Source organism: Ranitomeya imitator, chromosome 2, assembly GCF_032444005.1.
Source record: "Ranitomeya imitator isolate aRanImi1 chromosome 2, aRanImi1.pri, whole genome shotgun sequence".
Classification (NCBI taxonomy): Eukaryota; Metazoa; Chordata; class Amphibia; order Anura; family Dendrobatidae; genus Ranitomeya; species Ranitomeya imitator.
The window spans coordinates 356,552,808-356,624,896 of NC_091283.1; the positions used below are offsets into that span (position 1 = coordinate 356,552,808).

At 45.1% G+C, this 72,089-nt stretch overlaps 1 protein-coding gene across 3 annotated transcripts; it reads right to left on the reverse strand.

Annotated features, from left to right (window-relative positions):
* Positions 1-8,048: 8,048 nt before the first annotated feature.
* Positions 8,049-37,984, reverse strand: LOC138663783 (zinc finger protein 605-like). 3 transcript variants are annotated; one of them, XM_069750119.1, is made up of 7 exons: positions 37,927-37,984; positions 23,281-23,404; positions 22,972-23,151; positions 22,774-22,897; positions 22,596-22,693; positions 16,371-16,461; positions 8,049-11,371 (listed from the first exon to the last, which is right to left on the reverse strand). In XM_069750119.1, the coding sequence occupies exons 2-7, from the start codon at positions 23,380-23,382 to the stop codon at positions 9,894-9,896; spliced, it is 2,073 nt and encodes a 690-aa protein (XP_069606220.1). In that variant the 5' UTR covers positions 23,383-23,404; positions 37,927-37,984; the 3' UTR covers positions 8,049-9,893. The 3 variants fall into 3 exon arrangements, with proteins under 3 accessions (XP_069606220.1, XP_069606218.1, XP_069606219.1); XM_069750117.1 differs by lacking the exon at positions 37,927-37,984 and adding an exon at positions 27,571-27,617 and having other exon boundaries at positions 8,055-11,371; XM_069750118.1 differs by lacking the exon at positions 37,927-37,984 and adding an exon at positions 26,864-27,091 and having other exon boundaries at positions 8,055-11,371.
* Positions 37,985-72,089: the final 34,105 nt, after the last annotated feature.

A 72,089-nucleotide genomic window follows, 5' to 3' on the forward strand; every position in this document is an offset into this window, starting at 1 on the left:
AAATTTTTATTTTTCCAAAGGTAACAAGAGAAAAAGGACCCAAAAAGTTGTTGTCCAATTTGTCCTGAGTACGCTGATACTGCATATGTTTGGGTAAACCCCTGTTTGGGCGCACAGGAGAGCATGGAAGGGAAGGAGCACTGTTTTACTTTTTAAATGCAGAATTGGCTGGAATTGAGATCGGACCCATGTCGTGTTTGGAGAGCCCTGATGTGCCTAAACAATGGAAACCCCCAATTGTAACTGAAATCCTAACCCAAACACACCCCTAATCCCAACCACATCCCTAACCCCAACCACACCCCTAACCCTAATCCCAACCCTAACCACACCCCTAACTCCAACACACCCCTAACCCTAATCCCAACCATAACCCTAACCACACCCCTAACCCTGATATAGCCCTAACCCTAATCCCATCCGTAAATGTAATCCAAACCCTAACCCCAACTTTAGCACCAACCCTATCTGAAGCCCTAGCCTAACTTTAGCCCCAACCCTAACCCTAACTTTAGCCCCAGCCCTAACCCTAACTTTAGCCCTAACCCTAAATGTAGCCCAAACCCTAGCCTCAACCCTAACCCCAACCCTAGCCCTAATGGGAAAATGGAAATAAATATTTTTTTAATTTTATTATTTTTCCTTAACTAAAGGGGTCATGAAAGGGGTTTTATTTACTTTTATAGCTGTTTTTTTGGCGGATTTTTATGATTGACAGCTGTCACACACTAAAAGACGCTTTTTATTGCAAAAAATAGTTTTTGCCTTTCCACATTTTGAGAGCTATAGTTTTTCCATATTTTGGTCCACAGAGTCATGTGAGGTCTTGTTTTTTGTGGGACGAGTTGACGTTTTTATTGGTAACATTTTTGAGCACGTGTCATTTTTTGATCGCTTTTTATTCAGATTTTTGTGAGGCAGAATGACTGAAAACCAGCTATTAATTTCTTTTTTTTGGGGGGGGGGGGGGGGAAGGGGGCGTTTATACCATTCCATGTTTGGTAAAATTGATAAAGCAGTTTTGTTCTTTGGTCAGTACAATTACAGCGATACCTCACTTATTTTTTGTATGTTTTGCCGCTTTTATACGATAAAAACTATTTTATAGAAAAAAGAATTATTTTTGCATCGCTTTATTCTGAGGCCTATAACTTTTTTATTTTTTCGCTGATGATGCTGTATGTTTTTGCGGGACAAGATGACGTTTTCATGGTTATTTATATCCGTCTTTTTGATCGCATGTTATTTCACTTTTTGTTCGGCGGTATAATAATAAAGCGTTGCTTTTTGCCTCTTTTTTTTTTACGGTGTTCACTGAAGGGATTAACTAGTGGGACAGTTTTATAGGTCGGGTCGTTACGGACGCGGCGATACTAAATATGTGTACTTTTATTTTTTTTTTATTTAGATAAAGAAATGTATTTATGGGAACAATATTTTTTTCCTTTATTTAGGAATTATTATTTTTTTTTTTTTACACATCTAAATATTTTTTTATTTTACATTATCACATTGTCCCAGGGGGGACATCACTATATAGTGACAGATCGCTGACCTGACACTTTGCAGAGCACTGTGTTAGATCAGCGATCTGATGTGCACTGCTCCAGGCTTACAGGCACCTGCTCTGAGCAGGCGCTTGTAAGCCACCTCCCTGCAGGACCTGGAAGTAGCCCCGCTGCCATTTTAGATCCGGGGCCTGCAGGGAGGAGATGCTCGGTACAAGGTGAGCACATCGCCTTGTACCGAAGGTCTCAGGGAAGCCCACAGGGAGCACCCTGCCTGCGCGATGCTTCCCTATGCCCCCGGAATGCTGCGATCATGTTTGATCGCAGTGTTCCAGGGGTTAATGTGCCAGGAGCGGTCCATGAACGCTCCTGGCACATACTGCCGGATGTCAGCTGCGATAGTCAGCTGACACTCGGCTGCGCTCCCCTGGCCGATTGCATATGACATACTATCCCGTCACTGGGAATTAAGTCCCAGGTCACCTCGACGGGATAGTACGTCATATGGGATTAAGGGGTTAAATGTGAAATATGAAAAATATGCTTTTTATACAACATAATGAATAATAACAAATTCTGAGACACTTAGAACTCCTAGAGTGAACCCGCAGATCCACGGCAACGAACCTCCCCCGGGTGAGCTAGCCAAATAGAACACCCCCTATACAGGGAGCGTTAGGGGCAGGCCCGAGGGAGACTATCGCCACGGAAAGCTGGCACCAGGGGACAAGCGGTAGGAGATGCAGAGGAAGGAGAGAAGAATAGACAAGACTGGGAAGAACAGGACACAGGGCGGATAGGTAGGCAGGAGAAACAAGAAGGAGCAGGTACGGCGAGACAAAGAAGGCTAGGAATGGTGGGAGGCTAGACTGGCTGGGCAGAGAGACACAGGGCTGGACCGAGCAGAGGAAAAGGAGGACCTGGGTCAAATGAACACAAATGACAGACAGGCAAGGAGAAGAGGAAGGAGTCACCTTAAATAGACGGCGTGCAGGAGGACTTCCGGGTCAGGATCTTCCAGGAACGCCGAGTGGTTGTATAGAGCGCCTGAAGATCAGAGAGAAGAGGTGCGCGTGCGTAGAGAGAGCTAGAGTGAAGTGCGCACGCGCACCTGGCAAGAACCCGGAAGTAGGGGTGAACCTGCAGAAACAGCGTGCCAGAGCCGGTAAGTATGCCGGCGAGCGGGGAAGGAGGCGGCAGGCACGGCAGCAGGAACGGAGGCCGTGACAGTACCCCTTTTCTTACTCCCCTTTTTTCAAAGACCAGAAAGAAAGTTGGCTAAAATCTGAGGTGCCTGTATATTTTCACAGGGCTCCCAAGACCTCTCTTCAAGACCAAAACCCTTCCAGTCAACCAAAAAGAGGGTTTTACCTCTAGATTTCTTCATGGCAAGAATATCTTTAATCTCAAAGACACCCGAATCAGAAACAGGTAAAGGAGTTTGAGTAGGAGAAACATGGAACTGGTTAAAAACGACTGGTTTTAAAAGAGACGTGAAAGGAGTTGGGAATGCGAAGAGAGGTGGGCAATTTCAATTTGTAGGCAACATCATTGATGCGAGACAAAACCTCGAAGGGACCAACATAGCGTGGACCCAGTTTATACGATGGGATCTTAAGACGAATAAACTTGGAAGACAACCACACCTTATCACCTGGCTGAAATAACGGAGGATCCAGGCGTCTCTTATCGGCATATCTCTTAAGGTACCTTCACACTGAACGATATCGCTAGCGATCCGTGACGTTGCAGCGTCCTGGCTAGCGATATCGTTCAGTTTGACAGGCAGCAGCGATCAGGATCCTGCTGTGCCATCGTTGGTCGGCGCAGAAAGTCCAGAACTTTATTTCGTCGCTGGATCTCCTGCAGACATCGCTGAATCGGCGTGTGTGATGCCAATTCAGCGATGTCTTCACTGGTAACCATGGTAAACATCGGGTAACTAAGCGCAGGGCCGCGCTTAGTAACCCGATATTTACCCTAGTTACCAGTGTAAATGTAAAAAAACCCAAACACTACATACTTACATTCCGGTGTCTGTCCCCGTCGCTGTGCTTCTCTGCACTGTGTAAGCGCAGCGGCCGGAAAGCACAGCGGTGACGTCACCGCTGTGCTCTGCTTTCCGGCCGGCGCTTAGTGCAGAGAAGCACAGCGCCGGAGAGGACAGACGCCGGAATGTAAGTATGTAGTGTTTGTTTTTTTACGTTTACGCTGGTAACCAGGGTAAACATCGGGTTACTAAGCGCGGCCCTGCGCTTAGTAACCCAATGTTTACCTTGGTTACCAGGGGACTTCGGCATCGCTGGTCGCTGGAGAGCTGTCTGTGTGACAGCTCTCCAGCGACCACACAGCGACGCTGCAGCGATCGGGATCGTTGTCTAGATCGCTGCAGCGTCGCTTAATGTGACGGTACCTTTAGTCCTGACCTGTGCCTGTTCTAACGTGATTTTGGTCTCTCGCCAGACCCTGGAGAACTCCTCGGACAGAAGATCAGCTGCCGGCACACCCGAGACAGGAAGTACGGGCAGAGGAATACCAGGATGATGCCCGTAGATGATAAAGAAGGGAGACTTGGAAGAAGAATCGTTGAGATGGTTATTGTTAGCAAACTCGGCCCTTACTTCCGGCTTTATAGCGATCAGATTCATCAGATTCAGCTTTATAGCGATCAGATTCATCTGTTTAACCACCAGCCGCCTCTCACAGCTGAAACATGAACACAAATTAAGGTATCTATAAATAGACACAACCGGTAAATCTCAGACATTACCACCTTGAGAAAGACACAGGGTGTGTCGGAACGCGTGGGTCCAGTAACCTTGCCCGGACTGTAGTACTGCACCTAGGACTGTGAGGACGGTAGTGGACTTTGGGACGGTATAGGGTGAAGTATTACCAACTTATAAGTTAGACAGTGTACTATCAGTCTGTGACACACAGGACAGAGGGAAGCATCTGTGCACAAGTCTGTGCCCTATGACACTTTCTATATGAGAAATCATATTTATAACATCAGGGTGTAATATGTACACTAGGGCACCTGGCTTCAGCATCTTAACAGTCCAAGACTGAGTAGATTATTATCTGAGCTGCTGTCTCCTTGAAAAAGGGGGGTTTATTGTATACCCTATGAACCGCTCCAGTACACTATGATTGGTCTATATGTATAACTTGGTGCATCTGAACCAATAGGAAATATGATTGTCAGTTTCCCTGTATTTATAATATTATACAGCCGGGCAGTGTTGTTATCATTGATTTATACCATCATATATAGATCCAAATCAATTATATATGTATAATTGATTTGGATCTATTTTTTGTTCCATGTGGAACAAGTTTTAAATGTTTTTAATAGTGTGTATTGTCTGTTTTTTTTTTTTTTTTCTGTGGTGTGTTTAATTAAATTTATACTCTTTTTGAAAAGTATCTCTCTGTCTTGTGGTGATCCTACAATTATATGCATGTACCTGTCTCTCTAATGGTTTCTGTAGTAAATTTCTACATGCATGGTAGTGATCCCAGACAAGTACCTATAGACTATTGTGTGATGGTGCCCACTTAAATAGCTTTTTCAAACTCGGCCCATGGAAGCAAATCAGACCAGTCATTTTGATGATCGTTGGAAAAATGACGAAGATAAGTCATTAGAATTTGATTAGTGCGTTCTGCTTGTCCGTTGGTCTGTGGATGGTAAGCTGTAGAGAAATCTAGAGTAACATTCATTAGTTTGCAAAGAGCCCGCCAGAATCGAGAGGTTAACTGAACTCCTCTATCAGAGACAATGTGTAGCGGGAAACCATGAATCCGGAAGATATGAGTAATGAAGATTTTTGCCAGTTCTAGACAGTAACCTATCATTTCTACTTAGGTGGTCTTATGTAAGCCATGCCTTTTTTTCTTGCAGTGTGGAGTCTTTAGCTCCAGATGACAAATTCAAGTTCTTTTCTGTGTGATTTTATGCAAGTTAGAAATATCTTTAACAGGGCAGTTCAACTCATACCCTGCAGTCTTCCTCAGGATCCGTTGGAACCATTACAGTTTAAGGTAGACATCCCAGGGGCCTGCTGGATATTGCCAAAGAGACATGGGAACAGGAACCCACCACTCATAAAAGCTTTCTAGAGCATGTTGCGAGTATGCAGGACTGGATTATGTGTCTGTCGTAACGAAACATCTCCTGAATGCCCAGGCAGCTCAGAGCCGAGGCTACAATAGAAAGGCCACAATCAGGAGATAGAGCTTTCATTTGTTGCCCACTGCAGAATGTAAGTTCTTGGCCAGGTGTATAGGGCCATATGAAGTCTGGGAAAAAAAAAGGGAGGTGATCTACAGGGTGTGTCAACCCGGGAAGAGAAAACCTGAGCAAATTTACCATGTCAATCTATTAAAGGCATTGATGTACCATAACAAATTGTATTGTGGTACCGTGTTAGCCAGAAAAATCGATGTGAATTCTTTTCTGCCCAATGATGACAGAAGTATTCTAGGAGTGATACCTTTATTGGCTAACCAGAAAATAATAATGGCATTGAAAGACTGGTAATGTATGGTTACAGAAGCAACTCTGGTTGCATCTCCTATGGTCCCTTCGACGCCGGCTCGAGAAGAGTCTGTGAATGGGGTAAAGATTAGCAAAAGCAAAAGCAGTGGAAAGCTCAAAAATTAGCGAAGCAGAACCGCCTGGACATCTCTGATCTGGCATGACATTGTCACCGAGCCTCAGGTAAGGGTGCAAATGAAACCATACCGTGTGCCAAGTAGGAGTCACTGAGGAGTCCCGAAGAGAGTGGGACAGTCCCATTGTACCAATTCCAAAGCCGAACGGATCATTACGATTCTGTAATGATTTTCGAAAATTGAATGATGCGTCAAAATTTGACCTGTATCCAATGCCCATGGTGGATGACCTGATTGAGAGACTGGGACAGTCCCAGTACTTCACGACGCTCAATCTAACCAAGGGTTACTGACAGGTGCTTCTGACAGAGTTGGTCAAAGAAAAGACCGCCTTCGTTACCTCAGGGTCTCTATCACTATGTCATCTTGCCTTCTGGGTTACGTCGGGCCCTGGCCACATTTCAGAGGCTGATTGATGTACATAGTTTGAGCCCCATCAGAAGTATGTGTCTGCATACTTAGATCATATTATCATCTATTTTTTTTTATTCAAATAGGTTTTTAATAAGTATAATACCACAATCATTTTACAACAATACAGGCATTTTTTAATTTTCCCAGCAACAACCCCCAACATTACCAACCCCTCCACCCCCCCCCTCCTCCCCATTCAGACAGCTCACACTCTTCACTTAGCATATCCTATACCAGTATATACGTTTGTATGATATAGTTTTCCCCTGCTGTATCCGTGTATACAATCATCCCCACAGGAGAATACCCCCTAGACCGTTCTCCACTTGTCCATCTCCTAACCTAGTTCCAGCCAAGGTGTCCACAGTTTGTCATACATCTCCATTTTCCCTCTTTTCTTGTAAACTCCCTTTTCCAGGGTGACAACATGCTTCACATATTTAATGTATTCTCCTCTTGAAGGTGGATCCTCTTTTATCCAGTTCCTTGCTATGACCTTTCCGAGCCATATATAGTAATCTAGCAATTGCTATCTTCAAATTGTTATCCACTTTTTTCTCCTCTACATAACCCAGTAAGCAAACCACTGGTTCCCTTGGGACCACACATCTATAAGCCCCCTCCACTCGGCTGAATCACCAACCAGAAAGCAGTCAACCTCGGACACGTCCAGAGCACGTGAAGCAATCCAGCATTGTCATTCCTACATCTAGGGCATTCCGAATTAGACCGCAATCCGACCCTATACAAAACATCCGGAGACCTATATACTCTATGAAAGATATAGAGCTGAGACAGCCTATACTGTTCATTCAGTGACAGCTTTGGTATCCACTCCAGCACAGATTTCCACATTTCATCCTCTAAGTGTTTCTAAGTGGCCCAGCTCTCTTTCCCATTTAGCCCTCGCGTTATTCGGAAATCCCAGTAAATGAGTATGTAATAGGTCTCTGTATGAGGAGATGACCCCCCTCGTAGTCCCTTCTCCACAAACATACTCCAGCACTAAGTCGCCTTGAATTTTAAGGCAGTCCCCCCCTGTTCTGAGCTCCAAATGCATGCCTTACCTGTGCATATTGAGCATCTTATATATCCTGTGTATAAGTTATGATTGTCTCTGTACTTCGCACAAAGGTAATTTTGGTGCTAAACGGGTTATGTTATGCGGCTAGGTACTTACCAGCATGTATTTGCTAACTACCTGCCTGTTATGTTATGCCTTGCGACGACCTGTTCCAGCTCAGGCGGCGATTCTCCAGCTTCATTTGGCCTCAAGTCAACAGGGTAGCTCTTTCTCTTCCAGTCTGCTCTGTAGACAAAGTGTCGCTGTTGACGTCATGCTGACTGACAGCCGACTCCCTGCAATCAGGCAGTGAATCTCCGTAGACATAAAGAAATAGAAGCTACTCTGTTGGAAGTAATAGTCCTGGATAACCTGTTTTTTTTGTAAATCAGATAATTTTTATTGATTATTTGAATTTATATACAATTACATACATTATATATTATAGTACCAACACAATAAACTTAATAAACAAAACAAGTTTAACCCTTAAAGCTTATATAGTCCTATACCTGCCAAGGTAGTCTATGCCAAACAAAGTTGTCAATTTTGTCCAAATGAAGATATTCACAAAGATTGATGTCACATTATTAAATACAGGGATTATACTAAAACTAGTATTGGTTGTATGTTCACTAACAACATGCTTACAAACAGAAAATAATTGGTATCTATATGTCCTCAACATACAATATTCAAAAAGCCGAAATAGCCAACCAGTCTAGTAGTTATTCTGAGTAGGTTCACAAATGCCACCCCAGCGGTGACCAGCCACCGTTCCCATATATTTATGAACTTTTTTATTGAGTTCCTTTTAATGTAAGTATCTCTCTCCAGGCATATAATATTATTAATTTTAGCTTTCAAATCCTCCAATGTTGGAGGATTACGGTTTAACCAGTGCAATGTTAATTTCCTGGCCAGAAACAGTATTCTCAGAATGGCAGTAGTCACAAGGGGATCTTAAAACTACCCCACCCCCAGAAGACCCAGTATGCACACCCTAGGATCAAGTTGTATGCGTATGCCGAATACTTGTTTAATCAGAGAGGTCACTCCCACCCAGTAGTGGCCTAGATCAACACATTCCCATAGCATATGCATCAGACGGGTCCCATTTGTAACGCATCTCAGACATGAGTCTTCAGTCTGAGCAACAATTTAAATATATTAGGTGTCTAATATACCCTGTGAATAAGGAAAATTTGGGACATTCTTTGGGACTCAGATAAAGATAGTATAGGTGTTTCTAGTATTTCATTCGTTCTTTAGATATGGGGCCAACATCGGCTTCCCACTTTCATATGACCAACATGGGATGGTTATCTAAATATAAGGATAATAATATCTTGTAAGTGGAGAGGAAATAAGGCCCTTTGTATTAAAGTACCGTCACATTAAGCGACGCTGCAGCGATATAGACAACGATGCCGATCGCTGCAGCGTCGCTGTTTAGGTCGCTAGGAGACGTCAAACACTGTAACAGCTGAACGATGCAGGAGCGATCCAGTGACGTACTTATCGCTCTTGCTGGTTGTTCGTTCCATGGAAAAACATTGCAGGCATCGTTGCTTTTGCTGTCAAACAGGACGAATCACGCCAACCTGACGACCAAATAAAGTTCCGGACTTTCAGCGACGACCATCGATGTCACAGCAGGATCCTGATCGCTGCTGCGTGTCAAACACAACGAGATCGCTATCCAGGACGCTGCAACGTCACGGATCGTTGTCATTCTCGTTGGAAAGTTGTTCAGTGTGAAGGTACCTTTAGATGCTGTAGCGATTAAATCTAAGATGTAGTGATAAGTGATATCTACCTTAGTCGGGATAACCTCTTTAATTCTATGATCATGCTCTATTGATCTTCTGTACTAGGAGCTACATCACATCCTACTCCCATTTGTTTTTAGCTCATATTGTACATTTTATTAGATATGGGTGATCTAAGAAGTTTTATATAGACAATATTGAAACTCTAAATGCTTCTTTTGAGGTTTCAGAAGATGCGATTTGTGGGCAAAATAGATCAAACATTATGTACCTGAAAATGTTTTCACCACTTGTGAATTCTTTGATGTCTAAAAAGAATTGATATTTTGTAAAAACATTTCCCACATTCTTCACAAGACAACGGCTTATTCCTTTTAAGACTTTTCTTATGGTTAATAACATACACGTTACATATGCTTTCTGGTTAAAAGATTTTCCTCATTCTGAACATAAAAATTACTTTGCTCCTGTGTGAATTTTCTGATGTTTAACAAGACTTGATTTAGCATAATACTGTTTCCCACATTCTGAACATGAATATCGCTTTGCTCCTGTGTGAATTCTCTGATGTGTAACGAGGCCCCATTTCTGAATAAAACATTTCCCACATTCTGAACAAGAATATGGCTTCTCCCCTGTGTGAATTCTCTGATGTGTAATAAGATTCCATTTATTCTTAAAACATTTTCCACATTCTAAACATGAAAAGGGCTTTTCCCCTCTGTGGGTTGTCTGATGAGTAAGAAGACTTGCTTTCTGATTAAAAGATCTTCCACATTCTGAACACGAATATGGCTTCTCTCCTGTATGAACTCTCTGATGCGAAACAAGACACGATTTCTGATTAAAATTTTTCCCACATTCTGAACACGTAAACGGCTTTGCACCTGTGTGAGTTCTCTGGTGTATATAGAGATTTGATTTCTGTCTAAAATATTTCCCACATTCTGAGCATGAAAATGGTTTTAGCCCTTTATGACTTTTCTCGTGTTTATTAAGATTTTCTTTTCGGTTAAAACACTTTCCACATTCTGAACATGAAAATGGCTTAACTCCCGTGTGAATTATTTGATGTTTTACAAGAAATGATTTAGCAGTAAAACGTGTCCCACATTCTGAACAAGAAAACGGCTTTAGCCCTGTGTGAATCTGCTGATGTTTAACAAGATATGATTTGTCCCTAAAACATTTCCCACATTGTGAACATGAAAATGGTTTTTCACCTGAGTGGATTCTTTGATGTGAAAAAAGATTTGATTTCTCTCTAAAACATTTCCCACACTCTTTACATGAAAATGGCTTCTCCCCTGTATGAATTCTCTTATGTTTAATAAGTTTTGATTTCTGATTAAAACATTTTCCACATTCTAAACAGGAAAATGGCTTTACACCGGTGTGACTATTTTGATGTCTAACAAGGGATGATTTAGCAGTAAAATGTGCCCCACAATCTGAACATGAAAACGTCTTGTCCCCTGTGTGAATCCTTTGATGTCTAACAAGATCAGATTTCTCTCTAAAACATTTTCCACATTCTGAACATGAAAACGGCTTTGCTCCTGTATGAATTCGCTGATGTTTAACAAGATATGATTTCTCTCTAAAACATTTTTCACATTCTGAACATGAAAACGGCTTTGCTTCTGTGTGAGTGTGCTGATGTCTGACAAGAAATGACTTCTCTTTAAAACATTTTCCACATTCTGCACAAGAAAATGGCTTCTTCCTTGTGTGACCTTTTTGATTTAGGACATCTCTTCTGTGAGATTTATTTTTCTTAACATTCCGTGATGAATCAGAAGATAGATTTTTGCTGTGATGGCCTATATTTGGAATTATAGCATGTTCTTCACATGTATCTTCAGGGATACCACAATCATCTGCTTTACAATCTAAAGATATCCGTTGTCCCTCTGAGCTCCTGGGACAGTCGTCTGCCAAGAATAAAATAAATTTTTCATTATTTTTGAAATACTAAAATTTGTAATGACGCTGATCTCTCCTTCAAACCACATATCCAAGCCCTTTCCACTTCCTGCCGACTTCAACTCAAAGATATTTCACAAATCCGTTCATTCCTCAACCAAGAATCTGCAAAAACCCTAGTCCATGCCCTCATCATCTCTCGCCTTGACTACTGCAACCTCCTGCTCTGTGGCCTCCCCTCTAACACTCTCGCACCCCTCCAATCTATTCTAAACTCTGCTGCCCGACTAATCCACCTGTCCCCCTGCTATTCCCCAGCTTCTCCCCTCTGTCAATCCCTTCCCTGGCTCCCCATTGCCCAGAAACTCCAGTACAAAACCCTAACCATGACATACAAAGCCATCCACAACCTGTCTCCTCCATACATCTGTGACCTCGTCTCCCGGTACTTTCCTGCACGCAACCTCCAATCCTCACAAGATCGCCTTCTCTATTCCCCTCTTATCTCCTCTTCCCACAATCGCACACAAGATTTCTCTCGCGCATCACCCCTACTCTGGAACTCTCTACCACAACATATCAGACTCTCACCTACCATCAAAACCTTCAAAAAGAGCCTGAAGACCTACCTCTTCCGACAAGCCTATAACCTGCAGTAACCACCGATCGACCAAACCGCTGCATGACCAGCTCTACCCTCGCCTACTGTATTCTCACCCATCCCTTGTAGACTGTGAGCCTTTGCGGGCAGGGTCCTCTCTCCTCCTGTACCAGTTATGACTTGTATTGTTTAAGATTATTGTACTTGTTTTTTATTATGTATACCCCTCCTTACATGTAAAGTGCCATGGAATAAATGGCGCTATAACAATAAATAATAATAATAATAATAGTATTGATATACATTTTATAAAATATCTAAAAATGTCTATTCAAAATTCAAGGTGTGCAGCATTTTTTTTTTAACTAAGGCACTGATGTAAAACAGATCATAGTCTTACAGTAGACCTTAAAAGTAGCATGAAACAATAATGGTAGTGCTTCTGCTATTTTATTGCATGCAGTTTTTATTTTGTAAATGAAGCCATCTTCATAGGCTCATCTTTCCGTACTCAATCATAAAGAAAGTGTAAACAAATTTAGGATTGGATAAAAGAAAGTCTTTTATGAAATGTCCTTCCTTTATGATCTACTCATAAAAAGTTATTTACAACATTCTGTTAGAACTGTTGATTTTCTTTTCGAATGGAAATATTGAATAAACTGAAAAGGCAGCACTATGTATTGTACTGTGTAAAGGTAACGAGTGCAATGACTGGCACAATGGGGAGGCATCGGTGTAGCAGCTAGACAGAAATAGGATCCTGGCTGTGGCATTCAGTATGGACAAGAGAGGAGAAGATTTGATAAGAGGGAGGTCGATTAGTAGAGGGTTGCCCTATTCCAGACAAGAATGAATAAGTGATTGTGAACATTTTTCCAGTTTCAAAAAGGTAAAAAAGTCAAATTCTGGAGATCTTTTATAACATGCAGGTGTAACATGAGCAAGTGAGTGATTGGATACAGGGAATAAAACAAAGTTGCGCTGCTGTGAAGTTATGGTTGAACCACCAAATCCAATTACAATATCTGGTATTGGTAGGTTAGTACAGGAAGGAAATACTAGAAGTTCGGTTTTGAAGTCAGTTTTAGATAGAGGGAGGACATGATGTTAGAGACAGTGAACAATTTCCGGTATTTGGTATTAAGGTGGGGGTGATGACAAGAGAAGATATGTATAATTAGGTGTCATCAGAATATATATGTGCTGGTAGTTTATCCAATAAGGCTAATATTTTCAGAGAAGAGAAAGGGAAATAAGCCTTAACCCTGAGGAACCCCATCAGTAAGAGGAAGAGGAGATCAACAAGAGCTGACAAATTATATAGTGAAAAAGCGGTCAGAAAGGTAGGAGAACCAAGAGAATGCAGTTTGTTTGAGGCTGAGAGAGTAGAGCATAGTGAGGAGGAGCAGGTGATCAAAGGTGTCAAATGCTGCAGGGAGACCCAGAAGAATATACAGGAAGTAGTGACCATTTAGATTTAAATTACTGGCAAAATGAAAAGCATAAATTTATAATTTTATGACATACGGCCTTTTTGCATTTATCGATACACTCAGGTCCCTGCCTGCAGTACCAGCCATGCTCTTGTTAACACTGCCCGCAGCTGCTGCAGTAGTAGCAGATGCTGATGGCGCTGCCTCAAAATGAAGATAAAGCCGGATTGTTGTTTAAAAGGGACAAATATGACCTATTAATATGGGAATACAGGTAATAGAAATGTAACACTATTATTACCTGTATGCCTCATATTAATAGTCTTGTTGCTGAGAAATCTTATATTCTGTCTTTATGTTAATGATTTCTTCCAGGCTCTGGGGCATGCGGTGCCTGGAAGAAATCCCTTCCTCCTGTCCTCATTACAATACTAATCAGTTATGGCCCCGGAATCCTGCACCCTGCAATCCCTCAGAAATACATACCTCATCCTCCCTTCTATGGGAGCTACTCAGGGATCTTCTACGCAGGAGTCGGCGAGTCACTGTTACCTCCGGTGTGGGCACCGATAAGGTGCTCTCCTCACTTCTCCCTGCACAGTCATCGCTAGGAACTATGTGTACATAGAGATTACCGTATTTTTCGGACTACAAGACGCACTTTTTCCCCCCAAAAAAAGGGGGGAAAATGGGAGGTGCGTCTAATAGTCGCAATGCAGGCTTACCACGGCGGTAGAGGTCCGGTGGCAGAGGCGCAGCGGCAGAGGTGCGGCGGCAGAGGTGTGGGGGCAGAGGAGGCGCAGTAAGCGGGGTCCCTTTCTCCGGTGAGGTGATGCAGCAGCCCGGTATGCAGCAGAGCCGGGTGAATCCTGTTATTGGTGGTGGAGGCCATTTTCCTGAGGCCGCGCGTGCGCAGATGGAGCGCTCTGCTTCCCGGGGCTTCAGGAAAATGGCCGCCGCGATCTCCATCTGCGCACGCGCGGCCTCCCGCGGCCATTTTCCTGAAGCCCCGGGAAGCAGAGCGCTTCATCTGCACACGCGCGGCCTCAGGAAGATGGCCGCACCCACCAATAACAACAGGATTCACCCGGCTCTGCTGCATACCGGGCTGCTGCATCACCATATCGGGGAAAGGGACCCCGCTTACTGCGCCTCCTCTGCCACCGCACCTCTGCCGCCACGGTAAGCCTGCACTGCCTGCACGGTAAGCCTGGGACCCCTCTCACGCCATACCTCTCACTGCACCTCCTGATCCCAGCACCTCCTGATCCCAGCACCTTCTCATCCCAGCACCTTCTCATCCCAGCACCTCCTCATCCCAGCACCTTCTCATCCCAGCACCTCCTGATCCCAGCACCTTCTCACCCCAGCACCTCCTGATCCCAGCACCTCCTGATCCCAGCACCTTCTCATCCCAGCACCTCCTCATCCCAGCACCTCCTCATCCCAGCACCTCCTGATCCCAGCACCTCCTGATCCCAGCACCTCCTGATCCCAGCACCTTCTCATCCCAGCACCTCCTCATCCCAGCACCTCCTCATCCCAGCATCACCCCACCTCTGCCGACACCTTGCCTCCTGTGACCCTGCTCTGCCACCGCCAGCCCTCAGGTAAGATACTATAAATTCGGACAATAAGACGGACCCCCATCTTATAAAAAATCTTTTTTTCTGCAATTTTCACCCCAAATATCGGAGATCACTGGAGCAGAAATTGACGATGCCTGCGCAGAAGATCCGTGAGTGCAGCGCCCATAGAAGGGAGGATGAGATATGTATTTCTGAGGGAGTGTGGTCAAAGTCACAGGTTTCTGGAGCCATAACGGACGCTGATGGGAGGGGGTAGTATTGTAATGAGGAGAGGAGGTAGGGATTTCTTCCTGGCCCCGAAGCCTGGAAGAAATCATTAACATAAAGAAACAATATAAGATTTCTCAGCATCAAGACCATTAATATGAGGCATACAGGAAGGACTACTGTAACATTTCTGTTACTTATATGCCCATGTTAATAGGTCATATTCGTCCCAGGGGGTGACGGATTCCCTTTAAGGAAGGAGAAGCGGGAAACTTTGTCAGGCTGAGCAGAGTGTCATGCTACCGTGCTCAGATCCTCTAGCCCTCCATAGGCTGACTCGACGTATATTGGACTGTATGGGTGCAAGTGAGCCGAGTCTCGCTGCCAATCACAGCATGCTGCAATTGTTCTGTTATGCTGAATCAGCATGAGAAAATAATCGTAGATCTGTGCCGCCCCATAGAGTAACACTGGGCCGAGTGCTATGCGATATTTTATCACATAGCAATTGGCGGCGTTATACGCTAGTGGGACTCTGACCTTATACAAACTTCTGCAGTCTGGTGAGATTGTCCCCTTCAATATAAAGCTCTGAAGAGCCCCCATAGCCTCCTGCCCAATAAATTTTGTCTTATTTTGTTGCATTATTTTATTTTTTTGAGGAATCTGTCATTCAACTTCAGACATTGGATGGATATAAATATTATCAGATTTTAATTAATTATTGATTATCAGTTTGAGAAAATGGCTAAGCAGTTGGGTTATTTATTGCTGCTATTTATTATGACAACTAGAGGTAAGTGGATCTTTTGAAGTTTGAATTTAACAAATTTTCCCCCAAAATTTATCTGGAAATAAATTTGCTCGAATCTCAATTCCGGAAAGCTTGCAATTGCTTGGAAAATACACATGGGGAAAGAAGAGAGAGAGGACCCCACTGACCACAAGAGCATTTACTTTACAGGAGAGGAGGAGAGAGAGGGAGAGGGAAGACCAAGCTGACCATAATTTTTATTTTTTTTTTATTTTTATTTTTTTACACGCTACAGGAGTTTTTTATGATCTCCCCATGTTTGCGTGGGTTCTCGTCTAGGTATTCAAGTTTCCTCCCACACTTCAAAAATATCCGGATAAGAATCTGTGACTTTTCTATAATTTAGTGGTTACTACTCACCTGGGTAATCATATGTAGCAATCTCCTCTTTACACCACTCATCACCCCTCACACAAGTCTCTGTATTATTAATATGGGTCAGATCTTCACCCTGAAACAAATATTGTAAAAGTCACAGACACATGGAGAAGTCACATCTATGATCAGCTCTAATCCTGCCATCTCCACTATTCTCATTACACAAGTATAAAACATACAATACTAACCCCGCATAAAAATAGTTCCTCCTCAAAAGAGCCACAGACCTCACATATCTCCCCTAAAAAATCAACAGACAACAGTGGTGGAGATGGAGACTTGCCTGAGGACATGAATATAGCTGAACTGAGTAAATACATTAAAGCTCTTCCAACCAAAACGGACCTGGAAAGTTTTGCGTGCAGGCTTGAGAACTCGTACAAAAAGGAGATACATAATTTGCAGACAGAATTCACATCGCGTATAGAGGATGTGGAAAAGGCTCAGGAGGATACCTCACAGGAACTTCAGGCACACAGAGAAATCTTAATGGACCACACTATGAAACTGGAGGAAATGTCATCTGGTCTTGAAGACCTGGAAAATCGCAATAGGCGTAACAATATCCGTATACGAGGCCTACCAGAATCTGTCAGTCCTCAGGACCTAGATCGTACAGTTCAGAGAATATTTCTGGACATTCTCGGTGACCACGAGGACAACACCATCGAGTTCGACAGGATTCATAGATCCCTTGGTCCTAAACCCACGTCTGAGTCGCGCCCCAGAGACGTCATCTGCAGGGTGCATTACTTCAGAATTAAGGAGACCATCATGATGGCCTCTAGGAAAAAGGGACCCCTCCAGTTTGAAGGTCATCCAATCCTACTCCTGTCAGATCTATCCAGGCGCACTCTATTCTTGCGCAAAGCTCTGAAGCCCTTGCTGGAGGTTCTCAAGGAAAGAGATATCTCCTACAGGTGGGGGTTCCCATTTCAACTATCAGCATCCAAAGGTGGCAAAAGCGCATACTTCCGCCGGATTGGGGACCTGGCTAACTTCCTAGGCACGTTTGAACTTCCACTAATAAATCTTCCGGATTGGCCTCTGGCTCCGACACTTCCAGATGCTCCTCCAAGGTGGCTCAAGGTTCCCCGTTCCAAGAATCGTCATACCACCGAAGGCTCCTCAGATCCTCCATGAAGATTTTCTCTCTTCTCTTGTTCCATTTTCTTCTTAGTTTCAATTAGTTTCTATTCATTGCTGCAATATACTCAGATACTCTGCTGCAGTTGAGTGGTCTCATGAACACTTATTGTTAATCGGCTGAGTCTCCTGGCAGGGCGGTCTGTCTCACCATGGGCTCGCCTTGGAGGTTTGATCCTATTCTTTGAGCACCCGGGCGCGTGGTGTCCTGCCTGTCATCGGTGAATTTGTCCTTCTTCCCTCTCCCCTAAATTCCCCCCTTTTTTTTTTTTTTTTTTTTTCTTCTCTTTTTTTCTCCTGTGTTTTCTGATGGCATGCGGGACATCTCGCCGCTGCAGGGACTATTACTATGTTTAACCAGATGTTACATGTTTGCAAGTTCTCGTTTATGGGACCTACCAAGTTCGGGGGGACTGGGGGGGGTCAATGTTTCCATTGGCTTCCCTTATCCACCTAAGGTGCACGGGTGAAGGGAGGGGAGGAGACTTCTCCTTCTCCATTCTTTTGCCCTAACTACACAGATGTATAGTCTGACCTGGTGTGTCAATCCTAACGCACCTTCTTTAATGTTTTCCATGTTCTATTATATCTTCTCTACCCCGCCTTTTTCCCTTCCCTCCTACTGTCTCTTCCCTACTACCCCTGGCTGTCGCGTGGTCTGGCGGATGGGACGCATGGTATTGCGGAATGGCGCAAAGGTATTTGATAATGGATGAAATTAAATTTTGCTCCTTCAACGTTAAGGGGCTAAATATACCAGAAAATAGACGGCGGGTCCTATTTGATAGCCACAAACGGGGGGTCTCTGTGCTACTGCTCCAAGAGACACATTTCAAAACTGGTGTGGTGCCACACTGTATCACGAAAAATTATCCTAAATGGTATCACTGCCCAAATCCATTTTCAAAGTCAAAAGGTGTCTCAATAGCCTTCCACAAATCCTTTGTGCCTGAGATCTTAGACTCACAAATTGACAAAAACGGCAGATATATCTTCCTACTTATCACATGGGCAGCACATAAACTTGTAATTGCTAACGTTTATTTCCCAAACCAAGGGCAACAGAAGTTTGGAGCCGAATGCAAAAGACACCTCGAGGAGTTTGCTGGTTCCTCTCCTGTGATACTTGGGGGTGACTTTAATATTCCTATGAACCCTGCGGTGGATGTCTCTTCGGGTAAGTCTTCATATTCTGCATCTTCTATTAAAAAAATAAGATCCCAGATGCGCAGCATGAGACTGGTAGATGTCTGGAGGGTTCTTAACCCAACAACTAAGGACTATAGCTTCTTCTCAAAAATACATAACACTTACAGTAGAATAGACTATTTTTTCGTTTCACATAAGTTGCTTGACATGCAGGTAAAGGCGGACGTGGGGTCGATATTGTGGTCAGATCACGCTCCTATTTACCTAACAATTTCACTTCATTCTGCCTCGAGACCAGGTTTCTCTTGGCGCCTGAATGAAAACCTGCTACAGGATCCCATATGTAAATCCAAGATTGATCAAACAATCACAGATTTCCTGACTGACCACGAGGAAGACACCACGTCCCCCACTATAAAATGGGAAGCTTTGAAGAGTGTAATAAGAGGCGTCCTCATCTCTCATGGCGCTAGGTTAAAAAAAGAAAGAGCGGCGGAAATACTTAGCTTAACAGAACAAATCCACCAATTAGAAAACAAACATAAGCGAGACCTTGAGGCCAGCACATTTGCTAGACTCTCCTCGGCCAGACAAAAACTGCTATCTATAATAGACCAAAAATCCAAATGCCTCAGAGAAAGACTCAAGAGCCGCTTCTACCAGCTCGGTAATAAAAGTGGTAGACTCTTGGCCAGAGCCCTCAATCAACGTAATCCCAATACCTACATTCCTTTTATTAAAAACAAAGAGGGGAAGAAAGTGTTTAATACCAGAGATATTCTTTCCAATTTCAGCGAATACTACAAATCTCTATATAACATAGCAGGTCACTATAAAGAGGCTCCACTACATTCTCTCCGTAATAAAATCAAATCATATTTACAGGAACATAAACTACCCACTCTGCCTGAAGGTGATCTACTTGATCTTGAAAAGGAATTCTCAGTGGAGGAGGCTTCTGAAACCATCGGCGCCCTGAAACAGGGCAAGAGCCCGCGCCCTGATGGGTACTCAGCAGGCTTTTACAAGTCATTCAACACACTGCTAAGTCCAATACTTCTGAAGGCTTGTAATTTTGTCTCTCTTGGGGGCTCTTTCCCTACACAGGCACTCATCGCTCACATAACAGTTCTCCCTAAGCCGGGCAAGGATCCTTCTACGTGCGATAATTACCGCCCGATCTCCTTAATAAACCTAGATATTAAAATATATGCAAAAATGTTAGCCAATAGATTATGTCCCCTTTTACCAAAACTAATAAACCAGGACCAGGTGGGCTTCATTCCAGGGCGAGAGGCGAGAGACAACACAATCCGAACCATCTCTCTAATTGACAGAGCGGGCAGAGAGGGGGACCCCCTGTGTATCATGTCAATTGATGCTGAAAAGGCCTTTGACCGGGTCCATTGGGAATTTATTTCTCAGACCCTAGAGGAAATTGGCCTAAAAGAAAACATGCTGCGTAGGATCTCCACCCTGTATTCTTCTCCTAGTGCTCAGGTCAAGGTAAACGGTACACTATCGGATATGTTCCCAATCAGAAATGGTACAAGGCAGGGGTGCCCACTCTCTCCCCTCCTATATATCCTAACAATGGAGCATTTAGCTGTGGCTTTGAGAAACAACCCATCAATTAATGGTATAAAACTACGTTCTGAAGAACATAAGCTGGCACTTTTTGCAGATGACATCCTGCTATATATTACGTCCCCCTCTACGAGTCTACCAAACATCATTTCAGAGCTACATAAATTCGGTCACCTAAGTAACTTCAAAATGAATTCCCATAAATCCGAAATCCTAAACATTTCACTCCAACTCCCTCTGGTAGATCAATTAAGGAGGACCTTCCCATTTAAATGGTGCTTTGATTCCCTTACTTATTTAGGTATTAAAATTACAAGCAAAACGTCTAAACTGTTTGAAACCAACCTAGCACCAACCCTACAGAAAACAAACTCAGACTTGGAGAAGTGGCACAAGCTCCAACTGTCCTGGCTGGGTAGGATCAATGCAGTTAAGATGGACCTCCTGCCTCGCCTCTTATATTTTTTTCAAACAATCCCCCTATACCTACCGGCTTCCTTCTTTTCCCGCCTCAAACAAATAATTACTCGTTTTATTTGGTCTCATAATCGGGCACGTATTTCATATACAACATTAGGTAGATCTAAACTGATGGGTGGGTTGGGTCTCCCGGATCTCGCGATTTATAGTTATGCATCAATGGGAACTTGTATCCTAGACCTTTATCACAGTAAAAACAACAAAAAGTGGGTAAACCTAGAAAACGATCTTAATGGATGCGACTCCCAAGTTGTTCTTTGGACAGGAGGCAAGGGGCTAGGGCCAGGCACCTACATACCCTTCCTCACGCGAAACAAAGACCTTCAGATTACAACTCTCCCGGGCCCCTTAATTCCAATTTATGACAATCCTGCTTTTCCGGCGGGGCTGAATAGAGAGACATTTCTAAATAAGAGAAAAGATTCCAAACCCATCATCCATGACTACTTAAAAGAAGCTGGGATGAAGTCCCTTCGGGAATTATTCCCAGAGGAGGAAACACACTCTGTTGATTGGTTCTTCTATGAACAACTAAAAAGTTATATCCACTCAATCTCTAAACAAGCCAATATCAGCAGGCCGCTAACTCCCTTTGAGAAGCTTTGCATATCAGCAAATCCCCCAGATCATACTGTCTCGCTGCTGTATAAAATCTTCCAAGAGGGGAGGGCTCCGCTGCAGTGTTGGCCATTGTTTTTCTCGAAATGGGAGGGCGATCTGGGAAGGCCCTTGTCATCTGAAGACAGGGGAAAAATTCTTCTCTTCTCGTCTAGATCGTCATTATGCGCGGTATCACAGGAGAGGAGCTATAAGATTCTAGCAAGATGGTATAGATGCCCCTCCAGGGTGCATGCGGTGTTCCCCACGACCCCTGACACCTGCTGGAGATGTCTAAAGGAGATAGGCTCTTACATGCATATCTGGTGGGACTGCCCCCCATAAAGGATTTGTGGTTGGCTGTCTTTGAACTTCATAACAGGTTGTCTATCACACAGATCCAACCTTCACCAAGTCTAGCATTGTTGTCTCTATGCGAATTGTCAATATCTAGGTTCAAGAGGGGTATCCTCAGACACTTTCTTACCGCAGTCAGAAATCTAATCCCTCGGTTTTGGAAACAAGAAAAATTTCCTTCCCGTACAGAATTTGTGGCAGAACTTAATAACATCTATAGAATGGAGCAGTTGATAAACCAATCACCAGGTAACGCAGAAAAAACCTACAACGTATGGGCACCCTGGATCGCTTTTAGGGAAACTCCTGAACTAGATCTCTGGGTTTCCAGAACCCGACACACTGTATAGCCTATTTTCGTGTACTTCCGGGCCGTTTCTTGACGTGCGTTCTGTCCGCTGGGGTACGGAGGCAGCCACACTCCTTCCCTGAATTTCCCACACCCTCTTCCATCCCTCTCTTCTTCTTCCTGCCCTCCTTTCTTTCCCCTTTCTGACTTTCTATGTTTGTCCTCCCCATATCCAGTTTGATTATATATATAGTATTTTAAACCAACCAAAGGAACCAATCAATGGTTACCAACTATCCCGGCTGTTTTCTATTGTTATTATCTCAATCTCGGGACAGCCAATAGCATTATTAATCAGACAGTTAAATTATAAGACTTAAATGATGTAACAATGCTCCTCTTGTTCGACTTGTAATTACTGCCTACCATCGCACAGATTTACCAGTTTGTACTGTTTACCTTTATTTTTTATTGCTGTGTCCAATAAAAATGATTTATACAAAAACATACAATACTGGTGGATAAAACAAGACTGAGCACAAGACCTTCACAGCCGTCTACACATCATAGGGGAGATTTCATGACACCTTCTCTCCATCTACCTGATAATCCTGAGGAACATTGGGATTTTCTTGTTTACAGTCCTGTGGAAGAAGAGGACGGAGACATCTCTCTGGTGTTGTCCTCTCACTGGATAGAACTGGAGGAAACACATACAGGGACTGAGTTAATTCTTTACACACAGATAATTATAGGTGTGAGTATTTAGTCCTCTATTACCTGATGATGTGAGGGGCTGGGGAACCTCCATCATGACGTCCTTGTACAGATCTTTGTGTCCTTCTAAATACTCCCACTCCTCCATGGAAAAATAGACGGAGACATCCTGATACCTTATAGGAACCTGACACATACAATGATACCGTCATCCCCAAGATCCCTTCATAGCGTTACTGTATAATGTCCCAGCAGTGTCACCTCTCCAGTCAGCAGCTCAATCATCTTGTAGGTGAGTTCTAGGACCTTCTGGTCATTGATGTCTTCATGTTTCCGAGGGTGTGGTAGAGGCCCCTTGATTGGACTCAGGGTTCTTCCCCATCCCTCAGATACAGGGTCCTGACAGCGCTCACTAGAGGTCTTCTTCACCACTGTGTAATCCTGGTTATGGAGAGACACATTAATAAATCTCACTACAGACATTTCCACAGTCCTCACCTCTCCAGTTCTGTCCATCTGCTATTTCCATACATAAGAATGATGTAATGTGACGTCATCAGAATCTCTCACCTCTCCAGTAAGCTGGAAGACGATCTCTAGGGTGAGGTGTAATATCCTCTCCACCATATTGTCACTGTTCCTTTCCTTAATTGGCTGGTCAATCAGAAACATTTTCTTTGATAGGAAATTTCAACTGAGAGGAATGGGAAGAAAGAAGATGTAACATCATAAAGATCTCGTGTAATAATACAATTATTGGAGATATTGGGGTACATGTTTATGGCCTTATGCTTTTTAGCACAAATATAAAGTATATCGCATATAACATACTGTATCACGTTCATATAGAAATGTAATAAAAGATTATCCAGAACTCACATACTGATTAAGTAACTTTAGCATAGCTCCCAACCATCCCGGATACAATGGGACAGTCCCTATTGTGAGAAGTTTACAGCGCTGAGCCGTAAAAATAATAAAATCACATTTTCCCCTCACAAAAATGTTATTTTAGCTCCAAATTTTGCATTTTCATAAGGGTAACAAAAGAAATTGCTCCACACAATTTGTTTTTCAATTTCTCTTGAGTATGCCGATACCCCATGTGTAGGGAATACTACTTTTCAGGCATAGTGCAAAGCTCAGAAGGGAAGAGGCGCCATATTGGAGTTCAGATTTTGCTGGAATGGTTTGAGGGTGCTGCGTCACATTGGCAGAGCCCTTGAGGTGCCAAAACAACAGAAACCCCCATATGTGAGCTAATTTTACAAACTACACTCCTCAATGAATTCATCTAGGGGTGTAGTGATCATATTAGGCTAGGTTCACATTGCGTTCGCATGTGTTGAACGGGCTGCTGTTAACGCAAGTGCCGATAGGTCATCGCGCTAGCGCAGATAGAGCTAGCAGATGCTCTATCTGCGCTAGCGGTGACGGACCCGGAAACGCTGCAGCCCATGTCCCAGGGTCCGTCACTTAATGACGGCACATCGCTAGCGTTCGCATATTTGTCCAACATAGGACTTAATGGCGGTGTTAACGGACTACGTTACACCGCGTTATGCTGCAGTGTAACGTAGTCCGTCTAACGGACGCCTATAACGTAATGTGAACCCAGCCTTACTGCCACTGAGAGGTGAAGAAAGAATAAATTACATTTTTACCACTAAAATGTTGTTTTAGCCACAAGATTTTAATTTTTCTAAGGGCTAATAGGAAACAAACTGAGGTCCATTTTTTTCTGAGTGCACCTATACCCCTACATGTAAATCAGGAAATATTTTTCAGGCATAGTGCAAAGCTCAGAAGGCAAGGCACGCCAGATTTGACATTATGGTTTGCAGGTGTCATGACCAACTGGGAGAGCCCATGAGGTGCCAGAACCGCAGAACTCCACATAAGGGACCTCATTTTACAAACGACATCTCTCAATGAAATCATCTAGGGGTGCAGTGATCATATTGACATCATGGGTGAGTCACAGAATTTTATACCATTGGGCAGTGAAGACAAAATAACTACATTTTTACCACCAAAATTTTGTTTTAGCCAAAGATTTTACATTTTCACACAAGAAGTGGCTAAAGTTTGATCCAAAATTTGTCCCACAATTTCTACTGAACGTGGCAATACCCCACATGTGACTGTACAGTACTACTTAGCCATATGAAGAGACTCGAGAGGGAAGGAGCGCTATTTGCCTCCTGGAGCGCAGATTTTCCTAGAACAGTTTGCGGACTCCAAACTGTTTGCGGAATCCAAACAGTTTCGCCGGCCACTACAGCACATGGAACCTCTCCCTATCCCATGGGGAACAGGAAAGACACTGGCAAGTGGGAGGTCTTTTTAACCGCTCTGTGTTTCCTGCTCCCCATTATGGCAAAGAGACAAACTCCATATGCCGTCGTGGAAGGTGACTAGAGAAAAACGGGGTGGGATCCCCTGTATTTTCTTTAATCAGCCAGGCAAAACTCAAAGCTGGGGCTGGAGCTCTCAGCAAGGTTGGTTATCAAGAATAGAGGGGTCTCCACGCTGTTATTTAAAATTATTTAAATAAACGTGTGATCCAGTGACCTCAGTGAGATTCCCGCTAGCACCGTGAGTTAGCGGGGATCTCACCGAGGTCACCGTAGTTCAGCCTGGCTGGGAACGCAGCCTCAGTGACCGGAGGTAACCTCGATGACGTCACCGCCGGTCACTGACGCTGCGCTTGCAGCAGCTCATTCCCCAGTGGTTCTCAGCCCAGACAGTCGCATCTTGGCACCCTCCAGGTTGAAAACTATCGCCCAGACATGGATTACCCGACGGACAGGTGAGGGATATGATTGTTTTTTATTTTTGCTTTATTACAGGAGAACGAGGGCTTCAGTGGAATTAGGCGTTAGGGGAGTATAACTGTGTGTTATTTTTAAATAAAAATAGAAAACTGTTTTTGTTTTATTTCTAATAAAGGACTTTATTCTGACTGTTTATTTACCATGTAGTCGCCCATGTAAAAACAAAAATGCCCTGCATTCGCCTCTTACTGGCACAGTTCCAGTGATGTCGGCGCCGGGTCTCATAAGTGACGTTATGCCACGTGAGCCCTGCAATCAATCAGCGCCTGCTATTACGCTGCTGTACTTTCACTACTTTATTTGTCTAAGGTTCGAACTAAGGAAGTGAGAGTGCAGTGGTTTAATAGCTGTTCATGTGGCATAAAGTCACGTGTGACCTGGCGTCAACAATGCTGGAAGAATGACAGCACCGGAGGTGAAGATAGACTGTTATTATTTTACAAGGTGGAATATAGCAATTGAGGAGGGGTTGTCTGATCAGTGGACAACCCCTTTAACTCTACTGCCCAGGATTCAGTTTTGTCTCTCTATACCCAATATCATATCGGATTGTAGAGTGAACCTCAACATTAGAATAAAAAGGCTTGTGTGATTTTTGTTGGCGTAAGACTGTACTGTCTGGCCTCAGCTTCGGCAGTGTCCACCTTTGTGAAGTGGGCATAAAAGTGCAATCAACCAGGTTTTTGCGCTTGCCTCAGGTGCACACTGGTATGGGTGCAGACAGACGGACATACGTTTATCTCATGTGAGAACCGCACTGCAGAGCATGGACTGGCCCAACACCTCTCCTGACCTGAGCGTGACAGTGTGATGTATTTCTATACAGACGCCAGGTCATGAGAGCCGATGGTCAGTCAGAGGATCACAATAGGATTCTTGCAGGAGACGTAAGGCCGTCTGGCTGCCCCCTAAAAGTGAGGTGAGACAAAGCAATTCTATCTGACTCGTTAAAGTCAACAGCCTGTCATGAATTGTGCTATTAACCTTAGGTCCACTCTCTTTTAAGGCCAAAAAGCACACAAAAAATAATCATGTGCTATTGGTTAATTGGGGCAATTAAAGTGGTTATCCAGGACTTTTTTTTTTTAAAGGGGCTAAGAATTTACAGACGATTTGTTGATAACTATTAGGGGTGTGGCCCAAAAACAGCTTCAGCGCGCCACAAACTTGATCACCCTTTCCGTTCCTTAAGAGTTGGGAGGAATGCAGATGTGATATAGTGAAGCTACAGAAAGATGTGAAAGTTCTGGTGGCTCCGACTGTGAATGAACAAAGAATAAATCCACAGGTGTCAACTAGAGATGAGCAGGACTTACAGATGACATAGCACCAGCCCTGGGTGATCAAAAGGTGCGCCGGGGACGCCAGAAAGTTAGAGATATGTGGCCTCCCGTCACCGATCTAGACGCTGGACCGGAGTCCTGCGACTTTATTCGCTCATCTCTAGTCCTGGATAAAGAGGACAGTCACGGATATGGGTCTACCCCCTGCAGTCTCAGGCGTCTGCTGAATTTCCCTCACTGATAGCGCCACGCTGAAAACTCCTCCTGCTGGGGGAGAAAGAAATGGTACATGGGTATGGATTGGAGAAAGAAATGGTACATGGGTATGGATTGTGGGGCTAGGGGTGCACACACCGCATACTTTGCCCCTCTTTCTGTTCTTCAAAAATTGGAAGGTCTGCCTGTAGATCAGTCATCAATATTACCTCGGTTGGGGTCTGTCCGATCGGCTGATATCTGCCCCCGCAGTGGTCAGATGTAAGCAATATATGGAGAGGATTACAGGAGCGCCCTCTATTGCTTAGTGGCCACTGCCGAATACTGCAGGTTATTTCCCATTTGCTTGAAAAAACAGCAAACAATGCAAAAAAGGATACATGAAAGAGTCGTTATTGAAAACTACAACTTGTCCAGCAACAATCAAGCACCTCATACAATTACATCAGAGAAGGAAGAGACTGCTCGTTGCGGAAAAGGTTAACGTCCCCTGCGTCCAATAACAGGGACTCCCAAGCACCTACCTCCAGCTGCAGAGCCGCACACCACATATATGGCTGTTCTGTGCACAGGACCTGTGATGAGGTCACAGGAGGGGAGGAGTGTATATATATATATATATATATATATATATATATATATATATATATATATATATATATATATATATATATATATATATATATATATATAACAGCAGGAGCTTGTTACCCACAGAACTACATCTCCCATCATCCCCCGGGAGCGAGACTACAAACGATGGGAGGATTCGGAAAAGAGGAGGCAAAATGGTGTCAGTCCTGTCAGGAAAGATGAGAGACGCCATTATTGACTGACTGACTGAATATCCGACACTTACCTGACAGAAAAATCTCGAGAATATCCACTGTGTGAGGAAAGAGAACATCCTCCATTTGTCTGAGGCACATGGAGATGGGGAATTGTTCATCTTACCTCAGTCTGACAGAGAATCTTACATTTTCTCACGGGAAAACTTGAGAGAATTTTTCCATTTTTTTCTGAAGAAAAATCTCCCAATACAGAGTAACCAGCTCAAGACTGGGCCACTTTCTCCCATTGCTGACCAGGCACATTCTTTGGTTTTTTATTTGTTTAGATATTTACATTTTTTTTTTACTTTTTATTGCAATGCACGTGGTTTAAATTTTACGCCATTTTTATATTAATTTTTTTATTGGCTGCTATCTGGGGGAAAATGGAAACAAATATAGGAAACTAGATGGTGGCCCGATTCTAACACATCGGGTATTCTAGAATATGTATGACAGAACTTGTTCAGTAATAGCATATAGCACAGCCCATGTAGCATATAGCACAGCCACATAGCATATAGCACAGCCTTGTAGTATATAACACAGCCACATAGCATATAGCACAGCCACGTAGCATATAACAGCCCACGTAGTATATAGCACAGCCATGTATATAGCACAGCCACGTAGTATATAGCACAGCCACATAGCATATAACAGCCCCCATAGCGTATAGCACAGCCAGATAGTATATAACACAGCCACATAGTATATAGCACAACCATGTAGCATATAACAACCATATAGCACAGCCACACAGCATATAATAGCCACATAGTATATAGCACAGCCACGTAGCATATAGCACAGCCATGTAGCATATAGCACAGCCACGTAGTATATAACACACCCCACGTAGCATATAACAGCCCACATAGCATATAGCACAGCCACATAGCATATAGCACAGCCACGTAGCATATAACAGCCCACATAGTATATAGCACAGCCACGTCGCATATAACACAGCCCACGTAGCATAAAGCACAGCCATGTAGGATAGAACAGCCCACGTAGCATATAAACACAGCCCACGTAGTATATAGTACATTCCGTGTAGTATATAGCACAATCCACGTAGTATATAGTACAGTCGACTTAGTATATAGTACAGTCCATGTAGTACATAACACAGTCCACGTAGTATATAGCACAATCCACGTAGTATATAACAGCCCACATAGTATATAGTACAGTCCACGTAGTATATAACACAGCTCACATAGTATATAGCACAGTGCATGTAGTATATAGCACAGCCACGTAGTATATAGCACATGCACAGCCCACGTAATGTATAGCACAGCCATGTATTATATAGCAGCCACGTAGTATATAGCACAGCCCACGTAGTATATAGCACAGTCCACGTAGTATATAGCACAATCCACGTATATAGTAGTCCACGTAGTATATAACAGCCCACGTAGTATATAGCACAGTGCACGTAGTATATAGCACAGGCACAGCCCACGTAGTGTATAGCACAGCCACGTAGTATATAGCAGCAACATAGTATATAGCACAGCCATGCTGCATAGGCAGCATCAATGGTAAAGCCTGTCGCTGATTAGTCGCAGCCGGCCAGGCATGACCAATCAGCGACGCGGGATTTCAGTTACAAACAGACGGAAATGGACCTTAGACAATTATATATATAGATATGTGTCTATTTTTCATATTTTTGGTTAGTTTTTAAGGTTGAAGGTCCATTAAGTTCAACCCATAGCCCATATGTTGATCCAGAGGAAGGCAAAAACCCCATGGGGCAAACATTAAAGTGAACCTGTCACCACGTTTGGCCGATAAGAGATATGGCCATCACCTTTCAGGGCAGAATTCTATAATGCTGTATATCTGCCTCCAACCCGACCTGGAAGAGAGGAATTATTATACTCACCTGTGGGGCGGTCCAGTCCAAGGGGAGTCAATGTTCTTAATCCGGCGCCTCCAATCTTCTTATGATCGCCATCATCCTTCTTGCTTCATGTGGATGATGCGTCCCTTCGTCATCCACACAGTCTCCTCGGCACAACACTCCTGTGCAGGCGTATTTCTCTACCCCGTCGGGGGCAGAGCAAAGTACTGCAGTGCGCATGCTTAGGTGCTCTTTGATGTTTCCCGACACCTGCGCACTGCAGTACTTTACTCTGCTCTCAACAGGGCAGAGAAGTACGCCAGCGCCGGAGCGCGATGCTGAGGAGACGCATCATCCACACAAAGCAAGCAGCAGGGCGGCATCTCAAGAAGATGGGAGGCGCTAGACCAAGACCAGTGGCCCCCATCGGACCAGACCGCCCCACAGGTGAGTATAAGAAAAGTTATTTTTCTTCTCCTGCAGGTCAGGTTGGGGCCTATATACAGCATTATAGAATGCTGTATATCATCCCTGAAAGGTGGCCGTATCTCTTATCGGCCAAACCTGATGACAGGTTCCCTTTAATAGATCCATTTTAGGGGAAAAACTTCCCGACTCCGTATGGCAATCAGACTACAACTCTAGCAAAAATTAAGAGACCACTGCAAAATGTTCAGTTTGTGTTCATGTCTGATTTTTCTCTTAATAGTTATATTTTTGAGTAAAATGTAAATTGTTATTTTATTATATAAACTTCTGACAACATGTCTCCGAATTGCCAAGCAATAAATTTTGTATTCTTTTTCTGAAAAGGAGAAATGGTCCAAATAAAAAAAAAATCCAGTGCTTTCAGACCTCAAATAATGAAAAGAAAACAAGTTCATAATCATTTAGAAACAACAATACTAATGTTTTAACTCAGGAAGAGTTCAGAAATCAATATTTTGTGGAATAACCATGATATTTAATTACAGCCTTCATGCGTCTTGGCAAGTATTTCACCAGTCTTTCGCAATGCTCCTGTTGCAAAAATGTAAGCAGTTCTTTGTTTGATGGCTTGTGACTATCCATCATCCTCTTGATTACATTCCAGAGGTTTTCAATGGGGTTCAGGTCATATTTTAAAAAAGTGAATGTGGCCAAAACTCCGCGAGTTACGTCTGCAGAACGCCGGAATTTTATGCCCAGTGAGAGCCATTTAGAGAATTCAGTGGCTCTCACTAGTGTGCCGCCTTCCATCGTTCACAGCAGGGAGCCGGCTCTTTGTACCAGATCGTTCATGAATGACCCATCACTAGTTTAGGTCCTTCTTGTATTTCCACAGTCTAACTGGTCTTACAGTAAACAATCTGCATCTGTGATTATGATTAAACCTTCTTTCCTCTAGATGTAGAGGATGTCCCTTTGTGCCCTTTGCAAGATTAAGTGTAAAAACATCATATACAGATCTGTGAACTGTCCCTTAATTTACTTGTATATTGTAATAAGATCACACATAAAAGGTGCATACATGGGAGGTGAGTATAAGCTTTATTATTTTATGGGGGCCAAACATTTTGATCAACAAGGGGTTGTCATAGTAGTTGACAACCTTTTTAATCCCTTCAAACCCCAAGCATGTTTTCACCTTCATGACCAGGCCAAATTTTGCAATTTGTACAGGATGACTGTCACACCTGACACATCCGTGACACAGCCTGCCTGCTGAATGTAATTTTTTCCCCCAAAACATACAATATTCAGTATGTAAAATAGGGGGCAGGTCACTGAGGGATCAGTGACCTGTCATAAACCATCAGTGTGAATATCTGAACAGAGCACCACACAAAGCCCCCCCACAGGCCCGCCCCGAGGCACATTAAATGAAAACTACAAATAAAGATTTAACAACAACCACAAGACGGATTTCATCAACCAAGGTATCATTTTAATCAGTATAACAGTGCCAACCTGACACTGAACATAGTCCTGCTGACAGGTTCCCATTAAATGATTAATCATGTGCCTCTATCCATCCACTGACAGCCTACTACAAAGAAATGCAACAAAAGAAATAGCGCTGATACCCAAAAATGTATTAACACTTCAGTTAAGCTCTGTGTCCCATGGTTGCTGTACATACTTCCTGGCTGCATGCTTAGGAAGGCCACACCTGTGCTTCCTGATTCTTAAAGAACCAGTGTGTGCAACCAGTGTGTGCATGTTGCGCTCACGCCCAGACTGGGTGGCGTGAGCGAGGGGATTGTGGCCCCACTGTGCCACAAACCAGACTACCCTGGAAGGGGCGTGACTAAGCAGCTACTTTGGTGTTCACTGGAGCCCCTGTAGGTGAAGTCAGGCTTGTGCGGCAGGTAGCTGCCAGGTACCACTCCAGGGCGGTGTCTGGCTGTGGCAGCTGATCCCACTGAGGGACAAAACACAAGAGACAGGTGCGAGCAAGTACGGATAGGCACGACTGGTACTTTGGCGGGTACGTCTGGCACTCTGGAAGGCAGGGCTGGCACGGCTAGCACTCTGGCAGGCTGGCACTCATGGCAGACAGGCGGGCACGGCTAGCGGGACTGGAAATGGTTCGGGTAGGACAGGAATATAGGCAGGTACGAATAGAGAACAGATAGGAGCCAGTTCAGGCTGGAGGGACAGGAACTGTTAGGAACCAGTTCAGACTGAAGGGATAGGAACTGTTTCAGGAGACACAGGAACACAGGCTGGAATGAGGAGGATAAGGGAGCAGGTAGGAACCAGTTCAGACAAGGACACACAGGGCGCGGACTGTGAGCAGAGCAAAGCCGCACGATGTGGAGAGGAGGACAGAGCCGCAGGAGGCGACATGGGAGTAGAGCAGAACCGCAGGAGGCGGAGCAAAGAGCAGAACCGCAGGAGGCAGAGCAATCAGCAGAACCGCAGGAGGCGGGGCAAAGAGCAGAGCCGCAGGAGGCAGAGCAAAGAGCAGAACTGCAGGAAGTGGAGCAAAGGGCAGAACCACTGGAGGCGGAGCAAAGAGCAGAGCCGCAGGAGGCGGAGAAAAGAGCAGAAGGAGTAAACACAAGGAAACACACAGAGGAATAGGAAAGGCTACAGACAGGGATACAAATGGACACAGGTATAGGACTAAGTTCAGACAGTCTGGAACGGGACAAGGCACAGAAAACAAGGATTCAGACCAGGGTACAAAGCCCCACTGGTGGCTGAAACAAGAGACACAGGTACAGGCCAGGGTACGAAGCCCCGCTGGGTGGCTGAAACAAGAGACACAGGTACAGGCAAGGGTACGAAGCCCCCCTGGGTGGCTGACACGAGAGATAAAGCAAAACACTTACTGAGCAAATACGTTGCTCAGGCATCCCCCTAGGAGTGGGAATGCCTTAAGTACCAGATGCTTCTTGGCAATTGGCAGGGGACACCTTAGGAAGGTCACTATAAGAAACAGGAAGTGCCGGGGCCATCGCCCTAAGCATACAGCCAGGAGGTATGCAACAAGCAAGGACATGAGGCCCAGGGCATGGAGCTGGCAAAGGACAGAACTCACAGCATGGGCCGGAGTGGTAAGAGGGGAGATGGGAAGCCATGCAGTGATGCCGGCAGGGATGTTACAGTGCATTTCTAATGTTTCCCCAGCCTATTGCTGAGAGGCACTGGGTCCTTAAAGCACCTCCACCTGTTCGGAGGTGCCTGAGCAACATTCTCTTTCACTATGTTTTTGCAATTCCTGAGTTGCCAGGTCCTGTCCTTGTTTCTGCCACCCTGATGGCTGAGTACCCAGGCCTGAACCTATTTGTACCTGTATCTGGATCTTTCACTTTACCTCTTGTCAAAAAACTGCAGTGTTTGAACCTGTTCCTATCACTATCCTGCCGTTCCAATACTATAATAGTTAGGTCCATATATATTTGGACAGAGACAAAATTTTTCTAATTTTGGTTATAGACATTACCACAATGAATTTTAAACAAAACAATTCTGATGCAGTTGAAGTTCAGACTTTCAGCTTTCATTCGAGGGTATACACATTAAAATTGGATGAAGGGCTTAGGAGTTTCAGCTCCTTAACATGTGCCACCCTGTTTTTAAAGGGACCAAAATTAATTGGACAATTGAATCCAAAGCTATTTCATGGAAAGGTGTGGGCAATCCCTTCGTTATGTAATTCTCGATTAAACAGATAAAAGGCCTGGAGTTGATTTGAGGTGTGGTGCTTGCATTTGGAAGATTTTGCTGTGAAGTAAACATGCGGTCAAAAGAGCTCTCCATGCAGGTGAAACAAGCCATCCTTAAGCTGTGAAAACAAAAGAAAACCATCCCGAGAAATTGCTACAATATTAGGAGTGGCAAAATCTACAATTTGGTACATCCTGAGAAAGAAAGAAAGCACTGGTGAACTCATCAATGCAAAAAGTCCTGGGCGCCCACGGAAGACAACAGTGGTAGATGATCACATAATAATCTCCATGGTGAAGAGAAACCCCTTCACAACAGCCAACCAAGTGACCAACACTCTCCAGGAGGTCGGCGTATCAATATTCTAATCTACCATAAAGAGAAGACTGCATGAAAGTAAATACAGAGGGTTCACTGCACGGTGCAAGCAACTCACAAGATTCAAGAATAAAAAGGCTAGACTAGACTTTGCTAAAAAACATCTAAAAAAGCCAGCAAAGTTCCGGAAGAACTTTCTTTGGACAGATGAAACCAAGATCAACCTCTACCAGAATGATGGAAAGAGAAAAGTATGGCAAAGCGTGGTACAGCTCATGATCCAAAGCATACCACATCATCTGTAAAACACGGCGGAGGCAGTGTGATAGCTTGGGCATGCATGGCTGCCAGTGGCACTGGGTCACTGGTGTTTATTGATGATGTGACACAGGACAGAAGCAGCCGAATGAATTATGAGGTATTCAGAGACTTACTGTGTGCTCAGATTCAGCCAAATGCAGCCAAATGGATTGGTCGTCGTTTCATACTACAGATGGACAATGACCCAAAACATAAAGCCAAAGCAACCCAGGAGTTTATTAAAGCAAAGAAGTGGAATATTCTTGAATGGCCAAGTCAGTCACCTGATCTCAACCCAATTGAGCATGCATTTCACTTGTTAAAGACTACACTTCAGACAGAAAGGCCCACAAACAAACAGCAACTGAAAACCACCGCAGTGAAGGCCTGGCAGAGCATCAAAAAGGAGGAAACACAGTGTCTGGTGATGTCCATGAGTTCAAGACTTCAGGCAGTCATTGCCAACAAACGGTTTTCAACCAAGTACTAAAAATGAACATTTTATTTAAAATTATTGAATCTGTCCAATTACTTTTGGTCCCTTTAAAAACAGGGTGGCACATGTTAAGGAGCTGAAACTCCTAAACCCTTCATCCAATTTTAATGTGGATACCCTCAAATGAAAGCTGGAAGTCTGAACTTCAACTGCATCTGAATTGTTTTGTTTAAAATTCATTGTGGTAATGTCTATAACCAAAATTAGAAAAATGTTGTCTCTGTCCAAATATATATGGACCTAACTGTATGTGCTGTAACATGATTGCATCAGTAATATCCATGTAATTATTTTATTTGGTGCTATAAATGTATTCAGAAAAAAAAATTCTCACAAAATGGGGCCGGCCGCTCCTGTGAAGTACTATCTATCAGCTACTATAGAACACAGGAATCAATTTCAGAAGTCCAAAAAAACAATAGGTGCAGAGGCGTAGCTAGGGTTTCGGTTCAGGGGGGGCGAAACTTCTGAGTGGGCCCCTAACCAGGTAACCTTGATTACAACTGGGTGACGCACCCTAATGCCGGAGGAGAACCTCAGCAGATGACCGCGCTGTTACTGAAGATAATCACAGTGCAGAGAAGCACAGCGCCGGGGACAGACACCGGAATGTAAGTATGTAGTGTTTTTTTTTTTAACTTTTACGCTGGTAACCAGGGTAAACATCGGGTTACTAAGCGCGGCCCTGCGCTTAGTAACCCGATGTTTACCGTGGTTACCAGTGAAGACATAAAGTTCTGGACTTTCTGCTCTGACCAACGATGGCACAGCAGGATCCTGATCGCTGCTGCCTGTCAAACTCAATGATGTCGCTATCCAGGACGCTGCAACGTCACGGATCGCTAGCGATATCGTTCAGTGTGAAGGTACCTTTACAGCTAAATCTAATGGTCACTACTCCCTTCTGGTTCTCCTGGATCTCTCTGAGGCATTTGACACTGGGGACCACCAGTTCCTCCTCACTATGCTCAGCTCCATCGCCCTGAAGGACACCATAATCTCCTGGTTCTCCTCCTACATATTTGACAGCTTATTCACTGTATCTTTTCCCAACTCTTATTCCTCTAACCTTCCCTTTACTATTGGGGGTTCCTCGGGGCTCAGTCCTAGGCCCCCTCCTCTTTTCTCTATACGCTGCCTCTATTGGACAAACCATTAGCAGATTTGGATTCCAGTATCATCTCTATTATGATGACACCCAATAATACACCTCTTCTCCTTACATCGTCCTCACATTAATGCAAAATACCAGTGCTTCTCTGCCTGCTGTCTCTAACACCATTACCGAGACTAAATCTCTCCAAAACAGAACTTCCCATATTCCCTCCCTCTACTACCCTACCTATAACCAATATTGTAATGCCTTGGGTGGTTTACTTGTAACTCCCATGCAGCACGCTCAGTGTCTTTGGGTCATATTATATTTCCTATATTCAATCACTCACTTAGGCTAGGGTCACATTGCGTTAGGGCAATCCGTTAAGCGCATAGCGCTAGCGGATTGCGCTAACGCAATGTTTCTCCAGGGTCCGCGTTCGCCGTCCCCGCTAGCGCAGATTCCCGATCTGCGCTAGCGAGGGATGGACCTTGGATGCTCCTCGGACGCTGCCAGCAGCGTCCGAGGTCCGTCACAAAAGAACGGCACATCGCTAGCGCGTGCCGAAAATGGCATACGCTAGCGATGCGCTATAGGCACAAATCACATTGCTGTCAATGGGTGCGCTAACGGACCCGTTGCACGGCGTTAATTGCAACATTTTCGCCGTGCAACGCAGTCCGTTAGCGTTAACCCATTAACGCAATGTGAACCTAGCCTTACTAATGTTACCTGCATCTAAAAAGAATTTCCAGAATCTGACCTTTTCTCGCCTTTGAAACTAAAAAATAAAAGTCGTTCTTATTCACTCTTGACTGGACTACTGCAACGCTCTACAGATCTCCCTCCAACCAAACATTCTCCTCTTCAATCCATCCTGAATGCAGCAGCGAGGATTGGATTTCTATTCAGTCTCTTCACCAATGCCCCTACCCTGTGCCAGTCATTACACTGGTTGCCCATCCGCTGGAAATTACAATACAAGCTTATCTCTCTCTCCACAATTCTGCAGCACCCTACATCTCCTCCCTCATCCCCATCTATCACCCTACCTGCTCCTTCTATTCTGGAACTGATCCAAGAAAGAGGCTGGTTTCACATTTGCGGATGGAGGTGCTGCGGAGGGCTGCGTACGTCCTCCGTGAAGCTCCGCTCACCGCCGCAACTCCTCAGGTCAGTTGCGCCTACGTCGGCATGCGTACCCTATCTTTACCATTAGGTACGCAGGCCATGCCGATGTATGCGGATGCCATACACTAGTGTGACGCCGGCCTAAGGGTATGTGCACACTTTGCTGATTTTGCTGCGGATCAGCAGCACTTTTCCATGCGGTGTACAGTACCATGTAAACTTATGGAAAACCAAATCCGCTATGCACATGCTGTGGAAAATACCGTGTGGAAATGCTGCGGTTTATTTTCCGCAGCATGTCAATTCTTTGTGCGGATTCCGCAGCCCTTACACCTGTTTCATAATAAGAAACCACAAGTGTAAAACCGCAGGCGAAATCCGCACAAAATCCGCAGTAAATCTGCAGTTAATACGCAGGGCATTTTACCTGCAGATTTTTCAGGATCCACGAGGAAAAATCCGCAAACGAATCCGCAACGTGTACACATACCCTCATAGTGATGGCCGGAGTGGACATGATGGCGCGTTCTACCTATTGTGCCCCCTATTCCTTATAGATTGTAGTGTTGAGCAGGAACCGCGCTGCTCCTGTAACCAGTGAGCTACAAGTTACTATGTAGTGTACAAGGCCCCGATTATTGTACAGTGCTGAGGTATATGCTGGCGCCATAGAAATACAGTCATTATTACCTCCACCTGCAGAGCCCCACACCACATATATGGCTGTTCTGTGCACACAGGACCTGTGATGAGGTCACAGGAGGGGAGGAGTCAGGGGTCACATGATCTGGGGCCTCAGCGTATGCAGGACTGTGCTGTGCTGGTTGTCTTGGTGCTGGATGAGGGGAAGTTTATGTGTGGGGTCAGGAGGAGTTTACAGTGTGGATGTAGCAGAGCAGAGTGTGTATGAGGTGTACGGAGCAGAGCCGTGTGTACGAGGTGTACGGAGCGGAGCCATGTGTGTACGAGGTGCACGGAGCGGAGCCGTGTGTGTACGAGGTGTACGGAGCGGAGCCGCGTGTACGAGGTGTATGGAGCAGGGCCGCATGTGTACGAGGTGTACGGAGCGGAGCCATAGATGTAGGGAGCGGAGCCGTGTGTGTACGAGGTGTACGGAGCGGAGCCGTGTGTGTACGAGGTGTACGGAGCGGAGCCGCGTGTACGAGGTGTATGGAGCAGGGCCGCATGTGTACGAGGTGTACGGAGCGGAGCCATAGATGTAGGGAGCGGAGCCGTGTGTGTACGAGGTGTACGGAGCGGAGCCGCGTGTGTATGGAGAAGAGCCATGTGTACGAGGTGTATGGAGCAGGGCCGCGTGTGTGCGAGGTGTACGGAGCGGAGCCGCGTGTGTACGAGGTGTACGGAGCCGTGCGTGGCTAAGGAGGTGGCGGGGACCCTTGGTTTCTCCCTCTCCATCTCCTGATGTGGTCCCCCATGCGGTGCTCTAACAGTGGGTTATGCCTTATTAACCCCTTCATGACCCAGCCTATTTTGACCTTAAAGACCTTGCCGTTTTTTGCAATTCTGACCAGTGTCCCTTCATGAGGTAATAACTCAGGAACGCTTCAATGGATCCTAGCGGTTCTGAGATTGTTTTTTCGTGACATATTGGGCTTCATGTTAGTGGTAAATTTAGGTCAATAAATTCTGTGTTTATTTGTGATAAAAACGGAAATTTGGCGAAAATTTTGAAAATTTCGCAATTTTCACATTTTGAATTTTTATTCTGTTAAACCAGAGAGTTATGTGACACAAAATAGTTAATAAATAACATTTCCCACACGTCTACTTTACATCAGCACAATTTTGGAAACAAAATTTTTTTTTGCTAGGAAGTTATAAGGGTTAAAATTTGACCAGCGATTTCTCATTTTTACAACGAAATTTACAAAACCATTTTTTTTAGGGACCACCTCACATTTGAAGTCAGTTTGAGGGGTCTATATGGCTGAAAATACCCAAAAGTGACACCATTCTAAAAACTGCACCCCTCAAGGTGCACAAAACCACATTCAAGAAGTTTATTAACCCTTCAGGTGCTTCACAGCAGCAGAAGCAACATGGAAGGAAAAAATGAACATTTAACTTTTTAGTCACAAAAATGATTTTTCAGCAACAATTTTTTTATTTTCCCAATGGTAAAAGGAGAAACTGAACCACGTACGTTGTTGTCCAATTTGTCCTGAGTACGCTGATACCTCATATGTGGGGGTAAACCACTGTTTGGGCGCACGGCAGGGCTTGGAAGGGAAGGAGCGCCATTTGACTTTTTGAATGAAAAATTGGCTGCACTCTTTAGCGGACACCATGTCACATTTGGAGAGCCCCCGTGTGCCTAAAAATTGGAGCTCCCCCACAAGTGACCCCATTTTGGAAACTAGACGCCCCAAGGAACTTATCTAGATGCATAGTGAGCCCTTTAAACCCCCAGGTGCTTCACAAATTGATCCGTAAAAATGAAAAAGTACTTTTTTTTCACAAAAAAATTCTTTTAGCCTCAATTTTTTCATTTTCACATGGACAACAGGATAAAATGGATCCTAAAATTTGTTTGGCAATTTCTCCTGAGTACACCGATACTTCACATGTGGGGGTAAACCACTGTTTGGGCACATGGTAAGGCTCAGAAGGGAAGGAGCGCCATTTGACTTTTTGAATGAAAAATTATCTCCATCGTTAGCGGACACCATGTCGCGTTTGGAGAGACCCTGTGTGCTTAAACATTGGAGCTCCCCCACAAGTGACCCCATTTTGGAAACTGGCCCCCCCAAGGAACTTATCTAGATGCCTAGTGAGCACTTTAAACCCTCAGGTGCTTCACAAATTGATCCGTAAAAATGAAAAAGTACTTTTTTTTTCACAAAAAATTTATTTTCGCCTCAATTTTTTCATTTTCACATGGGCAATAGGATAAAATGGATCCTAAAATTTGTTGAGCAATTTCTCCCGAGTACGCCGATACCTCATATGTGGGGGTAAACCACTGTTTGGGCACACGGCAGGGCTCGGAAGGGAAGGCGCGCCTTTTAACTTTTTGAATGGAAAATTAGCTCCAATTGTTAGCGGACACCATGTCGCATTTGGAGAGCCCCTGTGTGCCTATGCAATGGAGCTCCCCCACAAGTGACCCTATTTTGGAAACTAGACCCCCCAAGGAACTTATCTAGATGCATACTGAGCACTTTAAACCCCCAGGTGCTTCACAGAAGTTTATAATGCAGAGCCATGAAAATAAAAAATAATTTTTCTTTTCTCAAAAATGATTTTTTAGCCTGGAATTTCCTATTTTGCCAATGGTAATAGGAGAAATTGGACCACAAATGTTGTTGTCCAGTTTGTCCTGAGTATGCAGATACCCCATATGTGGGGGTAAACCACTGTTTGGGCGCACGGCAGGGCTCAGAAGGGAAGGCACGCCATTTGGCTTTTTAAATGGAAAATTATCTCCAATCATTAGCGGACACCATGTCGCGTTTGGAGAGCCCCTGTGTGCCTAAACATTGGAGATCCCCCACAAATTACCCCATTTTGGAAACTAGACCCCCAAAGGAACTAATCTAGATGTGTAGTGAGCACTTTGAACCCTCAAGTGCTTCACAGAAGTTTATAACGCAGAGCCATGAAAATAAAAAAAAAAAATTATTTTCTCAAAAATGAATTTTAGCCCGCAATTTTTTATTTTCCCAAGGGTAACAGGAGAAATTTGACCCCAAAAGTTGTTGTCCAGTTTCTCCTGAGTACGCTGATACCCCATATGTGAGGGTAAACCACTGTTTAGGCACATGCTGGGGCTCGGAAGTGAAGTAGTGACGTTTTGAAATGCAGACTTTGATGGAATGCTCTGTGGGCGTCACGTTGCGTTTTCAGAGCCCCTGATGTGGCTAAACAGTAGAAACCCCCCACAAGTGACCCCATTTTGGAAACTAGACCCCGAAAGGAACTTATCTAGATGTGAGGTGAGCACTTTGAACCCCCAAGTGCTTCACAGAAGTTCATAACACAGAGCAGTGAAAATAATAAATACGTTTTCTTTCCTCAAAAATAATTTTTTAGCCCAGAATTTTTTATTTTCCCAAGGGTTACAGGAGAAATTGGACCACAAAAGTTGTTGTCCAGTTTCTCCTGAGTACGCTGATACCCCATGTGTGGGGGTAAACCACTGTTTGGGCACACGTGGGGGCTCAGAAGGGAAGTAGTGACTTTTGAAATGCAGACTTTGATGGAATGGTCTGCGGGCGTCACATTGCGTTTGCAGAGCCCCTGGTGTGCCTAAACAGTAGAAACCCCCCACAAGTGACCCCATTTTGGAAACTAGACCCCCAAAGGAACTTATCTAGATGTGTGGTGAGCACTTTCAACCCCCAAGTGCTTTACAGAAGTTTATAACGCAGAGCCGTGAAAATAATAAATACGTTTTCTTTCCTCAAAAATAATTTTTTAGCCCAGAATTTTTTATTTTCCCAAGGGTTACAGGAGAAATTGGACCACAAAAGTTGTTGTCCAGTTTCTCCTGAGTACGCTGATGCCCCATGTGTGGGGGTAAACCACTGTTTGGGCACACGTGGGGGCTCAGAAGGGAAGTAGTGACTTTTGAAATGCAGACTTTGATGGAATGGTCTGCGGGCGTCACGTTGCGTTTGCAGAGCCCCTGGTGTGCCTAAACAGTAGAAACCCCCCACAAGTGACCCCATTTTGGAAACTAGACCCCCCAAGGAACTTATCTAGATATGTGGTGAGCACTTTGAACCCCCAAGTGCTTCACAGACGTTTACAACGCAGAGCCGTGAAAATAAAAAATCATTTTTCTTTCCTCAAAAATGATGTTTTAGCAAGCAATTTTTTATTTTCTCAAGGGTAACAGGAGAAATTGGACCCCAGTAATTGTTGCGCAGTTTGTCCTGAGTATGCTGGTACCCCATATGTGGGGGTAAACCACTGTTTGGGCACACGTCGGGGTTCGGAAGTGAGGGAGCACCATTTGAATTTTTGAATACAAGATTGGCTGGAATCAATGGTGGCGCCATGTTGCGTTTGGAGACCCCCTGAAGTGCCTAAACAGTGGAAACCCCTCAATTCTACCTCCAACACACCCCTAACCCTTATCCCAACTGTAGCCGTAACCCTAATCACAACCCTAACCCCAACACACCCCTAACCACAACCCTAACCCCAACACACCCCTAACCCTAACCACAACCCTAATTCCAACCCAACTCTAAGGCTATGTGCCAACGTTGCGGATTCGTATGAGATTTTTCAGCATCATTTTTGAAAAATCCGCGGGTAAAAGGCACTGCGTTTTACCTGTGGATTTACCGTGGATTTCCAGTGTTTTTTGTGCGGATTTCACCTGTGGATTCCTATTGAGGAACAGGTGTAAAACGCTGCGGAATCCGCACAAAGAATTGGCATGCTGCGGAAAATACAACGCAGCGTTCCCGCGCGGTATTTTCTGCACCATGAGCACAGCGGATTTGGTTTTCCATATGTTTACATGGTACTGTAAACCTGATGGAACACTGCTGCGGATCCGCAGCGGCCAATCCGCACCGTGTGCACATAGCCTAATTCTAAAGGTATGTGCACACGCTGCGGATAACGCTGCGGATCCGCAGCAGTTTCCCATGAGTTTACAGTTCAATGTGAACCTATGGGAACCAAAAATCGCTGTACACATGCTGCGGAAAAACTGCACGGAAACGCAGCGGTTTACATTCCGCAGCATGTCACTTCTTTCTGCGGATTCCGCAGCGGTTTTACAACTGCTCCAATAGTAAATCCACGATAAATCGGCAGCGGTTTAGCACTGTGGATTTTTCAAATCCGCTGCGGAAAAATCCGCATAGGACCAGAATACGTGTGCACATACCCTAGCCCTACCCCTACCCCTAACCCTAACCCTAGCCCTAACCCTACCCCTAACCCTAACACCTAACCCTACCCCTAACCCTACCCCTAACCCTACCCCTAACCCTACCCCTAACCCTAACCCTAACCCTAACCCTAGTTCTTACCCCAACCTTAGTGAAAAAAAAAAAAATTCTTTATTTTTTTTATTGTCCCTACCTATGGGGGTGACAAAGGGGGGGGGGTCATTTACTATTTTTTTTATTTTGATCACTGAGATAGGTTATATCTCAGTGATCAAAATTCACTCTGGAACGAATCTGCCGGCAGGCAGATTCGGCGGGCGCACTGCACATGCGCCCGCCATTTTGGAAGATGGCGGCGCCCAGGAAAGAAGACGGACGGACCTCGGGCGGCCAGGTAAGTATAAGGGGGGGGAGATCAGGGCACGGGGGGGTGGATCGATTCATGGGGGGGGGTGGATCGGAACACGGGAGGGAGGATTGGAGCACGGGGAAGGATTGGAGCACGGGGTGAGGGATCGCTGTGCGGGGGGGGGTGGATCGGAGCACGGGGGGGGTCGCTGTGTGCGGGGGGGGGGGATCGGAGTGCGGGGGGGTTTGATTGGAGCGCGGGGGGTGTGATTGGTGCACGGGCAAGCGGACAGGAGGACGGGGGAGCGGAGCACAGGACGGAGGGGAGCGGACCACAGATCGGGGGGCTGGGGGGGCGATCGGAGGGGTGGGGTGGGTGCACATAAGTGTTTCCAGCCATGGCCGATGATATTGCAGCATCGGCCATGGCTGGATTGTAATATTTCACCAGTTTTTTAGGTGAAATATTACAAATCGCTCTGATTGGCAGTTTCACTTTCAACAGCCAATCAGAGCGATCGTAGCCACGAGGGGGTGAAGCCACCCCCCCTGGGCTAAACTACCACTCCCCCTGTCCCTGCAGATCGGGTGAAATGGGAGTTAACCCTTTCACCCGGCCTGCAGGGACGCGATCTTTCCATGACGCATATGCTGCGTCATGGGTCGGAATGGCACCGACTTTCATGACGCAGCGTATGCGTCAAAGGTCGGGAAGGGGTTAATGTTGTACCATTGTAATGTTCACCGTATGTATTACTATATGTGCTGTGTTTGTGATGTCTTACGGTGGCTCAGTGGTTAGCACTGTTGCTCTGCAGCGCTGGAGTCCTGGGTTCAAATCCCATCAAGGACAACATCTGTAAAGTTTGTATGTTCTCCCCGTGTTTGCGTGGGTTTCCTTCAGGTACTCCGCTTTCCTCCCACATTCCAAAGACATACTGATAGGGAATTTAGATTGTGAGCCCCAATGGGGACAGCGATGACAATGTGTGCAAACTGTAACGCGCTGCGGAATATGTTAGCGCTAAAGATTATTATTATTAACCTGTATTGTATTAGGGTATGTGCACACGGTGCGGATTTGCTGCAGATCCGCAGTGGATTTTACCGCGTAGAAACGTTGCAGATCAGCACTGTGATGTACAGTACAATGTTAGTTAATGGGGGGAAAAAAAAGAGGTGCAGACGGTGCGGGAAAATCAGTGCAGAATTGCTGCGGATTTCAAATACGTGCTTGTCACTTCTTTTGTGCGGATCTGCAGCGTTTCTGCACCCCTTCATGATAAAAATCCGCAGAAAATCCACAGCAATTCCGCATAAAAACCCAGGATCTGCAGACTTTGTGCAGAAAATTCTGCACCTCTTTTCTCACGTGTGCACATAGTGTGCACATAGCCTTACTGTGTGCTCAGCTTAGGCTGCTTTCACACATCAGTTTTTTGCCGTCAGTCACAATCCGGCGAATTTTGAAAAAAAAAAAGGATCCGGCAAACATTGTCGCCGGATCCATTTATTTCTCATAGACTTGTATTAGGGATGGATTGCGACGGATGGCCTCACGTTTCATTCGTTTTTCGCTGGATCCATCGAAAATTGTTTTTCCAGCGGCTGGAGAAAACGGACATAGTAATGTTTGTGTCCATCGAAAAAACGGACAGAGATGGATCCATCACCGTATGTCTTTTGCTAGAATGGCAGAATCCGGCGACGGATTCAGTTTTTTTAACTGAGCTCTGATTTTAACTGCTCCGATTGTTTTTTTGTAAGATCCAATTAGCTGGATCAGCTAGTTGGATCCGTCGAAAAAATTGTTTTTCACAATCTGCGACGGATACGTTTTTTTTTTTTCAACATTCGACGGATTGTGACTGATGGCAAAAAACTGATGTGTGAAAGGGGGCTGAGTCAGCAGCCTCCAAGCAGACAGGAAGTCCCTGTCTGCATTTCTGTGGTGCCCACTCCCAGGCAGACTTGGCTTGTGGCAGGGTCGGGAGTGATCCCCTGCTGGGAGCTGGCCATACTCCTGGAGGGGAACAGAGCTGCCAGTGGACTGTCGGGCAGCGAGCACAGAGACTGCGTGTGTGCCCCGCAAGAGACTTGCAGCTCCTGGAATTTGTCTGGAGCTACTGCCTCTGCTGCTGCATCCATTGCTGGAGATAGGGACAGCTCAGGAATTGTACCTTCCTTTCTTCATCACCTTTTTTAAAGGGAATCTCACCCCATTTTTGGCCTGTTAGGCTGCGTGTCCACGTTCAGGATGGCCGGCGGTATCGTCGGAGCGGTAAGCCCCGCCCCCTTTCTGGGACGCGATGATGCCGGATGTGTTCACAGCACACATCCGGCATCATCGCTCCCCACCATAGGGCCCTGTGCTATATCTTGCGGCGACGCAGCGTCGCCGCAAGATATACGGACATGCTGCGATCTGAAAAGACGCGCAGCATGTCCGGAGTCGCAGGGCCGCCGCGTGCGTGTTACCACGCATAGTGGAGACGGGATTTCATTAAATCCCCTCCACTATGCTGTAACATCTGGACGCTGCGTGTCTGACGCTGCGGCTCTATGCAGCGCCAGACACGCAGCGTTTCCTGCACGTGGACACATACCCTAAGCTGCGGCCACCACCATTAGGGGCTTGTCTACAGCAGTCTGTAATGCTGTAGATAAGCCCCCGATGTATCCTGAAACATAAGAAAAAGGAGTTAGATTTTACTCACCCAGGGCTGTCCCGACGCGGTCCGGGTCCGATGGGTATCGCAGGTCCGGGTCCGGCGCCTACCATCTTCATGCGATGACGTCCTCTTCTTTGCTTCCTGCTGCGGCTCCTGCCAGCCGTACTAATTTGACCTGTTGAGGGCAGAGCAAAGTACTGCAGTGCGCAGGCGCCCAGCCTCTCTGACCTTTCCCGGCGCCTACGCACTGCAGTACTTTGCCCTGCCCTCAACAGGTCAAATCAGTACACCTGCGCAGGAGCCGCGGCAGGAAGCAAAGAAGAGGACGTCATTGTATGAAGATGGGAGGCCCCGGAACGCCCCTGGGTGAGTATAATCTAACTCATTATTCTTATCTTTCAGGATACATCGGGGGGGCTTATCTACAGCATTACAGAATGCTGTAGATAAGCCCCTAATGGCGATGGCCGCAGCTTATATACGAAAAAATGAGGTGACAGATTCCCTTTAAATACAAGTTCCCACTGTTGGGCCCTACAATGTGTGATGAGTGGTGCATCTGTTCTAGGATGGAGAGGAGCCAGATGTCTGAGGTAACCCACTGTGACCGAGGGCTGGGACTAGAACACATCATTCCATGTGTAACGGGGCCGGGTGCTCACTGACTGTGACCTAGTGGATTCGGCTATGACTACCACCCCATACCACCTTGTTACATGTGTGCGAGGTATTTTGGAGTAAAGCCACGCGCGTGAGAGGCCTACAGAGTGGAGCCGCGTGTGTACAGGGTGTACGGAGTGGAGCTGGGTGTGCACAACATGCAGGGCTGGCTCCAGGTTTTTGTGGACCCACTTTAACACATGCCACAATTCATGATGCATGGAAAGATTTCACTTACTTCTTACATTACATGAGTGATATCTATTGTAAATTCCAGAAACCGGTATGTGAATCCTCGTAGTACACAGAACATAGAGTGACTGCAGACTTCTCATTTTAGACTGGCCGGTATAGACCTTGTTACAGTATTATGGGCACCACATAGTCCTCCATACAGTATAATGGCACCATATAATGCTCCATACAGTGTTTATGGGACCCATATATTGCGCCATACAATATAGTGGGCCCCATATATTGTTCCATATAGTATAATGGCCCCACATAGTTCTCCATACAATATACTGGGCCCCATATATTTCTCCATACAGTATATAATGGCCCCATGTAATGCTTCATACAGTATAATGGGCCCCATATATTATTCCATACAGTATAATGGGCCCCATATATTGCTCCATGTAGTATAATGGGTCTTGTAGAATTCTCCATACAGTATAACGGCCCCATATATTGCTCCATACAGTATATAATGGCCCCATATAATGCTCCATACAGTATAATGGGACCCATATAATGCTCTATATAGCATAATGGGTTCCATACATAAAAAAAAAGAATACTCACTTCTCTTTGATCCTCGTTTATCCGTTCTCTTTAGCGTTTTCTGACTCACTGCACTGCTCAGCACACAGAGTGTGCCTTAAAACCATCATCACACCCTCTGTCTTGAGACATTACAGAGAGTAAGAAGAGACCGAAGCAGTGGGCAACAGGGAGAGGTGAGTATTTGGGGGGGCAGCGTTGGCACCCCTGACTCACGGGCACCATAGTGTGCCGCGTTCTCTCACAGCGATTGGCCCCCGCATTTGTCCAGAACCCCAGCACTTGCCCAGGTGCGCCGGATGATGCCAGTCCTGACAACACGTACAGAGAAGAGCCATATGTGTACGACGTGTACGGAGTGGAGCAGAGTGTGTACAATGTACATATAATGTAACAAAGCATGTGTATGGTGAACACAGAGTGGAACCATGTGTGTCTATAGAGTGCCATCTTGTGTGTGCTCAGGAGATGTATGGAGTGGTGCCATCTGTGTATAATGATTGCAGGGACAGACAGGAACTACAATTCACCTTGGCATTTGAAAGCACACAAATCTATGCTGTCCCCTTCCCCAAATTAGGGTCTCTATTATCTTATAGTACCCTGCCAGCAGGAAATAAATACTACTACCTATAGGTGCTTCTCACAAAATTAGAATATCATCAAAAAGTTAATTTATTTCAGTTCTTCAATACAAAAAATGAAACTCATATAAAGTCTTTACACACAGAGTGATCTATTTCAAGTGTTTATTTTTGTTAATGTTGATGAATATGGCTTACAGCCAATGAAAACCCAAAAGTCATTATCTCAGTAAATTTGAGTATTTTATACCACCAGCATGAAAAATTATTTTAAAATCCCGAATGTTGGCCTACTGAAATATATGTTCAGTAAATGCACTCAATACTTGGTCGGGGCTCCTTTGGCATCAATTACTGCATGAATACGGCATGACATGAAGGCGATCAGCCTGTAGCACTGCTGAGGTGTTATGGAAGCCCAGGTTGCTTTGATATCAGCCTTCTGCTCCTCTTCATTGTTGGGTCTGGTGTCTGTCATCTTCCTCATGACAATACCCTATATATTCTCTATGGGGTTAAGGTCAGGCGAGTTTGCTGCCAATCAAGCACAGTGATAGTGTTGTTTTTAAACCAGGTATTGGTACTTTTGGCAGTGTGGACAGGTGCCAAGTCCTGCTGGAGAATGAAATTTCCATCTCCCACAAGCTTGTTGGCAGAAGGAAGCATGAAGTGCCATAACATTTCCTGGTAGACAGCTGCGCTGACTTTGGTCTTGATAAAACCCAGTGGACCTACACCAGCAGATGACATGGCTCCCCAAACCATCACTGATTGTGGAAACTTCACACTAGACCTCAAGCAGCTTGGATTGTGTTCCTCTCCACTCTTCCTCCAGACTCTGGGAGCTTGATTTCCAAATGAAATGCAAAATTTACTTTCATCTGAAAACAACACCTTGGACCACTGAGCAACAGTCCAGTTCTTTTTCTCATTGGCCCAGGTAAGACGCTTCTTGCGTTGTCTATTGGTCATGAGTGGCTTGACACAAGGAATGCGACACTTGTAGCCCATGTCCTGGATATGTCTGTGTGTGGTGGCTCTTGAAGCAATGACTCCAGCAGCTGTCCACTCCTTGTGAATCTCCCCCAAATTTTTGAATGTCCTTTTCTTAATAATCCTTTCAGGGCTGCGGTTATCCTGGTTGCTTGTGCACCTTTTTCTACCACACTTTTCCTTCCACTCAACTTTCCACTAATATGCTTGGATACAGCACTCTGAACAGCCAGCCTCTTTAGCAATGACCTTTTGTGGCTTATCCTCCTTGTGGGGTGTGTCAATGACTGCCTTCTGAAACTCTGTCAAGTCAGCAGTCTTTCCCATGATTGTGGAGTTATAAATTTAATAATGCACTGTTATATACAAATATTAATAATTATGTTAATATTAATTTTAAAATAATAAAAGTAATAATAATTTCACCCCTTTCCCACCTGAGACGCATCCATACGTACCTGTGACCTGGGACTTTTTGTCCTGTGCCGTATGGATACGCCTTGGCGATTTTTCACGCACACAGGCTGTGCGTGCACGATCGCCGCCGGGTGTCAGCTGATTCCGACATCTAAAGCCTCACACTGAGTGCCAGGAGCGGTCCCGCACTGCTCCCAGCACCCTAACCCTTGAATTGCTGCGATCGAACTTGATTGAAGCATCTTGAGAGCAGGCAGAGGGAAGACATCCTCTCTGCCCTTGGATCGGAGACCCCATGACGTCATTGTGGGGTCCCGATCATTGCCATGATGACCCGATGTTGTCATGAGCATAATAAAGAAACTTTGTATGTCAGTGCAGCACTGACAGTCTGCATAGCATAGGAATGCTCCTGCATCTCTATGGTATACAAGCGATCAGCCTGCAAAAAAGTCCAAAAGTGGGACAAAGTAAAAAAAAGTTGAAAAAGTTTTTTAAAATTGTAAAAATATTAAAAAAAATAATATATATATATTTTTTAAATCAAAGTATATTGTGCCATAAATATTTTTAGGAAAAATATTAAACAATACAAGTACACATATTTGGTATTGCTGCGTCCGGAACGACCCGACCTGTAAAACTGTCTAACTAATTAACCTTTTAACCCCTTAGGGACAGAGCCAATTTTCTGCTTAATGACCATTCCAATTTGTACAATTCTGACCACTGTCACTTTATGTGGTTATAACTCTGGAACGCTTCAACGGATCCCACTGATTCAGAGACTGTTTTTTTTCGTGACATATTGTACTTCATTTTAGTGGTATAATTTATTTGATATAACTAGCGTTTATTTATTTAAAAAACGGAAATATGGCAAAAATTGTTACAATTTTGCAACTTTCAAACTGTGGTGTCACACAAAATACTTAATAAATAACATTTGCAACATGTCTACTTTACATCAGCACAATTTTGTAAACTATTTTTTTTTGGTTAGGAAGTTATAAGGGTTAAAAGTTGACCAGCGATTTCTCATTTTTCAAACAAAATGTACGAAACCATTTTTTTTAGGGACCACCTCGCATTTGAAGTGACTTTGGGGATTCAATATAACAGAAAATACCTCAAAGTGACACCATTCTAAAAATTGCACCCCTCAAGGTGCACAAAACCACATTTAAGAATTTTTTTAAACCCTTTTTTTTTCTCACATGCAAATTGTCTTTTCAGAGAGGAAGAGGACTAGAACTCTAGTGCCACCTATTGGAAGTAGCAATCCTAACAGTCAATGTCGACCCTTTAACGAGCCTTGTCACATGACTTAAGATAAAAGCCAAACCAGAATCTCAGTTTGCAGACACTGTGTTTCGGGGTACTGCCCCTCGTCAGTGGCAGAAACGATGCTTCTTGGATCCCGGTCAAACGCCTCTCAAGCAGCCAAACCAGATCTCTACTTTGCACTGATGAGGGGCAGTACCCCGAAACACAGTGTCTGCAAATTGAGATTCTGGTTTCGCTTTTATCCTAAGTCATGTGACAAGGCTCGGTAAGGGGTCGACATTGACCGTTAGGATTGCTACTTCCAATAGGTGGCACTAGAGTTCTAGTCCTCTTCCTCTCTGAAAAGACAATTTGCATATTTCCCAGAGGAGCATTGTGGCTTTAAAGGGAACCTGTCACCCCGAAAATCGCGGATGAGGTAAGCCCACCGGCATCAGGGGCTTATCTACAGCATTCTGTAATGCTGTAGATAAGCCCCCAATGTTACCTGAAAGAGGAGAAAAAGACATTAGATTATACTCACCCAGGGGCGGTCCCGCTGCTGGTTTGGTCGGGTGGGTGTCTCTGGTCCGCTGCAGCGCCTCCCATCTTCATTCCAAGACGTCCTCTTCTGATCTTCAGCCATGGCTCCGGCGCAGGCGTACTTTGCCTCAACAGGGCAGACAAAGTACGCCGGAGCCGGAGCCGTGGCTGAAGATCAGAAGAGGACGTCTTGGAATGAAGATGGGAGGCGCCGCAGCGGACCAGAGACACCCATCCAACCAGACCAGCAGCGGATCCACCCCTGGGTGAGTATAATCTAACGTCTTTTTCTCCTCTTTCAGGTAACATCGGGGGCTTATCTACAGCATTACAGAATGCTGTAGATAAGCCCCTGATGCCGGTGGGCTTACCTCACCCGCGATTTTCGGGGTGACAGGTTCCCTTTAAGTCTCCTCACCTCGACATGCTTATCATGTCACTCTCCACAAGGAGAAATTATTTTTTTCGCATAAAATTTACACTGGAACAATTTTTTTTTATTTTCACGAGGGTATCGGGATAAAATGGACAACAAAATTTGTTGTACAATTTTTCCTAAGTACGCTGATACCCCATATGTGGGGAAAAGCCACTGTTTGGGTGCATGACAGGGCTCAGAAGGGAGGGAGTTTGTCTTTTTGAACGCAAAATTGGCTGGAATCAATGGTGGCGCCATGTTGCGTTTGGAGACCCCCTGATGTACCTAATCAGTGGAAACCCCCAATTCTTACTCCAGCCCTAACCCCAACACAAACCTAACCCTAACTGTTATGAAAGGTAATTCAGTACCACAATGGACATAGAGGTCAGCGCACATACAGTGACCTGGCAATAACCCAAAAAACAAGAACGAGCTCTGATTCGTGGGAACTCTGTTGACCGCAATCCCTAATCCTCTCCAACCACACTAAAGGCAGCCTTGGATTGCGCCTAACGCTCCCTATGCAACTCGGCACAGCCTGAGAAACTAGCTAGCCTGAAGAAAGAAAATAAGCCTACCTTGCCTCAGAGAAATACCCCAAAGGAAAAGGCAGCCCCCACATATAATGACTGTGAGTTAAGATGAAAAGACAAACGTAGAGATGAAATAGATTTAGCAAAGTGAGGCCCAACTTTCTGAACAGAGCGAGGATAGGAAAGGTAACTTTGCGGTCAACACAAAACCCTACAAAAACCACGCAAAGGGGGCAAAAAGACCCTCCGTACCGAACTAACGGCACGGAGGAACACCCTCTGCGTCCCAGAGCTTCCAGCAAGCAGTAAAAAACAAATTGACAAGCTGGACAGAAAAAAAACAGCAAACAAATAGCAAAGAGGAACTTAGCTATGCAGAGCAGCAGGCCACAGGAACGATCCAGGAGGAAACAGGTCCAATACTAGAACATTGACTGAAGGCCAGGATCAAAGCACTAGGTGGAGTTAAATAGAGCAGCAACTAACGACTTCACCACATCACCTGAGGAAGGAAACTCAGAAGCCGCAGTACCACTTTCCTCCACCAACGGAAGCTCACAGAGAGAACCAGCCGAAGTACCACTTGTGACCACAGGAGGGAGCTCTGCCACAGAATTCACAACAGTACCCCCCCCTTGAGGAGGGGTCACCGAACCCTCACCAGAGCTCCCAGGACGACCAGGATGAGCCATATGAAAGGCACGAACAAGATCGGGAGCATGGACATCAGAGGCAAAGACCCAGGAATTATCTTCCTGAGCATAACCCTTCCACTTAACCAGATACTGGAGTTTCCGCCTTGAAACACGAGAATCCAAAATCTTCTCCACAATATACTCCAACTCCCCCTCCACCAAAACCGGGGCAGGAGGATCAACAGATGGAACCATAGGTGCCACGTATCTCCGCAACAATGACCTATGGAATACGTTATGTATGGAAAAAGAATCTGGAAGGGTCAGACGAAAAGACACAGGATTAAGAACCTCAGAAATCCTATACGGACCAATAAAACGAGGTTTAAACTTAGGAAAGGAAACCTTCATAGGAATATGACGAGAAGATAACCAAACCAAGTCCCCAACCCGAAGTCAGGGACCCACACAGCGTCTGCGATTAGCGAAACGTTGAGCCTTCTCCTGGGACAAAGTCAAATTGTACACTACATGAGTCCAAATCTGCTGCAACCTGTCCACCACAGTATCCACACCAGGACAGTCCGAAGACTGAACCTGCCCTGAAGAGAAACGAGGATGGAACCCAGAGTTGCAGAAAAACGGTGAAACCAAGGTAGCCGAGCTGGCCCGATTATTAAGGGTGAACTCAGCCAAAGGCAAAAAGGACACCCAGTCATCCTGATCAGCAGAAACAAAGCATCTCAGATATGTTTCCAAGGTCTGATTGGTTCGTTCGGTCTGGCCATTAGTCTGAGGATGGAAAGCCGAGGAAAAAGACAAGTCAATGCCCATCCTACCACAAAAGGCTCGCCAAAACCTCGAAACAAACTGGGAACCTCTGTCAGAAACGATATTCTCTGGAATGCCATGTAAACGAACCACATGCTGGAAAAACAATGACACCAAATCAGAGGAGGAAGGCAATTTAGACAAGGGTACCAAATGGACCATCTTAGAGAAGCGATCACAGACCACCCAAATGACCGACATCTTTTGAGAGACGGGAAGATCAGAAATAAAATCCATAGAGATATGTGTCCAAGGCCTCTTTGGGACCGGCAAGGGCAAAAGCAACCCACTGGCACGAGAACAGCAGGGCTTAGCCCAAGCACAAATCCCACAGGACTGCACAAAAGTACGCACATCCCGCGACAGAGATGGCCACCAAAAGGATCTAGCCACTAACTCTCTGGTACCAAAGATTCCAGGATGACCAGCCAACACCGAACAATGAACCTCAGAGATAACTTTATTCGTCCACCTATCAGGGACAAACAGTTTCTCCGCTGGGCAACGATCAGGTTTATTAGCCTGAAATTTTTGCAGCACCCGCCGCAAATCAGGGGAGATGGCAAACACAATTACTCCCTCTTTGAGGATACCCGCCGGCTCAGATACACCCGGAGAGTCGGGCACAAAACTCCTAGACAGAGCATCCGCTGTTATGATTAGGCAACACAGTACCACAGTGAACATAAACATAGAACGAGCTCTGAGACGTGGGAACTCTGTTGACCGCAATCCCTAATCCTATCCAACAACACTAGAGGCAGCCGTGGATTGCGCCTAACGCTACCTATGCAACTCGGCACAGCCTGAGAAACTAGCTAGCCTGAAGATAGAAAATAAGCCTACCTTGCCTCAGAGAAATACCCCAAAGGAAAAGGCAGCCCCCCACATATAATGACTGTGACTAAGATGAAAAGACAAACGTAGAGATGAAATAGATTTAGCAAAGTGAGGCCCGACTTTCTGAACAGAGCGAGGATAGGAAAGGTAACTTTGCGGTCAACACAAAACCCTAAAAACCACGCAAAGGGGGCAAAAAGACCCTCCGTACCGAACTAACGGCATGGAGGTACACCCTCTGCGTCCCAGAGCTTCCAGCAAACAAATAGATAAGCTGGACAGAAGAAAAGCAAACAAAATGGCAAAGGAAAACTTAGCTATGCAGAGCAGCAGGCCACAGGAACGATCCAGGAGGAAAACAAGTCCAATACTGGAACATTGACAGGAAGCCAGGATCAAAGCACTAGGTGGAGTTAAGTAGAGCAGCACCTAACGACCTCACCACATCACCTGAGGGAGGAAACTCAGAAGCCGCAGTACCACTTCCCTCCACCAACGGAAGCTTACAGAGAGAATCAGCCGAAGTACCACTTGTGACCACAGGAGGGAGCTCTGCCACAGAATTCACAACAGTACCCCCCCCTTGAGGAGGGGTCACCGAACCCTCACCAGAGCCCCCAGGCCGACCAGGATGAGCCACATGAAAGGCACGAACAAGATCGGGAGCATGGACATCAGAGGCAAAGACCCAGGAATTATCTTCCTGAGCATAACCCTTCCACTTAACCAGATACTGGAGTTTCCGTCTTGAAACACGAGAATCCAAAATCTTCTCCACAATATACTCCAACTCCCCCTCCACCAAAACCGGGGCAGGAGGGTCAACAGAAGGAACCATAGGTGTCACGTATCTCCGCAACAATGACCTATGGAATACGTTATGTATGGAAAAAGAATCTGGAAGGGTCAGACGAAAAGACACAGGATTAAGAACCTCAGAAATCCTATACGGACCAATGAAACGAGGTTTAAACTTAGGAGAGGAAACCTTCATAGGAATATGACGAGAAGATAACCAAACCAGATCCCCAACACGAAGTCGGGGACCCACACAGCGTCTGCGATTAGCAAAACGTTGAGCCTTCTCCTGGGACAAGGTCAAATTGTCCACTACCTGAGTCCAAATCTGCTGCAACCTGTCCACCACAGTATCCACACCAGGACAGTCCGAAGACTCAACCTGTCCTGACAAGAAACGAGGATGGAACCCAGAGTTGCAGAAAAATGGCGAAACCAAGGTAGCCGAGCTAGCCCGATTATTAAGGGCGAACTCAGCCAAAGGCAAAAAGGACACCCAGTCATCCTGATCAGCAGAAACAAAACATCTCAGATATGTTTCCAAGGTCTGATTGGTTCGTTCGGTCTGGCCATTAGTCTGAGGATGGAAAGCCGAGGAAAAAGACAAGTCAATGCCCATCCAACCACAAAAGGCTCGCCAAAACCTCGAAACAAACTGGGAACCTCTGTCAGAAACGATATTCTCTGGAATGCCATGTAAACAAACCACATGCTGGAAGAACAATGGCACCAAATCAGAGGAGGAAGGCAATTTAGACAAGGGTACCAAATGGACCATCTTAGAAAAGCGATGACAGACCACCCAAATGACTGACATCTTTTGAGAAACGGGAAGATCTGAAATAAAATCCATAGAGATATGTGTCCAAGGCCTCTTCGGGACTGGCAAGGGCAAAAGCAACCCACTGGCATGAGAACAGCAGGGCTTAGCCCGAGCACAAATCCCACAGGACTGCACAAAAGTACGCACATCCCGCGACAGAGATGGCCACCAAAAGGATCAAGCCACTAACTCTCTGGTACCAAAGATTCCAGGATGACCAGCCAAGACCGAACAATGAACCTCACAGATAACTTTATTCGTCCACCTATCAGGGACAAACAGTTTCTCCGCTGGACAACGATCAGGTTTATTAGCCTGAAATTTTTGCAGCACTCGCCGCAAATCAGGGGAGATGGCAGACACAATTACTCCCTCTTTGAGGATACCCGCCGGCTCAGATACACCCGGAGAGTCGGGCACAAAACTCCTAGACAGAGCATCCGCCTTCACATTTTTAGAGCCCGGAAGGTATGAAATCACAAAGTCAAAACGGGCAAAAAACAACGACCAACGAGCCTGTCTAGGATTCAACCGCTTGGCGGACTCGAGATAAGTCAAGTTCTTATGATCAGTCAAGACCACCACGCGATGCTTAGCTCCTTCAAGCCAATGACGCCACTCCTCGAATGCCCACTTCATGGCCAGCAACTCTCGGTTGCCCACATCATAATTTCGCTCAGCAGGCGAAAACTTCCTGGAAAAGAAGGCGCACGGTTTCATCACTGAGCAATCAGAACCTCTCTGCGACAAAACAGCCCCTGCTCCAATCTCAGAAGCATCAACCTCGACCTGGAACGGAAGCGAAACATCTGGTTGACACAACACAGGGGCAGAAGAAAAACGACGCTTCAACTCTTGAAAAGCTTCCACAGCAGCAGAAGACCAATTGACCACATCAGCACCCTTCTTGGTCAAATCGGTCAATGGTTTAGCAATACTAGAAAAATTGCAGATGAAGCGACGATAAAAATTAGCAAAGCCCAGGAACTTTTGCAGACTTTTCAGAGATGTCGGCTGATTCCAATCATGGATGGCTTGGACCTTAACAGGATCCATCTCGATAGTAGAAGGGGAAAAGATGAACCCCAAAAATGAAACCTTCTGCACACCAAAGAGACACTTTGATCCCTTCACAAACAAAGAATTAGCACGCAGGACCTGAAAAACCGTTCTGACCTGCTTCACATGAGACTCTCAATCATCCGAGAAGATCAAAATGTCATCCAAGTACACAATCAGGAATTTATCCAGGTACTCTCGGAAGATGTCATGCATAAAGGACTGAAACACTGATGGAGCATTGGCAAGTCCGAATGGCATTACTAGATACTCAAAATGACCCTCGGGCGTATTAAATGCAGTTTTCCATTCATCGCCTCGCTTAATTCGCACAAGATTATATGCACCACGAAGATCTATCTTGGTGAACCAACTAGCCCCCTTAATCCGAGCAAACAAATCAGATAACAACGGCAAGGGGTACTGAAATTTAACCGTGATCTTATTTAGAAGGCGGTAATCTATACAAGGTCTCAGCGAACCATCCTTCTTGGCTACAAAAAAGAACCCTGCTCCTAATGGCGACGATGACGGGCGAATATGCCCCTTCTCCAGGGACTCCTTCACATAACTGCGCATAGCGGCGTGCTCAGGCACAGATAAATTAAACAATCGGCCTTTTGGGAACTTACTACCAGGAATCAAATTGATAGCAAAATCACAATCCCTATGCGGAGGTAGGGTATCGGACTTGGGCTCATCAAATACATCCCGGTAATCAGACAAGAACTCTGGAACCTCAGAAGGGGTGGATGACGAAATTGACAGAAATGGAACATCACCATGTACCCCCTGACAACCCCAGCTGGACACCGACATGGATTTCCAATCTAATACTGGATTATGGACTTGTAGCCATGGCAACCCCAGCACGACCACATCATGCAGATTATGCAACACCAGAAAGCGAATAACCTCCTGATGTGCAGGAGCCATGCACATGGTCAGCTGGGTCCAGTACTGAGGCTTATTCTTGGCCAAAGGCGTAGCATCAATTCCTCTCAATGGAATAGGACACTGCAAGGGCTCCAAGAAAAACCCACAATGCTTAGCATACTCCAAGTCCATCAAATTCAGGGCAGCGCCTGAATCCACAAATGACATGACAGAATACGATGACAAAGAGCAGATCAAGGTAACGGACAGAAGAAATTTTGACTGTACTGTACCAATGGTGGCAGACCTAGCGAACCGCTTAGTGCGCTTAGGACAATCAGAGATAGCATGAGTGGAATCACCACAGTAGAAACACAGCCCATTCAGACGTCTGTGTTCTTGCCGTTCAACTCTGGTCAAAGTCCTATCGCACTGCATAGGCTCAGGTTTAAGCTCAGGTAATACCGCCAAATGGTGCACAGATTTACGCTCACGCAAGCGTCGACCAATCTGAATGGCCAAAGACATAGACTCATTCAAACCAGCAGGCATAGGAAATCCCACCATGACATCCTTAAGGGCTTCAGAGAGACCCTTTCTGAACATAGCTGCCAGCGCAGATTCATTCCATTGAGTGAGCACGGACCACTTTCTAAATTTCTGACAATATACCTCTATCTCATCCTGACCCTGACAAAGAGCCAGCAAATTTTTTTCTGCCTGATCCACAGAATTAGGCTCATCGTACAGCAATCCGAGCGCCAGGAAAAACGCATCGATATTACTTAATGCAGGATCTCCTGGCGCAAGAGAAAATGCCCAGTCCTGAGGGTCGCCACGCAAAAAAGAAATAATGATCAAAACCTGTTGAACTGGATCACCAGAGGAGCGAGGTTTCAAGGCCAGAAATAGTTTACAATTATTTTTGAACCTCAGAAACTTAGTTCTATCACCAAAAAACAAATCCGGAATAGGAATTCTTGGTTCTAACATAGATTTCTGATCAATAGTGTCTTGAATCTTTTGTACTCTTGCCGAGAGCTGATCCACACATGAAGACAGACTTCTAATGTCCATTGCTACACCTGTGTCCTGGACCACCCAAATGTCTAGGGGAAAAAAAAGGCAAAACACAGTGCAGAGAAAAAAAAATGGTCTCAGAACTTCTTTTTTCCCTCTATTGAGAATCATTAGTACTTTGGCTTCCTGTACTGTTATGATTAGGCAACTCAGTACTATTCTGACTCATGGATATGTAGAACGTAGTGGTGTCTGGATAGACCCTTCTTTTTAGGCGCTTCCGTATTCACCTGTACTCACGTTCATACCGATTAATCAGACAGCTTAACTCAGCCACGATCTCATGTAAGAAGACTCCAGGAAAAGAGGGTTGCTTTAACTGAAATTCTTGTATTATGATGAAAGTAGCAGGTAAAAAGGAATATTCAACAGAGGACATGTAGTAGGATGCATACAGATGGAGGAATGATGACAAAATGGAGAATAAGGGCGTGAACAAACATACATCACAAGACTACAGTGAGAGAGTTGGGACAAAATACAGGGAAAGGCAAACTTCTGCCTAGAAAGAAGGAACGAACACAAGCAATGCAAATATTAAATGATTTCTCAAGTCGTGAGACATGACACTCCCCGTCTGAAGTCCTTGGATTTCACGATGTCCGTAATTCTTCGAAGTCGTTCGAAGCTGAAAAAGAAAAACAAGAGGAAAGAAAACATGCATGCAATAATAAACATCAAAGATTTTAAAGTCCAAACTCGTTGTGTCGACCCCTAGATCACACCGAAAGATAAGTCCAAATATATTAAACCCATCTTCAGATTGGGGAAGCCGCAAACATGCCAACTCTTCCACCAACCCAGAATCCAATGGGAATGTTAACAGTTCAATCCAATGGAAAATGTCAATATTCAATAAACTGGGAGACGAGGAGGAATGCTCCCCGCCGTGAGCAAAGTCCAGGAGCATGTTCAGTTCATGTGATGTCCTCCTTTCGTAGAAGCAGCACGAGTTCAGTGACCGGGCGGAAGAAGATTCGGGTAGAGCCTTTTGTCACCTTAACTTCTACCTTACGAGTCTTTCCGTCCTCACTGGGTAGGACCTTGGCGATAAGTCCCATTGGCCAGTCATTGCAATGAGCCTCTTTGTCCATTAAGAGAACGAGGTCTCCTTCTTGGAGATTGGGACTGGGCGTCTGCCATTTGTGACGGTTTTGAAGCAAGTGCAAATATTTAGTCTTCCAGCGATGCCAAAACACGTTAGCCAGATGTTGTACTTGCCTCCACTGACGTTTGTAAATGTCCTTGTTATCGAAATTCCCAGGCGGAACTGTAGCAGCTCCAGTCTTCTGTGTAAGAAGTGTAGCTGGAGTAAGGATCGCTGGAGCATCGGGGTTGGATGATACTGGAACCAAAGGTCTAGCATTTATTATGGCTGACACTTGGAAGGTGAAGGTGTCCCGTTTGATATCCCACAGTAGACCAAGGCTCCGCTGTGTTGGAGGAACATCAGAACCCAAGTCGAGGTCTTTTAGGTTTGTGGCATGGTCCTCAGATGGAAACGCGTTCATTACCTCTTGACTGTTAGAGATAATCTTGTGGAGTCTGAGGTTTGATGTGGATAGCATTTCCTGTGTCCTGGAGAGGTCGATTGCATCTTCACTTGTGGGCAAGGACTTGAGCCCATCGTCCACGTAGAAGTTCTTCTCTACAAATTGCCGAGCATCGGATCCGTACTCTCTCTCACCTTCCTGGGCTGTCCGTCTCAGACCATAGATCGCCACAGCAGGTTAGGGACTATTGCCGAAGACATGGACCTTCATCCGGTAGTCTATGACCTGATTGTTGACATTGTTGTCTTTGTGCCATAGGAACCTAAGATAGTTTCTGTTGTCTTCTTTCACGATGAAGCAATGAAACATCTGCTGAATGTCGGCCATTATGGCGACAGGTTCTTGTCTGAAGCGGATCAATACTCCAAGGAGGCTGTTGTTCAGGTTGGGCCCAGTTAGGAGCAGGTTATTGAGAGAGAGGCCTTCAAACTGAGCACTGGAGTCAAACACCACTCTGATCTGATTAGGCTTGCGAGGGTGATAGACACCAAAGGATGGAAGATACCAACATTCTTCTCCCTCCCTCAGTGGTGGCGTAGGTTCGGCATGATCTCTGTCAAAGATGTTCTGCATAAAGTCAATGAAATGCTTCTCCATCTCTGGTTTCCTCTTTAGGGTACGCTTTAGGGATGAGAACCTTGCAGTAGCTTGTTGCAGGTTGTTCGGCAACCTCACTCTTGGGAAACGAAAGGGTAAAGGAGCTACCCAACTGTTGGAGTCATCTTGAGCAAATTCATTATCCATAACCTTTATGAATTCTTTATCTTCCCTTGTGGGTTCCAACTTGTTGTCACTACTTGTAGAGTCGAACACTGATGACCCGAGGTTTTCATCCCTGGGCTGGTGCGTGTTCATGTTGTTGAAGGATTCCTGTTGCCACTTGGTGTTGCTCACTTTCTCTTTCACCCAGTAGTGATGTGGGCATGGTTGGAAATGGGTGCTGCAACCATTTGACAAGATGTGTGTTTTGTAAGAGGAGATGTTGTTAGGTCTCTTCATCTTATGTATGCAAACATTGCCTACGATTACCCAGCCTAGATCTAAGCGTTGGGCAAATGGTGCATCGTGTGGTCCGTTAATTTGCTGACGTACCTTGTGCAGCCGGAGAATGTCTCTGCCCAGCAGAATCAGGATATCTGCTTTGTTGTTGAGGGCTGGTATCTTGTTTGCTATCCTCTTGAGATGATGATGATGAAGAGCAGCCTCTGGTGTTGGGATCTCTTCTCGATTGGATGGAATCTGGTTGCACTCGACCAGTGTAGGTAACGGTATCTCGACAGTGTTCTCGAGAGATGTCGCTGTAAGGCCACTGGCCCTTCTCCCAGAAACCTCTGTAACACCACTGCAGGTACCTAAGGTGTAAGGGTAAGCATTTCCCTTTAAGTTAAACATATCAAAGAGTTCTGACCTTGCAAGTGATCGGTTGCTCTGATCATCCAGAAGGACATACACCTTCACGGCTTTCTCTGGGTGACCGTTGGGATACACGTTCACCAGGCAAATCTTCGCACAGGACTTGTCCCAGAGGTCTTCTCCGCAGACTTCTGTGCATGAAGAAGATATTGTGGTATGGCTTGCAGTTTGAGCTGCGTCCTCCCCGCCATGGCTCATGGTGAGGGAAGGAGTAAGTGTAGAGTCAGGACGGAATGGGTGGAGTGCTTGTACGTGGTCCTCACTGTCACACTGCATGCACTTAATTGTAGTTTTACAGTCTTTAGCAAGGTGTTCAGTAGAAGCACAACATCTGTACCATACCCCGAACTTCTTTAGAAGCTCCTTGCGTTCTTCGAGCGGTTTCTTCCTGAAGCCGATGCACTTTTTTAAGGGATGTGGCTTCTTGTGGATGGGGCATTCACGATTTGGGTTCTCTATCTTTTCACCCTTGTTACTGTTGCCTGGGGCTGATGTTGGTAAGGGAAGAATATCCGTCTTCTTCACTGACACTGGACCCCTGCGGTTTCTGTCATTCGAGCGTGCGCTGACGTATTTAGAAGGAGGTGAAGCTGGGCCACTGGATTCTTCGTAGGAAAAGCTTGGGTCGTTCTTACGCTCTGCCACGTCTTTTATAAACTCACAGAAGTAGGAGAATGGAGGAAATGACACTTGATGGTCTCTCTTGTATTTTGACCCTAGTGTAGTCCACTTTTCTTGTACATTGTACGGTAGCTTGGAGATAATGGGATTTACTCCACGAGCAGTGTCCAGGTAGTTGAGGCCAGGTAGGTGGGTGTCTGCCTTGGCCAGCTGGAGCTCTAACAGCAAGTCACTGAGCTCTAGGAACTTTGAACTGTCTTTGCTTGATATCTTTGGAAAACTCTGTAATCGCTTGAACAGTGCATCCTCTATGGCTTCTGGACTGCCAAAGTTTTTCTCTAGTCTTTCCCATGCAGCCATGAGACCAGCCATTGGATTACTGATATGTACAGACCTGAGTCTCTTGACACGCTCTGTGGATTGTGGTCCTAGCCATCTGATTAGCAGGTCCAGCTCTTTGGTAGCAGTGATGCCGAGGTCACTAGTTACGGTTCTAAAGGCATTTTTCCAACCTCTGTAATTTTCAGGTTGGTCGTCAAACCTTGTGAGACCGGTTTTAGTAAGTTCGCGGTGAATCATGTACCTTGCGAAGTCGGACATGTCTGTTCTTTCTGACTTAGGATGCACAAATGTAGGCTGAGCAGTGTTGTACATAGGGGTGGAGACGTCCTGGCCTTGAGACGTGGGTAAGTATGGAGTGGCATATGCATTTAGTCCAGCAACTGGTTTGGTGGGTATAGTCTCTGCTACATGCGGAGCTGGCACTGCGCGGTTGTCGAGAGTATAATGACCTGCCGGCATATTGGGTTGCGTGTAGATAATAGCCTGTGGAGTTTGGTGAGATGCGGGGTCTTGGCGCATACTGGAATATGAAGGAAGTTCAAGTTTGGGAGCATTGTACTGACCTTGAATGCAGGGTTCTGTAAGTGGATCGGCATCCTGTTGCCCTGGAGAAGCATGAACGCTACCAGGAGTGTTAGTAATGATCTGCGGTTCGCCATTTTGGCTTAGCACGTAGTCTCTTGTGCGTTCAATAGGGTCTTCTGCCTCCACTTCACACAAACTGATGCTGTCTCTTTGACTCCCACTGATAGCTCGCTCCAGGATCCTTAACTCTGCCATGGCTGTCGCGTGCTCGCATTCCTTCTCCAGAGCTTCCTTGCGTGCTGCATCCGCATCCATTTCTGCTCTCTTTTGTGCTGCGGCTGCATCCATTTCTGCACTCTTTTGTGCTGCGGCTGCATCCATTTCTGCTCTCCTTTGTGCTGCGGCTGCATCCATTTCTGCTCTACTTTGTGCTGTGGCTGCATCCATTTCTGCTCTCCTTTGCGCAAAGGCAGCTTGTATCTTAGACGTTTCGGCCTTAGCACGTGCTCTTATAAGCTGCTCACTGAGAGTGGAATATTTTGATGAACTTGACCTAGATGAGCGTTTTGAGTGCTTGGACAATTTGGATGAGCGAGTTGATGCATCTGGTGTCCGTGCAATTTTAGCCTCTAACTTGGTTTTAATGTCACGTACGGTGCAGTCTCTTTCAGAATTAAGTTGCTGGAAACTTTGCAATTCGATTAAAGTCTCTGGCAGATTCAGTTTTTTCAGGAGAATAATGTATTGGTCACTCTTCTCCATATACATTTGGTATGCTGTGCATAATTGTTATAGGACTCCCTCAAGTGGTAACTCATGAGAAGCAGGCCTTGATACAGTGTCTATGTGATTCAGCACTTTCTCCCACAGTGAAGACACATCACTATATACGACACATTTTGCAGTCTCTAAATTCTCCATGACTTTCCATGTAGGTTTGACTGTACGTTTTCCCCTTTCACTAGCTGGTGGATGGGGATCTGGGTCTCTTTCCTGTGTTTGTAAGTCTGGTAGGGACATTGTATTCCTTGCTTCAGACATGATTTGATTGCAGGCAGGAAGAGTGGAGGATGAGGGATATACTTCTCCCTGTTTATCTGCAGTGTGTGCTTCTATGCACGCTGGGGTCTGGCTGGGAACTGGGTTACTATCTATCTGGGAAATGTCCTTTTCCACTGAGGTTCAGCACAGACCTTGAGTTACTGTCTCTGAAGGCAGGCTATTCCTTTTTACTATTCTGACTCATGGATATGTAGAACGTAGTGGTGTCTGGATAGACCCTTCTTTTTAGGCGCTTCCGTATTCACCTGTACTCACGTTCATACCGATTAATCAGACAGCTTAACTCAGCCACGATCTCATGTAAGAAGACTCCAGGAAAAGAGGGTTGCTTTAACTGAAATTCTTGTATTATGATGAAAGTAGCAGGTAAAAAGGAATATTCAACAGAGGACATGTAGTAGGATGCATACAGATGGAGGAATGATGACAAAATGGAGAATAAGGGCGTGAACAAACATACATCACAAGACTACAGTGAGAGAGTTGGGACAAAATACAGGGAAAGGCAAACTTCTGCCTAGAAAGAAGGAACGAACACAAGCAATGCAAATATTAAATGATTTCTCAAGTCGTGAGACATGACAAGTACCACAGTGAACATAGAGGTCAGAGCACATACAGTGATCTGACAATAATCCAAAAACATAGAACGAGCTCTGAGACGTGGGAACTCTGTTGACCGCAATCCCTAATCCTATCCAACAACACTAGAGGCAGCCGTGGATTGCGCCTAACGCTACCTATGCAACTCGGCACAGCCTGAGAAACTAGCTAGCCTGAAGATAGAAAATAAGCCTACCTTGCCTCAGAGAAATACCCCAAAGGAAAAGGCAGCCCCCCACATATAATGACTGTGAGTAAGATGAAAAGACAAACGTAGAGATGAAATAGATTTAGCAAAGTGAGGCCCGACTTTCTGAACAGAGCGAGGATAGGAAAGGTAACTTTGCGGTCAACACAAAACCCTAAAAACCACGCAAAGGGGGCAAAAAGACCCTCCGTACCGAACTAACGGCACGGAGGTACACCCTCTGCGTCCCAGAGCTTCCAGCAAACAAATAGATAAGCTGGACAGAAGAAAAGCAAACAAAATAGCAAAGGAAAACTTAGCTATGCAGAGCAGCAGGCCACAGGAACGATCCAGGAGGAAAACAAGTCCAATACTGGAACATTGACAGGAAGCATTGAAGGATCAAAGCACTAGGTGGAGTTAAGTAGAGCAGCACCTAACGACCTCACCACATCACCTGAGGGAGGAAACTCAGAAGCCGCAGTACCACTTCCCTCCACCAACGGAAGCTTACAGAGAGAATCAGCCGAAGTACCACTTGTGACCACAGGAGGGAGCTCTGCCACAGAATTCACAACAATCCGCCTTCACATTTTTAGAGCCCAGAAGGTATGAAATCACAAAGTCAAAACGGGCAAAAAACAACGACCAACGAGCTTTTCTAGGATTCAACCGCTTGGCGGACTCGAGATAAGTCAAGTTCTTATGATCAGTCAAGACCACCACGCGATGCTTAGCTCCTTCAAGCCAATGACGCCACTCCTCGAATGCCCACTTCATGGCCAGCAACTCTCGGTTGCCCACATCATAATTTCGCTCAGCAGGCGAAAACTTCCTGGAAAAGAAGGCGCATGGTTTCATCACCGAGCAATCAGAACTTCTCTGCGACAAAACAGAATCAATCTCAGAAGCATCAACCTCGACCTGGAACGGAAGCGAAACATCTGGTTGACACAACACAGGGGCAGAAGAAAAACGACGCTTCAACTCTTGAAAAGCTTCCACCGCAGAAGAAGACCAATTGACCAAATCAGCACCTTTCTTGGTCAAATCGGTCAATGGTTTAGCAATACTAGAAAAATTGCAGATGAAGCGATGATAAAAATTAGCAAAGCCCAGGAACTTTTGCAGACTTTTCAAAGATGTCGGCTGAGTCCAATTATGGATGGCTTGGACCTTAACAGGGTCCATCTCGATAGTAGAAGGGGAAAAGATGAACCCCAAAAATGAAACCTTCTGAACACCAAAGAGACACTTTGATCCCTTCACAAACAAAGAATTAGCACGCAGGACTTGAAACACCGTTCTGACCTGATACTTAAGATTAACATTGTGGTACTGAATTACCTTTCATAACAGTACTGGAGGCCCAAAGTACTAATGATTCCCAATAGAGGGAAAAAAGAAGTTCTGAGACCATTTTTTTTTTCTTTGCACTGTGTTTTGCCTTTTTTTTCCCCTAGACATTTGGGTGGTTCAGGACACAGGTGTAGCAATGGACATTAAAGGTCTGTCTTCATGTGTGGATCAGCTCACGGCAAGAGTACAAAGTATTCAAGACTTTGTGGTTCAGAATTCTATGTTAGAACCGAGAATTCCTATTCCTGATTTTTTTTTTGAGATAGAACTAAATTTCTGAGTTTCAAAAATAATTGTAATCTATTTCTGGCTTTGAAACCTCGCTCCTCTGGTGACCCAGTTCAACAAGTTAGGATCGTTATTTCTTTTTTGCGTGGCGACCCTCAGGACTGGGCATTTTCTCTTGCGTCAGGAGATCCTGCATTAAGTAATATCGATGCATTTTTCCTGGCGCTCGGATTGCTGTACGATGAGCCTAATTCTGTGGATCAGGCAGAAAAAAATTTGCTGGCTCTGTGTCAGGGTCAGGATGAAATAGAGGTATATTGTCAGAAATTTAGAAAGTGGTCCGTACTCACTCAGTGGAATGAAGGTGCGCTCGCAGCTATTTTCAGAAAAGGTCTCTCTGAAGCTCTTAAGGATGTCATGGTGGGATTTCCTATGCCTGCTGGTCTGAATGAGTCTATGTCTTTGGCCATTCAGATCGGTCGACGCTTGCGCGAGCGTAAATCTGTGCACCATTTGGCGGTATTACCTGAGCTTAAACTTGAGCCTATGCAGTGCGATAGGACTTTGACCAGAGTTGAACGGCAACAACACAGATGTCTGAATGGGCTGTGTTTCTACTGTGGTTATTCCACTCATGATATCTCTGATTGTCCTAAGCGCACTAAGCGGTTCGCTAGGTCTGCCACCATTCGTACGGTACAGTCAAAATTTCTTCTGTCTGTTACCTTGATCTGCTCTTTGTCATCGTATTCTGTCATGGCATTTGTGGACTCAGGCGCTGCTCTGAATTTGATGGACTTGGAGTATGCTAGGCGTTGTGGGTTTTTCTTGGAGCCCTTGCAGTGTCCTATTCCATTGAGAGGAATTGATGCTACGCCTTTGGCCAAGAATAAGCCTCAGTACTGGATCCAGCTGACCATGTGCATGGCTCCTGCACATCAGGAGGTTATTCACTTTCTGGTGTTGCATAATCTGCATGATGTGGTCGTGTTGGGGTTGCCATGGCTACAAGTCCATAATCCAGTATTAGATTGGAAATCCATGTCTGTGTCCAGCTGGGGTTGTCAGGGGGTACATGGTGATGTCCCATTTCTGACTATTTCGTCATCCACCCCTTCTGAGGTTCCTGAGTTCTTGTCTGATTACCGGGATTTATTTGATGAGCCCAAGTCCGATACCCTACCTCCGCATAGGGATTGTGATTGTGCTATCGATTTGATTCCTGGTAGTAAATTCCCAAAAGGTCGACTGTTTAATTTATCTGTGCCTGAGCACGCTGCTATGTTGAGTTATGTGAAGGAGTCTTTGGAGAAGGGGCATATTCGCCCGTCATCGTCGCCATTAGGAGCAGGGTTCTTTTTTGTAGCCAAGAAGGATGGTTCGCTGAGACCTTGTATAGATTACCGCCTTCTAAATAAGATCACGGTTAAATTTCAGTACCCCTTGCCATTGTTATCTGATTTGTTTGCTCGGATTAAGGGGGCTAGTTGGTTCACCAAGATAGATCTTCGTGGTGCGTATAATCTTGTGCGCATTAAGCGAGGCGATGAGTGGAAAACTGCATTTAATACGCCCGAGGGCCATTTTGAGTTTGTCTCCCATAGTTGAGGTCTAGCTATGATGTAAATTACAGACGCCTCTCATCTTTTTAAGTGGTGGAACTTGCACTATTGCTGACTGACTAAATACTTTTTTGCCCCACTGTATATTTTTTATTTTATTATTTTTCCCTAAATAAGGGAGTGATAAAGGGGGATTTTATTTACTTTTTTTTATATTTTGACTACTGTGATAGAATCTATCACAGTGAGCAAAATGAACCAATAGGAAAAATTTCCTATTGTTGTCGGGTGCCGGCCGGCAGAACTCAGTGGGCCCAATGCGCATGCACCAGCCATTTTCTCCCGGAAGAAGATGCCAGCGGCCCGGGGGACTTCACGGGGAGGTGCAGGGACACCAGAGGTACCGTGGGGGTGATCGGGGGACCTTATTTCTTTCTCCTCTGATGTGCAATCACGTCAGGGGACATTGAAATTAAATGGAAAATCAGACTTTGTTTTTGTGGTCGCCGTTATACCGTTAATAACATTGATCGCAACATCGGGGTCAGTAAAAACTGACCCGAATCATGTTCTCTGGGGTATCAGCTACCCCCGGTAGCTGAGATCATGGAGAAATTCCATGGGAAGATAAATACTTAAACCTCAGCGCTGTTAAAAAGTGGCGCTCTGGTTTAAGTACCCTTAACTGCCGCCATTAAAAGGCGTATCGGCGATCGTTAAGGGGTTAAATAAACACTATAAAAATAAATGATAAACACGGCAAAAAATAATGATTTATCATCATACCGCTGAACAAAAAGAATAAAACACGCTAAAAAACTAATATAAATAACCATGGTACCACTGAAAACGTCTTGTCCCGCAAAACACAAGATGCCATACAGCTCAATTAGCAGAAAAATAAAAAAGTTATAGCTCTCAGAATAAAGCGATGAAAAAATAATTATTTAATTATTTTTCCTAAGAAAGTTTTTATTGTGTAAAAGCTCCAAAACTTAAACTATATAAATGAGGTATCACTGTAATCGTACTGACCAGAAGAATAAAGCTGTCTTATCAATTTTACCACACACGGAACGACATAAAGAAACAACAACAAAAAAATCCTGAATTGCTGTTTTTTGTTCATTCTGCCTCCCAAAAATCGGATTAGAAAATATGATAAAAAATGTCATGTGTCTGAAAATGGTACGAATAAAAACGTCAACTAGTCCCTCAAAATCAAGCTCTTACATGACTCTGTGGGCCGAAATATGGAAAAATTATAGCTCTCAAATTGCACAACAAATTTTGGGGTCCATTTTTTCCTGTTACCCTTGTGAAAATAAAAAAAATGGGTCTAAAGTAATTTTTTTGTGAAAAAAAGTTTTTTTTTTTTCACATTTGAAAAATCCTTGTGAAGCACATTGAGGCCATGTTCACACGTTCCTGATTTCCCTGCTGTTTTTTCTGCACTAAAAACCGCAGCTCTTGGCAGAAAACGCAGGTGCGTTTTTTGGTGCGTTTTTTGATGCGGTTTTTAGTGCGGTTTTTTATGCAGTTTTCTCTGCAGATTGTCTGTGTTTGACACAAATAAAGCTTACTGCAGTGGGGGAAAAAAAAAATGATGTCATTTCCTTGTCCAACCCTTTTCTTCTTCCATCCTCCATTTTGGGACTTAGCACACCAAAATGAGTGGACGTGTTTTTAATGACAGCGCTCTGCAGAGTGCTGAGCGTAGGCCAGATCACAGCCCACGGATCCATCTCCGCACGCCACACCGGATTGCGATCCTGGGGTTGATGCTTCTAATCCTGAATCGACATACACGTCAGGTAAGCAGATGTGTTTGTTTTATATATTGGGTTATGGGTACATGTCCACGTTCTGGAAATGCTGTGTGTTTGGCGATGCGTGGGGCCGCAGCGTCAAACATGCAGCGTCCAGATGTAACAGCATAGTGGAGGGGATTTCATGAAATCACGTGTCCACTGTGTGTCATCCGTCAGCCCTGCGACTCCGGACATGCTGCGCGTCTTTTATGATCACAGCATGTCCGTGTTCCTTGCAGAGAAGCTGCGGCTCCGCAAGGAATAAAACAGGGCCCTATGCGTGGGGTGCGATGATGCCGGATTTGTACAATGAACACATCTGGCATCATTGCGTCCCAGAAGGGGGTGGGGCTTTGCACATAGCGGCTTTGGCGCTCCGACGATAACGACGGCCATCCTGAACGTGGCCACGTACCCTTACATATTCCGCATTGCTTTCCAGGCATGTTTGATATATTTTTCTCATCGTTGTGTTTTAAAAAATATATAAATATTTTTTTTTTATTTTAGAGGCAGCGGCGGCAGAGAAGGCGTGCACAGAAAAGAATGTGGGTGCACCCTCTTGTAGCAGAGCGCACAGAGAAGGGGCACTTTTATGTCCTTTACAATGATTTGAGGAGGTAAGTTGAAATATATTGAACAACAAATTTACCTTTTTTTGCTAACAATGTAACTTGTGAAGTTACCCTTTTTTTTGTGTCTTTTTCAATTTTCAGATATCCGGACAAATTTCTATCTTTTTGTCGGCTATCGATTCTGGCATTCGACAGACTGCTCACCATCCTGTGTGTAGTGGTTATCACGTTCGCTTTATACGCGAAAGGTCTCCGGTTCGATCCCGGGCAGAAGCATGCGGTTTCTCTCTGGATGGACAAATGTCTTTTTTCGGCCTTACTAACTATGTTACTATTTATTAGGTTCTGTAGAAGGATGTAGATCTGGGGATTTATTATGATGGAATATAGGCTGAACTGGATGGACAAATGTCTTTTTTCGGCCTTACTAACTATGTTACTATGTTACTATCCTGGCACCCCATTTGACACTGCAAGACACAGTGATGAGGAAGGCCATCTCTGCAGAGGAAAGGCTGCTCATCACCTTGCGGTAAGTAACAATTTTTTTGTGGGAATGTCGTTAGGTCTCTATTTTACACGTCTCTGTGTCCAGTATGTGTGATTAAACCCACCCACCCCTCTTGTTGGACGGGGAGCACACATAGACACACACACGTGAGATACGGGAGAGTGTTGCATGGTAATCCCCGGCCCTGCCGCCTGCTCTCTGGAGCGGAGTGTGCACCCACATACCAATACATGGAGCCGCACGCTCCACAACGGAGTGCATGCAGCAGGTCCGGGGATTACCATGCAACACTCGGTCATATCTCGCATGTGTGTGTGCACAAGTCCCATCAGGCCTTTTTTTAGTTTGTTTACACCCTTTGTGTTGTGCCGGGTGTTAATGCCATCATTATTGAATGCTTAACATAACACATGAATGGTGCTGGACGCATATTTTAGCGGCCTTAACGTGTGACATGTTTTAA

What these genes read in the sequence shown, in the direction of transcription:
- LOC138663783 (XM_069750119.1), bottom strand. Translation starts at nt 23,382, where the DNA reads ATGTTTCTGATTGACCAGCCAATTAAGGAAAGGAACAGTGACAATATG. An exon ending in TTGAGCTGCTGACTGGAGAG is followed by an intron (nt 22,898 to 22,971) that starts GTGACACTGCTG and finishes TGTATGTGTCAG; the next exon opens with GTTCCTATAAGGTATCAGGA. An exon ending in CCAGCCCCTCACATCATCAG is followed by an intron (nt 22,694 to 22,773) that starts GTAATAGAGGAC and finishes TGTTTCCTCCAG; the next exon opens with TTCTATCCAGTGAGAGGACA.